Raw genomic sequence first — 72089 nt, forward strand, 5'->3', positions numbered from 1 at the left:
TGCAGAGCTCCATCAATATCTTCTCCGATGCCGGTCCTGATGTGAGGTGGGTGGGAGAAGAAACAGGTTCTGCAGGATACACGTGTTGGTCTACCATTAATCGAACCTCGTTGTCGATTGGAAATTCCACCATCACTCCGTAAGTTCTGCTTCTAAGCAAAGCACTCTTTGAAAAAGTGTCACTTTTTCACTTTGTTTGTTGCACTGAACTCTATAGTGATATAGAATAATAATGATAATGTACGAAAGGTCAAGCTTCACTAGCAGGCTAATTTCTTTATCAGAAAATGGTGGAATAATGTACATCTAACAAATATCATTTGAATAAACTTTGAAACATTCTGAAATGATTTTAAAATTATGATAAGACAGATTTAAGCAACGAGGGCATTTGGTTATGAATTGCAGGTATTTGAGCAGTGGTGATCCAAAAGGGACAGATTGGCTGCCAGCGGAATGTGATGTCTCGATTCGACCGGGATGGTTTTGGCATGAGTCAGAATCACCAAAAAAGCTGAGCGAGTTGCTTGATATTTATTACAACTCAGTTGGGAGAAACTGTGTTTTACTTCTCAATGTGCCTCCAAATAAAAGTGGCCTTATAACCGATGTTGATGCTCAAAGATTGAAAGAGTTTAGAACTGCAATTAATACTATTTTTCGACGGAATCTTGCTGAAGATTGTTTTGTTAAAGTTAGTAGCCAAAGGGGGGGTTTTGGAGCAGAAAAGATGGTAGACAGTGACCACTTGTGGTCCTATTGGACCCCAAAAGACGATGATGGTGAAAAGGACCATTGGATTGAAATTTGGGCAAGGGATGGGAATTTTTTGAGATTCAACGTGATTTCAATACAAGAGGCAATTGGACTTGGTCAAAGGATCAAACGGCATGAAATCTATGCGGATGGTAAATTGATGGTGAAAGCAACAACGGTGGGTTACAAGAGGCTTCATAGGCTTGATGAGGGTGAGGTGCAGGCTCGTGTTGTGAGGATCAAAATCAGAGAATCAAAAGCAGTGCCTCTTATTTCTTCTATTGGTTTGTATTTTGATCCTTTTTGGCACTCTAAAATTACCGTCACCTGAACTACCATAACTGCATATTCAAATATTGTTCTGTCGGTAAAGAACAGAAACAAATTTACTTTCTTCTAATTTCAACATTTCTACATCCACTGCTCTTCCTTTGTTTTGTCATAACGAGGAACTTAATAAAAATTTAAGATTTACGTGGCCCATGCTGGTGTTATTATCGGAAATTGAACCTTTTTTAATTGAATTTTTTAATATCTTATCATTTCTATATAGTTATTTATTTAATATCGTATCGAGGCCTTCTAGAGTAGTTAATAAATATACATTTATAGCTTTGGATTCAATTTCGAATTTCTAATTCACGGATCGCAGTAAATTGTATGTTATTTTCTTTAAATGATTTAGAGATGATTGTTAGTGAATAAAATTAAAATTTATAAAAGTTTGTAAATTAAAAAAATATTTTAATAGAGGTAAAAGATAGATTATTATATTATTCTTTATGTAATAAGTAGTATATATTTAATATTTGTATGAGTTATAATTATTTTGTTATTTTTTTACAACTAAAATTGAAAGAAATAAATTATGAAAAATAATAAAATAATATTTTTTTCATAGAATATTGTAATAAATAGGGGATTGGATCTGCATACAAGGGCTTGAATCCCTCTCCAACTTTACCTATATTCATTCCAAACTGATGTTGGATCTGAACTTGTATGTTGGGATTGGTTCCAACAACCACGGATTGATCCTCTTAATCATGCTACATTGTAACATGTGAATAAAGCATAACTCAGGGTAAAATGGTCTTTATATCACTTTTCCTTTCAAATTTACTTGTATTGTGCAGATCGCAAAAGTGATATATCTCGTTGCCGTTGTTTTCGCTTCTTCTTAATTCAACGCAATTAGAGATGACAAATAAACTCGTGCCCGTGGGTATCACCCGAACCCGTCCCCGTTTTGACGGGGAATCCCCGCTTTGACTGGGTATGGGTATAGGTAATACCCGAAATTTTCAACTGGGGATGGGGATGGGGATGGGGATATATATATACCCGCCCAAATACCCGTCCCCGCTTAAATTACTAAACTATTTATAATTTATTAAATAATCTAAAAAATATATATAAATAAATAATATATTTACACATAAAATATAATATAATATAATATAATATAATATAATATAATATAATATAGTATATATACATATAAATAAAATATACTTTTATATATATATATATATATATATATATATATATATATATATATATTTACACATATACATGTAATATAATATAATATAATATACATATAATATATATACATAATAATATAATATAATATATATAATATATACGTATAAAACAAATTAATCATTTAACTAGTGAGATCTTTTATAAACAAATTTATAACATTACAAATTTATAAAAATTTAAAAGAAATATATATATATATATATATATATATATATATAAAAGCATAAAATATCTACGCATATACATATAATATATATACATAATAATATAATATATATTATTATATTTATATTATTATATAATATAATATAATATATACTTAAAATAAATATATATCTATAAAAAAAAAAAAAAATATATATATATATATATATATATATAAACATAAGATATCCACACATATAATATATATACATAGTAATAATAATATAATATATAATATAATATAATATATATAAATAATTATATATATATATATATAAACATAAGATATCCACACATATTATATATATATACATAGTAATATAATATATAATATAATATAATATAATATATATATATATATAACATATTTCTCATTCTCTTTATTTTTTGTTATATAACATATTGGCAATTGCTTCAGTTTTAGATCCAAGGTACAAGATGGACATGTTAGAATATTATTTTTATAAATTGTATGGTAATGATTTTGATCTGAAACTTAGTAGGATTCGTCAAATGTGCTATGATTTGGTTTTGGAATATCAATCAAAAAAGAATGAAACTTCTTCTTATAGAGCTACATCATTGGAGTTGGGAAAGGATGTTGATAATGATGCGAATGAATTTTTAGAGTTTATGGCAAAAAAGAAAAAATCTAGAACTACAGTTATGAAAACAGAGTTGGATTATTACTTGGAAGAAGATAATTTGTCGGTTACACAAGAATTTGATATCCTATCATGGTGGAAAACAAATGGGTTAAAGTTTCCAACCCTTCAAGCAATTGCAAGGGATGTTTTAGCTATTCCAATAACAACTGTAGCTTCTGAATCTGCTTTTAGTACTGGTGGTCAGATATTAACTTCTCACCGTAGTCGACTTCATCATATTACTATAGAGGCTTTGATGTGTACAAGAAGTTAGATATGGAACTCAAACCATCTAGGTAAGTTACTCAAATTTATTAATATTTTTTGTTAGTATTTTTTGTGAATTCTCATCTAATATTCTACATTTGGTGTTTGTAGGTGTTAAAAAATTAAAAGGAAAAGATGTTCTCATGAGTGAAAATGAATCTGATGAAGAAGGTACATTATATTCTAGTAATTAAAATTTTCAATTTCAATTATTATATCATATCTAATTTTTCATTTTTTTTCTATGTGTAGGTGGATCGAATGCAAATGAAACCACTGATCATTTGTAAAATTAATAAATATTTTGGTTATTATAAAATTTTAGTAATGTGTAATTTTTTAGCTTTTATATAATTATTTGAATTTTATTTAGTTGTTATTTGATACTTTAATTTGAGATTTATACTATTATAATATTTTTCTTAATATTTGACATCATGGAAATCAAAAAGAGTATGTTATTTTAATATTGAATATTTTGATAGTATCATGATTCCGTTGGTGTGATTTTTAAATTTTTTTTATAAAAAATATTTAATTGATATATGGAACAATAAAAAAATGGGTATGGGTATGGGTATAAGAAAATACCCGTTACCCGGTGGGGATGAGGATGGGTCAAAAGTTGTATACCCGTTGGGTTTGGGGATGGGGATGGGGATGAATTTTTATTATGAGGATGGGGATGGGATCATGATACCCGTACCCGCCCCGCCCCGTTGCCATCCCTAAACGCAATCGAATGTCAAAATCATCTTGTAATCCATCTTTCCTTTTTTTCTTAAACAGGAAATGAACTAAAGCGAACAGAGCATGAATGAGGGTAAGCGGATGAAATATTATATTACTATTTTATCCTTATAGTAAAATTTAATATATTATTATTTATTATTAATGATTATAAGTATTAAATGTAAATGTATTATTTGATGAGATTATAATTAAATTATTATATGTATTTAAAACATGTTAGAATGGACCTCAACTCTTTCTTCATATACATGGAATCAGCTACAATCTTAATAGAATCAATCCCAAGTCCTTTGCATTAATCATGGAATAGGTTGCAACTTGCGTGGAAATTGATTTCATTTTTTGAAATGATCCTTTTTTTCTATATATAACAAGGGTATAATTATATTTTCACCTCGATTATCTCCAAATTTCCTCAGTTGAAGAGAGATTCAAAAATTTTTGCATCTCGCTTTTCCTTTATTTCTCTTGCTCTCAAATATGTCAAAATGAACATGTATATCACACGCAAATCATTCCTTCCTTATCCTTTAATACATTGTCCCATCCCAAATAAAAAAGTCTTAAAGTGGTGTGTTTGAATATGAAATTGAATTTGAAAAAGTTAATAAAAATGGATTCGAGAGAAAATGAATGTGAATATAAGATTGTGTGGAGTAAGGAAAAGATTATATGATTTGAGTGGATTTGAAATAAAGATGTGTATATGATATGACGAGTATAATAAATTAAAAGAATATTTTAATAGATAAAATTGATTATTACAAATTTAATCTTAAAGATAAATGTAATATAATTTCAAAGGTAAATAGTAGAACTTAATTATTAAAATGAAATAGAAGCTATTGTTTAAAAGTAAAAAATATAACTTATTATTATTTTTAATATAATAATTATAATAATAATTATATGAGTCAACGTGACCTTCTTTTTCCTGTTTTACAGTATCTCTTTGACAACATATACACAATCAAAAAGTGAGGGGCAGTTTTGCTATTTCTTATTCGAGCAATAGTAAATAAATCATTGCACATTTGTTCATTTCAACAAAAACAGGATATGAAACTCTCCCGCGTATACTCGTTTCCAATTGCTTTCAAATTCATCGAAACAAACAGGATTGTCACATATAATTTCATCCTCTTAAACAGAAAATTAATGGAAGCAAACACATCAACATTTTAAAGGTTACACTATATTGATTGATGTAGTTAATGTCACTAAGTTTCGGAGAAAAAGAAAATTAGTCTGGGAATGAATCTTTTCATTCCATTGTTAAATGGACATTTATGAATGTAAAAATTCTTACTCTACCATCTTCAAATTGTGTAATTTCAAAAATAAAAAATACTTTCTGATTGCATAATTTAAAAATCATTTTTATGTTTTAGATTGCATAATTTAGAATTATTATTTAAAAAAAACTTTAAAATTGTACATTTTAAAAATAAAAAATAACTTTAGAATTACGATTCAAAAACAAAAGTGTACTTGTGGTTCATTGGGGTTCAAACCTAGAGGAGTGAAAGCCTTGGTGAATTGATTAATTGATTCGGATTTAAAGTAGGAAGTAGAAAAAAAAATGAATTCCAACAAATTTTAGAAATTGGAAGCCACTTTTGGCATAGTTTAACTTTGTTATTTTTACTGGGCATGGAACTAATTTATATTTATATTATTCTCAATTAGACTTAAAATTTGTTTTTAATGGAAGTACACTCATACAGATTTTATTTATAAATAATAGAAAGTGATGACCGAGAAGAATATTTTATAATTTGTGCTTTGCTTTCAGTAATGTTTAAGAAGTGGTTTTTTGGTAATTTAGGTTTTAGACAATTAATTGTACTCATAACATGGGTTAGCTTTATTAGCACTATGGCACTCATAACAGTCTGTTGTGTTTGTTTGATGGAATTATCTATTTCGAAGTAATTGCAAAGATAGATTAGGAGGTAAGATGGATATTCGTTTAAGGGGATACGAGAGTGAGAAAAAGAATGATTTATGCGATGGTGTAATTTTTAAATTCTGTGTTGTTGGAGTATATTTGATAGAATAATGATATTTTTATCTATTTTTCTTTTATTTACTTTTAATTTAATACTCCAAACAAAATAGATTTTATCTATTTTTTGATCCATTTTATCTACTTTTCTTTATCTACCATCACATCACACACTAAAAAAAATTAAAATAAATAATTGAAGAGTGATTCAAATGGTGATTAAAAGTGGATCAAAAGAAGTGGATCAAAATATTATTATCCTTTATTCTAATGTCATGCTTTGAGACAGACCCAAACGAGAGCATGAGAAGAGATATAATCTCATGACCTTGTAATGGATCGAGACAAGAGTATCGAGAGAAGGATTTGATCACACTTCATAATAAATTTATTAAAAACTATGTCCAAACTCACCTACCTTAATATTGATCTTTACACTTCTTAGGTCTGATCTCAGATACTATAGACCTAATTCCACCATAAATACTTCCATAACATTATTAATAATAAAAGAAAACAACTTTCATAATTACTACTTAAAATTTATTACAATACATTACAAAAAATATATATTATTTTTTTATTTTTTTAATTTTAATATTAAAAAAAATAATAAAATAAATATCATTTATACAAATATCAATTTATACTACTTTTTATATATTATAAATTTAGTCTATCATTTTTTTAATATGATAATATTATCGGTTTCTAAAATAATTTTAAGTAAAATATATAATTTAATTATTAATGATAAAATTATTAAAAAGTAATTAATAAATAACTTTTTATATTTAAAAAATTAATGAAAATTAAAAAATATTTAAACAATATTTAACGATTTCTTAAATCTTCAATAATCTTCAAATGATAATTAAATATAGTTTTTTTTCAATGATAATATAATATATTTTGTGGTTATTTTTGAGTTAAATATATTTTTTATTTTTTCATGAAAGTTGGAATTAGTCTTTTCGATCCTCTTGCCTAATTTAGTTTCCAAACATTAGAAATGTGTGAATTAAGTCTTGTTAATCTCAAATTTAATAATGAAATTTAACCATAATTTAACCCTTATTTTAAATTAGGGACCAAAGATAAGAGAACACTTATTTTCTCATTCACATAATCTACCAACAAGATTTTGCACAAATTTTTCAATACTCAGATTTTGTTTCCATGAATTTAAACACATGCATCATAATTGTTTCACATGAAAACTTTGCTTTGGTAAAAGATAAATTATTGAATGAAATATATTAGATTTAATTACTTTTACTAAAATATAGATAATTTTGATAATAATGTTTTAACATTTTATACATACTTATGTTAATCCAAATATTTAAATCTAACATTAAAGTAAGATAGGTGCAGATACCAACTGCTGTAAATTTTTTTATCCGAACTTAGGTGGGAGTAATGATGACAGCCCACACAAATATGAAGTACATGCTGGTGCTTTTGGTACCATTGACCCAATACTCCAAAGACAAAAATTTGAAGGACTTTATTAGGATTAAATATTGAAGGGCTTACATATTGAGATGTCCAATAAAAATATGATATTCAACTTTAAACTAGAATTGCAGGATCTAATAAAGATCCCTTTACAAAAATAGGCGTATGCCGCTTAATGTGACAAATACACGGTATTCTTTAGTAAAAGGCGAAAGAATAGTTCGCTTTGTATTTATCACACAGCTCCGTGCTTTTATCACTCCAAGCTGTTCCCATTTATAACATATAATGGATTTTCTTTTTCTGTATTGACCGGTGTGGGCTTTCAAAAAGTAGCAAACACCACAACAGTACCTGTCATGTGGCTAAGTCTAGAGTATCTTTTATTTTAGGTTTCTCCTCTTTCAACCCAAAGTCAATTAAAATGTCATTTTTTTTCTGCAGTGCTTTCTCCAGTGATGAACTTAAAGCCGTTCAAGTTTATGCTTTTATTGTAAGATACTGTTTGAAATTGGTAAGATACTGTTTGAAATTGGTAAAATTGAGAAGCATGAGGAATGGACAAAAGGGTCGGTATTGAGACCTGGGATGGTTCTCTTGAAAAATTTCATAAGCCATGATGAACAGGTTCTTCATTTTCATTTGCTTGAGTATGCAGAAGACTATTTTGTAATTCCTTATAAAATGCTTCACTTGACAGCACTAGTAGGGCAAGATGATGCATATTCTGAAATTGGCTTATTGTGTGTAAGATGATGATACATTGCATGCAACCAATTTTTTCTACTCTTCATTGTTGGGTTGTGGCATAATGCAATCCATTCATAAAAGTTTGCCTCATTTATCCGTAGTGTTGCACCATAACTTTACTTCCATCAGCTGAAAATTTATTCTACTGCTTTTAGGTGAACATAGTGAAAGTTTGTCGTGAACTTGGCCTTGGCCTTGGAGGATTTTATCAACCAGAACATGCAAATGCAGCGAAACTTCAATTGAAGATGATGTGTCTTGGTATGGATTGGAATCCTCGGACCTATAAGTATGGAAATAAACGAGTATTTGATGGCAGCATTCCACCTAGTATTCCCATTCACTTCAGTAAATTAGTTAGAAGAGCAATACATGAAGCTCAGTCTCTGACTAAAAAGAAATATAGAGCATGTAAATTGGAGGACGTTCTTCCTTCTATGACTCCTGATATTTGCGTTGTCATTTTTTATACAGAAAATGGAAAGCTTGGTCTTCATCAAGTTAGCTCCTATACTTCCTAAACTTTGCATTTTCATTTTCAAAACTCAAGAAAATATATGGCTCTTATTGGTTATTCTAGTCATCATAGTAATTGTTTTAGTCTGTATTATCTTATTCATCTATTTTCAGATTTCTAAATGCTAAAGCATTACGTGGTATCTTGTACTTTTGGTATAAATGAATCATACCTTTACTTAGTGGCTCATGATTTGCATTTACCAAACTCAAGTTTTTGTGTGAAATATATCTCATTTTTTTTTTTATGTTAGTTACTTTATATTCTATAATATGCACAAATTCTCTCAAGCATCTAAATTGAAACTGCTTGATGCAGGATCGTGTTGAAAGCAGAGAAAGTCTTCGAAAAGGGTTGCCTGTTGTGTCTTTCTCTATAGGTGATTCAGCAGATTTTTTGTATGGAGATGTGAGGAATGCACATAAGGCAGAGAGGGTAATACTAGAATATGGAGATGTGCTAATATTTGGTGGTGAATCTCGACGTGTTTTTCATAGCGTGCGATCAGTTTTACCAAATTCAGCTTGAAAGGAATTGCCGAGAGATTCTGGACTTTCTCCTGGTCGACTCAACCTTACATTCAGACAGTATTAATGCAGTCTAATCTATTTACTTCAAAGAATTGCTATTTATGTTGTTATAGACATATTTTTTATACTAACTAGTTATCATTGTCCAAGTGAATAATGTTACATTGCTAGCATGAATGTCACTTTTTTGTTTTCTTCAAATTAGTACTCCTTTATTCAATCAATTTTTTAAAAGACAAAGTTGCTCCGATAAAATTGAGTGTTGACACACATAAAGGATGAATGATTTAATTTGAATGGAAACGGATATATCAATCATACCAATCTAAAGAGGCCATACTCGGTGGTCTTGTTAAGTATTGATGGATGTATCATTTTGAAAGGTAATTATCCTGTTATTACCTTTCACTGTCAAATGCATGATGTTTGTCACATGTAAATTCTTGTGAAAACTACACCAAACAAACATACATAAGTTCGTATGAACTTAAAAATAAGTTGATGTTTCGTTAAACATTTGAAAGGAATAGAGAAGCATGTATAAGCTTATATTTATGTTCTGTTTACTTTGTTCTCTGTTAAGGGTGAGTTCCTGCAAGACCCTCATTACTCTCTCCGAGAAGCATAAACGTGCAGGCCACCTTCAATTTGTAGAGTAAGCATGGTTCTGTATTTCACTGATTTGTTTTGGTCTGCCAGTTTGAAGCTGTGACTACCTAAGAGGAGTGTAGAATATATTTTCATCTGTCTGTATGCAAACTCCTTCCCCAGGCAAATTCTTGGACCCGCCTGTGTCACAATATCACAGTAAGTCTCAAGTTCTGTAGACTTCTAGAGCGCAAATCTTATGAAGTGAAAAAAGTTCTGGTTATTTTATTTTATTGCATAAACAAAAGTAAAAGGTTTAATATCATACGTGAAAGGCTGTGAACTTAAAAGGGCTTTCCTTCTTCAAAATTCCATTCTCATCAAGCCATCTCTCTGGCCTGAAATTTTCAGCATCTTCACCCCACAAGAACTTCATCCTTCCCATGACATACGGTTGGAATGACACAAGATCACCTTTCCTCACGCTAAATCCATCTGGCCACGTGTCATCTGAAAAACAAAACTTACCTTGCTACAAAAGCATCATAAAATTGGTTAGCAAAACTCATCACTCACAATGATTCATATATTCAAGTTAACGATGTAATGTAGCCTTATTACCACTGGAACTGCTGGATGGAGCCTGACTGTTTCATTCAATGAGGCATGTAGGTACTGCATCTTTTCCAGGTTCTCTTCAGTTACTCTAGCTGCAAGTTCATCAATGGTTGATCCCGCTGCTACATTTGTTGTCTCTCTAATTTCTTGTGCAATCTTCTCCTGCACGTGAGAGTTCTTGCAAATCTCATAAAAAAACCAGGAAAGAGTAATTGCTGTTGTATCTTTCCCTGCAAGGATAAAGCTCAAGGAAATGTCTCTAAGGTACTTTAGATCAGTTTCTTTCAATTCTATAAACCTTGACAACATGTCTCCTTTCACCACCTGTTAAATATTCAGGTTGTCAACAAATTAGTACTATTCCTACACAAAACACACAACTAACAATCGCCATAGTTTTAGTATATGTGCTCACAGGTAAATTATCTTGTGGCTTTTGGTCTTGCTCTATCTTGTTTCTGATTAGTTCATAAACGAATTCATCCATCACTCTTAAACTTTTCCTAAGAACTGCTTCTGATCCAATGTTCAAGAACCGCATAACTCTCCAGAGAATGTTAAAATACCGGTACATGATAGCAGCACTTGCTTCATCAAACGCAATGGAAAACTCCCTGCCTTCTATATAGGTTCCACGCATGGTGTCCAGATCAACACCCAACATAACCTTGCATACAGAATCTAGAGTAGCTTCCATGAACAATTCCTGCCGATAAGCAAGAAGCGGATGAGACCGTGATTTGTGATTGTGAAGTAACAGAAAGGTGTTGTATTTTTTATTTGTGTACTGCAGTTGCATTAAATAACATCTTACCTGCATGTCAATAATATTATTTGAGATTGCAGCTTCAGACACGATCTCTGCAAGTTTTAGTGCATTAGACTTGAACGCTGAATTGCTGTAGTCTCTCAACATTTTCGTTGAGAATTGATAGCTTGCTGCCTTTCTCTGATGTCTCCACTGCTCCCCATCCACCGTGAATATACTATCTCCAAGAAAATCTGACAAGACACTATGGTGATACCAACCCTGCCACATAATGAAGAAGTTTTCGAGGCTGAATCACACACAAGGATATATGAAAAAGTTCGTTCACTTTCATTTATGTATACCTACAGTTCTTGATCATAATAAGGATTTTATCCTCCCCGTGTCGATAAATGATATTTACCTACAGTTCGTACATTTTATCTTCAACCGAAATATAATATTTAATGATAAGAATGGGAGTATAAGAGCAGTAAGAATCAAACTTCTAATGATTTTGTCATGCAATCTCTAGTTTCATGTCAAATTCAATTAGAAAACTTCCAGGTTTTTGTGATGGTTTTATCAGTCCTAAACAGAAAAAAAAAAATTCAAGTTTATATTTGAATCTTAAAGCCTGCATTATCAGTCCAAACAGCAATTCGAATTTGTATTTGAATCTCAGTTGGCACCATTAGTTCAAACATGAAACAACAACTCGGATATATTTTTGTTTCTATTTATATATATGTAAACGGGTGTGTATACACTGCTGCAGCTTTATAATTCAATGTAATTGGATTCCACAATTTTCTACTGTATGGTTAACGTAAAAGACATCTATTTCTCTCAATTTTTCACCCTTTTCCCTGTGTAAGATGTAGAATTTGGCATTAGTTAGGTTGGTGAAGTTAGAACTCTGCCAGCACAAAGTAAAAACTATTGGATTAAACAAATACGATGAATCTTTAGACATTTTTGCATCCGAGGCATCAAAGAATTTGCGGTTAATGAGATACCAAATTGAAGGAATACGCAAAGATGATAGTTACCTTGCCGTAGTTTGAGAAATTTGTGGCAAGGAAATACTCAATATTAACAGGGTTTGCAGTGTAGACCTCACTTCTGTTGAAGCTAAGCAACCTGTAAGTTTTTCTCTGGTTTGTACAGTCGATCATGTAATCCAGGAGTCTGGTAAAGTTGAAAAGTTGGTGTATGACTGTGCCAGCAACCGGATGGTACTTCCTTTTCTTGTCGAAAAATCTAATACCAAGGATTTTTACAATAACAGCAACTGAGATAACAGCTATTACTGTTGCAAAGAGTGGTTTCAGAGCAAGGAGAAAATCTGTGAGCTTCATCTCTCTCTCTCTCTTTCTGAAAATGGGTGAAGGAACTTCAATCCAAATACGTAGAGTGGATGCAAGCAAATTTCCATGATATCATACTGAAGTTTGACTAGTAGGTTTTCTGCCAAATCGGTCATTTTCATGGTTTCAAAGTTAATAATTACAATGTAGTATTGTTGAAGTATAAAGACTCGAAGCATAGTTTTTGTTTTTCTTTATTACTTTTATGTCATTTTGACTTTATTTTAGAAAGTGCTTAATCTTTTATTTTGTTTGTCTTTATTTTTTATTGATGTGTAATTGAATCTTGGATCTCACATCTTAAAAAGTAATTTAATTAAATTAATTAGAAATAAATAACTAAATGTAAAATAAAGAATTACAATAAATTTGAAATTCTTCAAAATATGAAATAAGATTACTTAAAAATAGGGAAAAAATACCTCTCAAAAATTAAAGAAAACAAAATTAAAGGTTAGTCAATTATAATATATCGGCATAGCTATGTATTATATTTTTTGATAAACATTTATTATTTATTACTTTTATATTTTTCTATTACAATATTTATCATATTTTTGTCGTTATTATTTGTTTAATTCCAATGTTTTATCCATAAAAAATACTTTAATGTAAGTTTAGAGATCTTTTCTGTTTATATATTTTTCCTCAGTGAAGAATTTAAGCGTACTTAAACTCACATTTAACTCGAAGAAAAGAATGACTAAATCTACGATTTAAAAGAAACAAATCCACAATTTCCAAGACTAAATTAAATATTTAATTTTTTTTGTTCATGAGACTTTAAATAAAAATTAGCTAATGTGAAGTTCGATTAAAAGAATCATCAACACTTTCAACAGAAAAATAAAGTAAAGTATATGGAACCTAACTTTTTTCCACAATCAAAGCTGTCGGCGCATACCAAAGTTTCTTCATTTTCAGATTTTCCAATATCATTCTTTTCTCTTCCACACAAAAGTATAAACAAATGAAAAAATGAAAGTCAGATGGAGAAAATAAAATTGACATGTACAGTCATTTAATCAACCCGTATTTTCCATGGAATACAAATGTGTAGGGAATGCATTGTGCAGATTACTGCCCACAAGTTTCTAACCAACTTCTACAATGTTTTCCCAATTCAATGAGAAATATTTTACAGAAAATAAATTTGGGAGAACGGTTTTAGCCAACAAAACTAATTATCTTCTCTTTCATATTTTACATGTTCATTCTTTCAGTCTTAATTATTCACTCACCTCCACTTTCTATCCCCTCTTCTAATCTTCCATTCTTCCTCGATCAGCTGCTGTAAAGAAACATTTAAAGGATAAATTTTTAACAATATAAGTATTCTGTTTAAATGGTTTATCTACTATCTACATTTTCTTTCGCAATACTACGGTACACATGTAATTATATGGTATGCTTTATGTTTTGTAGTCGGTGCATTAACAGAAGACGCGGTAATGTCTTTCCTGGTCATATTGTAAAAAATATAGCATATATAAATACTAACACAACTTTCTCCTGTGGAAGTCAAAGAACATTAAAAACCTAAACTTAAGCTTCCCCGTCAAAAAAGAATAAAAAATACAAAAAGAGGAATCAATAACAGAACAGTAAAACATAGAGTGTGTTAATGGGGGGTCACATTGAATCCATCTTAACTTGAATCCTCCTTAACCTAGCCAGCATCAAATATTTCATCTCCACGTGGCAGCCATGCAGTAATGCTACCAGACAGTGCAGAGTGAAAACTCACCATCTCTTTCCACCCCAGTTTCCACGACCACCTCTTCCACCACCATTGGAAAACCTATCATTTGAAAATCTACCGTTCCTGCCTCCACCGCCTCTTCCAAACCTGTTCCCACCACCTCGGCCACCATCACCAAATCTGCCACCTCTTGATTGATCTCTCTGTTGCAAACGTGGCAGAGCCTTCAATACCTCTAGACTTACATTAGCAGCATTTTCCTGACCTGATGAACAAATGTGTTTCAATGAAAAACATAACCAAGACAAAAAGCTATATGCAAAAATGAATTCCCATACTCAAATCCCAAAGTCAACAGTTATGTGGAAATTAACATCCAACATTTACGCCAAACTTTACCACTAAGATATGTATCTAAATCTTCAGCTGGTACATCAAAAACTGCACCATTTCCATCAGCAGTGAGTGAAAGACCTTTCACAGCCTCCACCTTCTCTTCAGGCAAAAATCTCCTCAAGATTCCATAGGCAAAACTGTTATCAGCCAATGAAATAGTAAGTCAAACAAGTTCAAATTGTTCACATAAGTCCATCATAATCAAAACATAAATGATGTTGATTTCTTAAGATTCTAGACAGTTATTTAAAGCAACACGTAAACACCATATGCGTAAATCAGGGGCTATAGTAAGGTTCTCACGAAGGAGTGAAGATTGGTTTCCCAATTTCAAGAAGCAATGTAACATAGTTCTCCATGGATGTGAGAAGTGATCTTTGCTTTATTTCGGTATAACCCTGCATATTATATGAGAAAAAATTCCAGTCAGAAAAATATTGAATGATTAAGGTGAAAAATAAACGGAGAAAACAAGAAAAGAATATTGACTCACAACAGCCTTTGCAAGAGCCTTTGCAAGCAATTCAACAACTGTTAAACCAGAACTCTTCAAAAGCTCTTCAGCGGTTTCTTTGAATGCAGGAATCACACTGCATTTATTATATATGTTAACAGCAAAATATAGCACCGAACACATTAACAAAGTTTGCAAATAACAAGCATACCTATCAGAAACTTGGGTAATCATTTCAGCAGCTTCACCTCCAACAGCTTTAGCAATATCATCAGGCCGCGGGGCAGATATGTGCTCAAATTTTACACCGGACTCTCTTTCTATTTTAGATATATTAGATCTTTTTGGATCATAAAGGGTAACAGCAACCCCAGTATTACCTGAATAAAAAACAAACCACAATATAACCTTAAAATTGAATATCACTATCTGATAATACACGAAAAAGAAAAATCCTGTAAATATACCTGCTCTTCCTGTTCGTCCAGAACGATGGATATAGGACTCTACCTCCCGTGGGAACTCACACTAAATCAAAATACAAATATCAACATACTAGGTTGTGACAGAAATAAGAATGATGTTATACATTGCACGTTTATCCATCAAAAGTACCTGGATAATTAACTGAACATCATTTATATCAAGACCTCGAGCTGCCACATTTGTAGCAACTAATGTCATGAATTTCCCAGACCTGAAGCCAGATAGAGTAACCTGCAGGGGACAGGACACTATTTAATAGAGAATATAAAAAACAATTGAAATAAGAACACGTTATGAAAAAAAGAAAAGTTCTACGTAACAGATAAAAAGACAACAACTAAACCACAATTCAGGTAATAGCTCACCTCACGTTGTGCTTGTTGTATGTCACCATGGAGAGCTCTGGCTCCAGGTAACAACCCTGCAAGCTGAGAAGCAGACTCCTTCGTCTCGGTAAATATAATTGTCCGGCCTCCACTGAACCAGAATCATAATAGTAAACATTAAAATTCAGTATAACTATAAAAGACATCCTAAGTTGAAAATTTGAAAATAAAAATCACCTGCTATAACACCGAATAATGTCCGGGATAAGTTGGGACCTGGCAGAAGCAGAACAAGGAAGAACAATATGCCTCACATTGGTACTAGCCTTCATTTTTGTATTTCCAACAAGGTCAGCAGTTTTCTTATCTGGCTTCAGAAATTGTGCAGCGATCTGGCATGAATACACATCAGATAACATTAAATACCTTAATTATAAGGTCCCATAAGCAAAAAGAAGAAATCATCACGTAGAAGCATACATGTTTAACCCAGTCTGGTAAAGTAGCGCTGAAAAGAAGAGTCTGAACTTTATTAACATTCTCAACCTTACCTGCAAAAATATCAATATCAAATAATAGACAAATGTGATACAGAAAAATCCTACCATCAAACATTTTGGATAAACATCAAAACTAAGGTAATCCAAATTAGAAAGCATTGTGTACTAGAAGATATGAAAAGACATTTTGAGAAGTTCTAAGGGTTGGGTGTAAGAAGTATTGTTGAATTGAAAACAGTTGAATATATCAGAATGAAAGAGACTTGGAGAAAAAAAGTCGTCCTGCCACTAATAAAGCATAGTCAAGGCTATAGGACAAAAAGATAATAAATTAAGCAACAAAACCAAGACAGATTAGGATGTTGAGCATATGAAGAAAACCATCAAATTATAACTTACGAGTTAAAAAAAGTGAACTCTATACCATGAGGATATATTATCACAAAAAGATGACGAGATAAATCATTCTTGTAAAAACTATAACTAACTACAACTAACCAAGCAATATCAATAATTTATAAGACGTATAAATAGTATTAGTCTCACAAACACAATCTTAATATATTTGACACAATAATTGATACTCAGCAACAACAGTGGTCCATTCATCAGGGAAAAGGAGATACCTAGAATCAACTCAACATCTTCAACAAAACCCATCCTCAGCATTTCATCTGCTTCATCAAGCACACGAAATTTCAGTTGGCTCAGATCTATATTCCCTCTCTCAATATGATCCTGCATCAATACATGCCAGATGAAAATCAAAAGAATTGTTAACATTCGTCTTCAACACACAGTAAAACTTTCAGGGTACTGAAAATATTGACATATATTAAGGAAATAACTGAGTAGCAACATATATCAACTAGTATTACTGCAATTACCTTTACACGACCTGGTGTGCCAATAACAATATCAACACCTCTTCTAAGCTTAATTTCTTGAGTGTTATACGGAGCTCCACCATACAAACAACAAGAACTCAATCCCATCGCCCCACCATAAACTTCAAAATCAGCATGCACCTAAAGCACAACACTACTTGTTAAGAAGGACAATAAATTCATCATACAATCAAAAATACCAGAACTCATTCACATAATCATACCTGACAAGCCAATTCCCTAGTTGGAAGAAGCACAAGAACGCTTGGAGTTCTCCCGTAGCCCGTCTTTCTAGAAGACTTAGCCGGACCATTTATTAAAGACTCCAATATGGGTAGCACAAATGCCAGAGTTTTACCCTACAGTTTCCCCATACGAGGCAAATGAGGTCAAATAAAACCATTACACCATTCAAAAGCATGCACTTTCAAATACAACTGATTAAAGAATGGTTCAATTAATTATATGATCCTGTTAAGGGAAAAAAAGCTTCCTTAAACTCGTTACAGTAAAAAATCCTTTTCCTAACCCCTACAAATACCATTATTAACTCTTTAGTTCGTTCAGTGCAGACTAAGGACTAAAATGGGATAATTTTAAGTATAGAGATACAGGATCGAAGAATATCTAAATATTACCTCATAAAAATGATATGTGTATTAGAAATGGACCTAAACCCCTTCAAACCAAACATTCGATTATTTTCTCTTAACCGTTAAAAATATGATCAAGAACTTTCAAATACAACTCGATATCTTTCTTAACACCCCAATAATCAAAGAAATTAAAAGACGATAACAAGGGTTTGTGATAAGAGTAGATGGATACCTGACCGGTGCGAGCCCGACCAACCAAATCAGAACCGTCGAGAACCAAATCGAAAGTCATGGCCTGAATCGGAAACAACGATTCAATCCCCTTCTCCTTCAACTTCAGCCTCAACGGTTCAGATATCCTGAATTTGGAGACCGCATTAGGATCCTCCTTCTTCTCTTCTTTTTCCTCTGCTTCCATCACCAAAGGCTGTTCCTCGGACTTGGCCTTTTTCTTCTTTTTCTTCTTCTTGTGGTCGTCTTCTCTAGAAGATTCGGGCTCCACAAGCTCGGAACCAGTGTCTTCGTCGGCATCGTTGGTCGCCGCCATAGCCTCTATATCTGAAGCCTTACGCTTCTTCGCCTTCTTCTGAAGCTTCCCCGAGACCCCATCTTGGTCGGGATCGGGGGTATTGGGATCGGAAAGAAGTTTAGAGGCGCTCTTCTTCTCTGCAATGATTGGGGATTGGTTTTTGGCTTTCTTGGCGCTTAGCTTCTTGTTTTCTTGGAGAGTGGTGTCAGTGACAGAGAGAGAGACTGAAGGCATGGTGATGGCGGCTGAAGGAGAAAGAGTAAGAGAAAGAGAGAGATTTTCTCCTGCTTGAATGGGGTTGTGGCTATGAGGTGCAGAAGCAGGAGAAGAAAGAGGAGTAAGCGGCGAACGAGGTTTTCGGGTTTATGGTTTTAGGGATGGAAACATTCTTATACACTTCCCAACCTCAAAACCTAATTCTCTTTTTCTTTTTTTCTTTTCTTTTTTTATTTTTTTCTTTTTTGTTTCACCACCGTGTGGTCACCTCAAGCATCAAAACCTAATTCTTTTTTTTTTCTACTAAATGTATTAAAGCGAAAATAAATAAATTCAAAAGTTATTACCAATCTACCATAAATAGTCAATCAAATTATAACAAATGTATAAATATATATATAAATATAAATGCATATTGTAATGAGTCTACGTTAAATGAGAAAATAATTTTTAATTGAAAAAATTGTTAAACATAAAAAAAATTATCTTTTATTTTTAAAAATAATATGTTATTAAAAAATATATAATAAAATAATAATTTACATAAGGTTTAATTAATTTTAATATTTTTCTTAAATTTAATTGGGTTTTTATTACATTTGTTTTATATAATAAATATTAAAATATTTCTAATTCTATCATTCTTTTAGATTAATATTTTATTAGTTAGATTATCTGACATGTATTTATATATTAAAAATATATAAGATTTTATAACTAATTTAAAACAAAAAAATAAAAATAAAAACTTAATCAAAAAGAATGTAAAAAGTTTAAATATTTAATGAATAAAAACAATAATAATAATTTAATTAAAAAAATAAATTTCTTCAAAATTTCTTAACTAAATATTGGTTTAAAATCTCTAACAAAAACTAATTAACTTACCGATGAAACTGTCACAAATCTTGATAAAGAAGTCTTTGTCTTTGATAAAGTAAATTTATTATTTTTCTTTTCTTCTTAATTTTAAGACACATGTGTATGTGAAATTTTATTATAAAATTATGTATAAAACAAATATATCCTTCATACATATAAAGTTTCAACTTTTATATATATATAGATAGATATTGATATTGATATTGATATTGATATTGATGAATGTGTTGTTTAGCATGAAACGGACTTCTGCAGAAAATAATATTGTTATAGTTTTCTATATGTGTAAATAAATTATAAATTCATTTTCATGCTTCTTATTTGGAAGTTATTTGCATATCAGATGAAAGTATTATTTTTTAAATTGTTATTCATAAAATATTTATAAAATATTTTTTCAATCAAAATTATATAAATATAATAAATCTGTTTATTCCAATGGTTAGGATGAGTTCATGTTAATGTGAATCTTTTATTTTAGTTTTATAGTAACAAATTGATTAGGACGAATCATGTGTATTGTATTAATTTTTCATGAAAAAATATAACATTTTTGTGAAATGTATGTGATTTATATGAGATCATGTTAATGTGAATCTTTTATTTTATTTTTATAGTAACAAATTATTATGATGAATATGTGTATTGTTTTTATTTTTCATAAAAAAATATAACATTTTTGTGAGATGTATCTGTGTATGAGTTAATGTTTATGTGAATCTTTTATTTTATTTTTATAAATTGATTATGATGAATCATGTGTATTGTTTTCATTTTTCATAAAAAAATATAACATATGTGAAATGTAAGTATATGTATATATAATATTTTTCTCTCCTCTGTTCTCTCTGCATATAAAGTAAAATATACTCATCATATAAATACATATATATTACATTTTTCAAGTTCATTTATACACATAAGTATAAAGAGAAAAACACTCTGTGGACAATAGAAAACAACTCAAAGCATATATTGCCGGCAATTATTTTTCTTTATGCTTATCTCTTTTGTTTTTTCATTCACACTCTACATTTTTTTAATATATTTGATAACTCCCCTTTACTAAATAATTAAATATATTTTTAATTTTAAGTTATAATTATGTAACAAACAATTTATGAAAAATGTATTTATAACATATATTAATATTGTGCAATTGAAAGATGTGTTACATATTCTTTACCTATTACATATTAAAATAATGTAATAATGAAATAGACAAAAAATAATCCATAAAATTAGCATAGAATCAAAGAATGATTTCTGCCTTATCAGGACATCAATGAATCACCAAATTTAAAACCCTTAATTATAAAGGTAAGATAAAATTGTCTTAAAATCATATTTTGTCTGTTCACATGCCAATAAAACATTAATTATGAGTCTTATAAACTTCTATATTGGAATAAGAATTATAAAAATTATATCTTAAAAATAACATGACATCATAAAATAAATAAATAAAAACAGTAAAGAAGAAAAAAGTTACATATTATATATATATATATATATATATATATATATATATATATATATATATACTTTATTTAAAATGTTTAAGATTTTAAGTTAATTAAAAAAAACACGACTTAGTTGTTATTATTTGGTTGTAAGTTTGTGTATTTTTCATCTAATTGTTCATAAGGATTAATGTTCATATCTATGATAATACTTTACAACCATCATTTCCTCTTAATATAGCAGTAGTTGCATGTTCCGAGCAGACTGTTCCCTCATCCTAAAAACTAACCTCATATCAGACCACAACTCCATCACAAGGTGACAACACTCAGCATTCTCATACATCCCTTTCAGAGTCACAGTCAGTAGAGTAGAAAAAGAAGTAAAAAGATAATCATACCTACTGAGAAATGCTCAAGAGAGTATGTTCAGATTATACTTGACACATCTCAACCTTAGTTTGGATTGAATTGATAATAGTTACAAAATAATAAACATTTGACAAATTTATGAATGAGTTGTGTTCCACACGATTGTAAGTCCTAAATAAAAGTGGAATAAAATAATTTTTCTATCCAGAAACACCCTGAGAGTACTGATACTGATGTCACCAAACTATCATGTTAACCGAACAACAGGGTATATCCTTCACTAGAATTGATAACTCTATTTGTTATTTTTAGATGAGATAAATCTAGTTTTAGTCTCCTAATTAAAAATCATTTTAATCCTAAATTTGAAAAAAAAAAAACACTTTTAGACTCCAAGTACTAAGTTTAAAAGACTAAAACCATATTTTCCTAAAAAAATTGAAAGATCAAGTCAGATTCCCCCAAATTTGATTCACAAAAACACAATTAAGCCCTTTTTTTATAATATTGGATGACCCTGAAGGAAACTGAAAGCGTACCCATGTTCTATTGATCAGAAGTTAGCTTGACCAGTGAGTAAGTAGAAGAGTATGCAAGGAGCTTAATATGAAGAGTAAAGTAAATAAGGAAAAACAGTGAATTGGATTATCTCGTTTGATGCTTAAAGTCATGAACAATTACAAAGAAAACCGAATTGATGAAAGATTTGACCATTGTTGGTCAAAATGAAACCAAGAAGAATGACCCGAATCACATCATATGTTCAAGTTTAAGGTTATAAAATGATGAGGGTATTAATTTACAGCACCACCCTCCAACTACTTCTGCTAACATTAAGAACATCATACTCAGGACAATAAAAAATTAAGAAGAAAGCAAAGGTTTTACACATCTAGTGTCTATACTTCAACATAAGGTGCTAAGTTTCATGGGTACCAAGGTGCATCAAATATTATAAGATGAAAAATACACAAACTTACAACCAAAAACTTAGAACAAATCCTAGAACCATAAATATAAGCCATTTCTGCTTGGATACCTTGTTCGAAGAAGAAGCACCGCTGCACAAATCAAATCCATACCAAGTATCTCTGGGGATAAACGTGTTGTAATAGAAAGTAACAGCCCTGCCATTATAACTATTGATTTTCACACTTTCAGGCCTCCAACCATCTGATCCGTGTCTATATAGGTACACATAACATATCTGATATGCACATGGACCACTTATTTGAAATGTATCTGAACTACAACTCTCAAATGTACCTGAAGTTGGATCATCCAGTCTTGGTACATATATCTGGTAATACGTGAAATAAATAAAATATAAATTTCCAGTTATTCAAATCAAAGAGTTTGATTTTAATATACTCAAACATAACATTTTTTACACTATTAATTAATTAGAAATTATTTTAGATATGACTTTCAAAACAGTCATTACAAAAACCAACAATTTTATACCAGATACAACGATTAGATGGCAATGTAAAAACTTCAACACTTCCAATACATTTTCATTAACTTCTTACTGAAATTAAAACTTCTTTGTTAACTACATCTGTAAGCATATATTGAGGCACTTGCCTTTTTCAAATTCCAATTTGAATGAGCTGTGAGCAATTTACAAACATATATTCAAGAGTCATTGATATGTTTATGGTGGTTTAGTCATACACATACCCAAATAGAAAGCTATCATTCATTCAATTAAAGTCAACTTGTATTTTGCTGATAAACTCAGGACACGTCTGACTAAAAGTAATACCGATCAATAGATTTGCTGATAGCAAAGGAAAGCTATACTTAGAGTATACAAGCTTTGACATTTAGACACTCAAACTTAATTAAATAGCTTGCCAAGAAGAAGAATTGTGTATATGTTGTGTTCCACAGTTACAATTTCTACACACAGATGTATAAGTAACTCCTACACTTTAAAATCAATAAGGGACATGAAAAATTAATCCAAGAAGAACTTGATAAAATATCAAGAAATGAAACTCAAGATTCACCGTAAAGCAAAGTGGCTTAAGAACATAAATTTCACCGACTAAAAAAATTAAAAGTAAAGGAAAGATGAAGCAACCAAATATGTCTGAGTTGAATTTCAATTGGTTTATTAACAATTCTACGTAAACAGACACATGAAAACGAATGAGGAAATTTCACTCAAACTATATAAACGAAGAAATTGGCGAGAAAGAGAAAGCAGAACCTGGTTTCCATAAGCATCCCCAAAAGCAATACTGATCTGATCTCTTGTATACCTAGGAGACGAACAACTGGTAGATATAACCACCAAGTAAGAACAACTCGCCGCGTTCTTCAGCTGTTTAAGAAAATATTGCCAAGTCTTCACCCTATTAAAATAGCACTAGAAAATTTTGAAAAAAGAGAAAGAGAGGTGACAAAAGGGTTCGGGAGAGGAAATAACAAGAAGTACCTGGATATAGCTGACATTGAAGGAATCAGCAGCATGAGGAAGAAGAGAAACAGATTGTGACTCTGAAACGGAGAGGGTCAATCCAGAGGCCAAGAAGAGCAGAAGAAGACGAACCTGTTTCAACATTTTTTTTTTGCTCTGAAAGCTGAAAGTTTAGCCAAAGGAACAAGAAAAATAAATAGTGGGGAATAGAAAATGAAGGGGCAATGCGAACTGAAAACGGGTTTTGTTGCCTCTGCCAAAAATTCAACCTTTTAGTGTTGTATGCTAAAGACAAAAGGCAAAACTCCTCGGGGGTAATAGGATAATAAAAAACGATTAATGAAAAAAAAAAGTGTATCTATATTTAATATACATAGAGTAAAAATAATTAGTTTATAAATAATATAATTTGATAATATATATATAGATATAATAAGTCTAAATAATATAAAAGTATATGTATATCATCATTCATGATAATAAGATAAACGTGTCCGTCGCAGTTTTATAAAGAAATTAGGATTTCTTAAGGTAAATTTTTATCATATAAATATTGTTCCCTTAGATTAAACTTAATTCTTACCTTTATGATTCACATCACAAAAAATTCCAATTAACGATATCCTTATCTTATTCGGTCCTTTAACTTCCTACAAATATAAGATCTAAAAAATATGTTGTTTTTCACGTTTAGGTTATTTTTTAAAAATTCAAGAAATTGAGCTTTTGGAAATGTTTTTTTAGATTTTATAACTTTTTTCAAGTTCAAATAGAAGACTTATATGAAACCTACAGTTTTTTTATTGAATCATCTAATATGATAATAAATTAAAACAACACATTAATTAATTTTGTATTACAATAAAATTTAAATAAATATTTTCAGTAATAATAGTTACCAATTTTCAGAATTCGCGATTTTCTCCTTCAGAGGGCTTGGCGTAAATCGCGAGGCATATATCAACTAACGTTAAATGTCCACGAGTTGCACACTTGTGCGGTAAATAATATTTTTTTAGAAATATTGGGGGCCAAATTAAATAATAATGTATCCTACTCGCGATGGAAGAATGAAGGTGTCTTTTTTTTTTTTTTTGTTAATTTAATAGTCACATTGAAATAAATTGTTGGGGTATCCACGTACTGCAGTACCTCCAATTTCGTAGATTATGGTATCTACGGATATCGAAACTTCCGATAATTGCTTTTTCCATAAATCCTATATTCTATATTTTGTCAACCAATTTTAGCCTTTTTCTTATCATTTTTATTTTATATAAATTTAAGTTGTTATTTTTAATGAGAATAATTTAATTAAGTATTATTTAATGAAAAATATTGCTTTGAGAACAAAAATGATTTATGAATTTAAATGACTCACAATTCCTTTTAACAGCCTGATTTTTTTAATTGGGTTTGACTATGTTATTGAAAATTAAACTCGAATACCTATCTGCAGTATTTTCACGTATGTAAATCTACATTAAGTATTTTATTTTCACATCACCAACTTCATATTTTTGCTTCTGCATACTTTGAACCAAATATTCTTAAAATCGGGTTCTTCAGCTGGTTTATTTCCACATCCAAGGTTATCCTAATTCAAATATTTGTCACACGTCTTTATGGGTTCTTTAATAAAGACGTTAGAACATGGGTTCTTTATGGGTTCTTTAATATCCAAGGTTATCCAAAATATTTGTCACACTTCTAATAAACTTGCGACAAACTCATAGAACTAGTTTTTTTGGTAAAGACAATTAGATAGAAGGATCTAATTAAAAACAAAATACAAGTTTAAGAACGTAATGGAAAAATAGTTAAAAAATAATTAAAATTTATGAAAAAATAAATATAAAATCAAAAAATTATAATTAGTTAATTAATGTAAAAGTATTTGCTTTAATAATAGACACAAATTAAACTGTTGAAATAATTAAACCAATACATAGTATTTACATCCACATTTTTAAATCACAGGGCGAGGATTCAACTGATATTTCCAATAAACAAAAAGTTTCAGTGACATTATGCTTCGACGGGCGTTGGTATACAATTGTAAACAAATGTTTGGGGTTTCTACCTGCACCGTCAACTTTTCTTTTGGAACCCAACCTTTTCTAAAATATCTAGAACAACTCTTGATTGTTTTACTAGGGTTTTTCTTCCTGCAACCCCCAATTTTTCTTCCTGCACCTTCAAAAAATAAAAATAAAAATAAATTATAAATTAAATATCTTCGCAGTCTGCATCTATAACAATATATAACAATATATAAAGAGGATTCTCTCTTTTGTGTTCACATCTCATAATATCAAATATACACTTTACAATATAATTATTTATTAAATTTTTTAAAATTAATAGTTACTTTTACCTATTTTCTATAAAATTGTTTATCTTTTTTCCTTCTTTTTTTATTCATCGACAATTATTCTCTCTATTCATCTCATTCTATTTTTAATAAATATAAATTTATTTCATATATTAACTTAATAATATTACATTATTATCATCTACTAATCTAATATCATGGCATCCCCAATCAATGGCGGAGCTTTATTGGAGCAGGGGTGGGCCATGGCCCCCCTTAATTTTTTCATTTTGTTTATATTATATATATAAATTATTTTTAATTATTTTAAAAAAATTTAAATTATATGTAATGTATAGTGAAATAAAATAAATAAAAAAATGAAATGTAATAAAGAATAAAATATAAAATAAATATAAAATTCTAAATATAACATTTAATATTAATAAATAATAAAATATAAAATAAAATGCAATAAAGAATAAAATTGTATTTTTAAGTTTTTTACAACTTATTATGATCTCACACTCTCACATCTTTTGTTTTTATTTTGAAAAAAAAAACAGTTAAATACAAATTTGTTATTTTTGTTTTCATTTCTCATTTGTTTTTTTTTTCATTCGTGAAGAAAAAAAAAGTAAATTTTTTATATCACTTGATAATGAAATATTTGTTTAATAGTTAACATTATTTTATACCATATGAGTCTTATATTCATTTTTTATGATTATGAGAGAAAAAAATGATTGTTCTATGTGTTTTTTTATAACTATCTTTTATTTGGAACTTGGTTGTCATTGATTTTTTCTTTTAGTGACTCTTATTTTTTCATTTTTTAATTAAATTATGATAAATTATTTTTTAATCTTAAACTTAAAAAAGAAATAGATATATTGATGAAGAATAAAAGAATGAATTTATTTGTTAAAAGTGATAAAAAGAAAGTTATTCGTGACGATGAAAATAATTCAAATTCAATATTTTATCTTAACCTATCATGAATCATGATACAAATGATCATATTGTTCAATTAGAGGAACATGTTTTATAATAATTATTTAGAACGTTTTTATATTTACATTGAAAAATAAATAGTTGACAATTTTAGTTTTAATTCAATTATTGATAAGTTCAAAAATCTGAAAAAACGAAGGACAATCCTTTGCATATATGTGATTTCTTTTGTATGTACAATTATAATAAATTATTTATTCATTTTATTTTTATTGTATTAGTGACACTAATTAAATATATAAATTTTGAATTTTGAATATATTATACTGGCTCCCCTACAATTATTGGTCAAGATCCGCCACTGTCCCCAATAATGAAATTTGGTATCCCAATTTCTAAAAGTTGGTAACACCGGTTTCTGAAAGACGGTAATACTGGTTTCTAAAAGCCCGTGACCCCAATTTTTTTTTTAATTTTTTTTATATTTATTTTTATATATTTTAAAATTATATTTATATATAATTATTTTATTTATATTAAGATAAAAAAAATTTCTAATAATCTTATTTATTTAAAACAATATATAAAGAGGATTCCCTATTTTCTGTCCACATTTCATAATACCAAATATACCTTTTACAATATAATTATTTACTAAATTTTTTAAAATTAATGGTTACTTTTACCTATTTTCTATAAAACTGTTTATCTTTTTTCCTTCTTTTTTTATTCATCAACAATTATTCTCTCTATTCATCTTATTTTATTTTTAATAAATATAAATTTATTTCATATATTAACTTAATAATATTACATTATTATCATCTACTAATCTAATATCATTGCATCCCCAATAATGAAATTCGGTATCCCAATTTCTAAAAGCCGGTAACACCGGTTTCTAAAAGCCGGTAACCCCAATTTTTGTTTTTAATTTTTTTTTTTATATTTTTAAATTATATTTATATATAATTATATTATTTATATTAAGTTTTAAAAAATTTATAATAATCTTATTTATATATTTTTTAGTTGTATATCTTTATTGTTTAAAAATAAAAATTAATTTGATGGATGTTGGTTGATAAAAGCGATTAAGGTTCTATCTTTAGTCATAATAAAATTATTTCTCAATAAGTCATCAATAAAGTATTAAAGTAAATAGATAAATGATTATCTCAATATATGTCATAAATCATTAATATTTTATTATGGTTTATGTATCTTAAATTTATGATTCTCCTATGATATTTCTTCCAAATTAAGTTTTATCCAAATTAGTATGAACCCTAATTATGATTTTAGAATTTTTTTTTATCAAATTGGCATGAACCTTAATTATATTTTTACCCAAATTAGTATAATCTTAAATTATGAAATTTAAAGGTTGTTGCGTTTTTTGTTGAAATGGTAAAATTTATGGATATATATTGGGTTGCATTACAAATTCTGCTACACATAATGAATTAGTTGGATAACCTTGATTTGAAATAAAAATCAGAATATCTCTGTTGCGTGAATTCAATGATATTTAGAAATATTAGAAATTGAAAAGTGCATATGTGCATCACTATATAAAAATGGTCTAAGTAAAGAAAATGAAGAACTTTTTATTTAACCAGAAAATTAATTTATATACAAAAAAATTAAATTTGGCACCCCTACAATTTATATTCATGTTTTACCATTGTTTCTATCTTGGAAGTCAGTAACACTGGGATCTGAAAGCCGATAACTCCAGTTTATGAAAGTCAATAACTCTGGCTTCTGAAAGCCGGTAACCTCGGCTTCTGAAAGCCAATAACTCCAGCTTCTGAAAGTCAGTAACTACAAACCAAAAAGGTAGCAGTGAAATTATAAAAAAGTTGGAGGTGTAGGAAAAAAAATTGGGAGTGCAAGAAAAAAAAACCCGTTTTACTAACAGCCACTCAAATACGTTTTGAAATCCAAGGCAATACGAGATTTTCAAATCCATTTAAAAAAATTACTAAACTTTAAAATCCGGTCATTATATATATATATATATATATATATATATATAATTTTGTTCTTATGTTTTATTTAATTTTTATATTTTATTTAAAGGTTATTTATTTTATTAATTTGCTTATTTTTATCTTTTTTATTTTATAATTTTATTTTTTTAATATATTATATGAAAATAAAATTAATATATATATATATATATATATATATAATTTTACTTTTAAATAGTGTACGAAGAAAAATAAAAAATTTTAAAATAAAAAAAAACTTTTAAATATTTTCTTAATTTTTTTTCTTTTTATTATGCTAGTTTCAATTTTATTTTTTCTAATATATTATTGTTCCGGCAAAAAACTAAGTGTTCTTTACCTAAGACAAAAATCTAAAGAATTATTCTAACCTACAATGAAATAAAGAGCATTGAGAGTAGAAAAATCGTTCCCCCTTACCCTAGACGTTAACCTTTAATTTAGGTTTAATCAGTCAGATGTTACTTACTTTTGATTGGATGTATCAATTTGATACCCGCTTTTAAAAATGTGTCAATCGAGTCCCAACCTTTGAAAAAGTGTACCAATTAAGTCTCTCTCAGAAAGAATTTATTAGCACTGTTAACTTAATTTATGATTTTTACCAGTAAATTTTAATATAAATATCAATACTTAATTTTGTAAGTCATTTTAAATATCAATGTCGTTAATGTCGTTAATAATTTTTTTATAAAAGAAACCTAATTGAGACATTTTTAATATCATTCGACTAGTTAAACCTTTAATTTTTAGTTAAAGTCAGTATAAAAATGTAACTGACTGACAAAATATTCTCCTATATAATAATAAAATATCAATCAATCAGTAAAAGGACAGACTTAGTCCCAAATGCTCAGCCATGTATTTTAGGTAAATTTTGGAATGTTTTATCCATATTCAGAAATTAAGTCGACCATGGTGTAATTACATATAAAATAACTTAAAAAAAGTGAAGATATATATATATATATATATATATAATTTTAAATTAATTTTGTTTTTATTTTATTTTATTTAAAGGTTAATTAATTATTTTATTAATTATATTATTTTTAACTGTATTTATTTTAAATTTATTTACTTTCTAATTTTATTTATTTTTTAATATGTTATATAAAAACAAAATTAAGATATATATATATATATATATATATATATATATATATATATATATATATATACGGATTTATAACTTAATTTTAGAACTTTGCTCGAGTGTTTCTTTCTTAAGACGGATAACTTTATTTTTACATTTATGTATGTTTGTTTACTTTTATTGGATTAATTCAGGCTAAATAGTTTACTTTTTTCCATAATATGTGAGTGTTTTTCAACTTCATTTAACTATTTTCAAAGGTTCAAAGTTAGTCAGATTTTTAAAATAATACAATATAATTAAATCGATAGAAGCGCAACTGTACATCTTCTTGGTATAACATATCATCAAGGAGATGGTTTTCCATCTGGGACACTATGATTAAGTGATTTGTATCTAATTTATGTTCACGAACCCCGTATAAAAATGTTTTCTAATTTATTCATCTAGGTCATCATTGAAAAATAAGTTTCAAAAGTAGAACTCTATCATCATTTTTTTATCGGATTCTAAAATCTCCTCGATTGAAACATCTATCATGACTAAACTAATCAATTCCATAGAAGCTTGATATTATCATTTCAAATTTGTAAGACAATTTTCCTTGCTAGTTATATAGTATGAGTTGTAGAAGTGAGAATGTGTGTACCTGTAAGATCCGCACAGGCTGCGTTGCACAAATGCTTCATAATAGCTTATAGTCCTGCCCATCAGTTTTAAAAAATGAAAAAAATAACAAGGTCGTTTTAGCAAATTCAATTCAGAAAAAATGGAAATAAACACGTAGCATTTGGTTAACTTGTAACACAAGATAAGTTCAAAATTAAACAATTTCTTTCAAATCACACAGGTTAAATCACTTATTACACTTCTTTAAACAGTATAATTTATACGAAATTCACAAATTTAGATTACTTTCCTTTCCATGAGAAATCCAAATACAATAGAAGCAACAATCAGCATCAGAAGACACGAATCATGAATTCAACTATGAGATGTTTCTTGTAGGTAATCATTGCATTGCATGACTAATTCTTTCTTTAATATATGATCCCTTACTCTAAAGCAGCTATGGGTTCAGTGTCATTTATTCAATTTTCACCATTATATATAATGAGTTTCCACCTTTATATATTTTTAATGGACTTTCAATAACCATTACGCATCGAACGGGAAGTCCATGCGCTATAACTCCTCTTTTCCAAAGTGTACTCGAAGGAAACCAAGATCATTCATAAAACGTTCGTAAGAATGCATAAATTCCAATTCTAATAATCATCAGCATTGCAACTGTAACAATTACTTCATAACAAATCTACAGTACAGATAACGAAGGAAATCAGGGTAGGTCCAATTTTAAAAAAAGTAATTCGTTCTACGGAATAAGGAAATGGATGTAAACGAAATAATCGATGCAGTTTCGAAAAAAAGATAAGGGCAAATGTTAAAAATAGTCCCCGGCGCACCTAGGGTTTACGAAAAGTAGACTATATATGCGTGTCGCGTCTGGGGACATAACCGTCACAGTCGTGTGCGTGATGGTGGCGAAGAAGAAGAAGCTCGTCTGGTGTCGTGGTTCGTGGTGTCCGTGCGTGCATAGAGAAGAAGATGAAGTAAACAAATAGAACGGAGTTAGGGAAAAGAAACTTACTGAAATGTGTGATGAGAGATCATGGGGCGTGGCTAGCGTGTTTTTGGATTGGGCTGGGCCTAGGTTTCATCCATTTGAGTTTATCACTAGACATAAACACATCTTACGAAATTTAAACCTTTATTACATTAGGAAAGACTAATCTCATATTAGACTTAATCATCTATTAATTCGCTGGAAAACGAAATCATGACAGTATAAACTTAGCCCATGTCTGTTTGGAGGAAAATAGTGAAACAGTAATAAGGACATGTCGCTTTCAAAGCGGCGATTGCTTAGCTTTCGCTTGAATGTGCCATGTTTTTTTATTTTTTTTCAGTGTAACGACGCCATTGTCCTAAAAGGGTAACACGGAAATAATAGAAAAAAATTTGGAAATTCCTTTTGATTGATTTTTTTGAACTTTAGAAATCCCAAAGGTCTTCAACAAATGAGTCCTGTACAACATTTAACTGTGCATTATTCTTTTTTTTTTTTTCACATTAAAAGTGCTTTATTCATACACCTTAAGTAGCAGTTTTCCACGTCCACCCATCTCTATGCTCAGTTGTCCCTTTGAAGGCCCACAGGGCCATTGCAGAAATTAAATATTGTCCCCAATTTTGTAATAACTTTTGCATCGGAAGAGGGTACAAATTTAACGTTTTGTGGCTAATTTGTTGCCGTATCCATCCCTTCTATACGATCAAAGCAAACTACAACAGTAAAATGGTTAAAAGGGGGAAACATGAGTGGGTTTCTCTCAACTCACACACAACACAGCACACCAGCACTTATCAACTGAGTGGCCGACGGATGTACATATTTTTTCCCTTGGAGCTCTTTGTACGATTTGCTCATCTGTACATGGTGAAATTGATGCAACTGCGCAAATTGTTCTTGTTCGTGCACTGTTCCGCATGTACACATGCAGTGTTCTTTGCTCACAAAAATCATTGCAATCGATGATACTAAATGATTTACAGAAAGCACGCAGCAGACAGAAGTTTATGAGTGGTGAGTTTACTATTATTGTCAAGCACATGTATGTTCTTGCTCACAAAAATCACAGAGACGTAGATAATAATACATCCATGGAGACCACGAAGTTGTTTTAATAATGTTTTTTTTTTCTGCGATATCGTGTCAGTTTCCTCCACCTCATGATTACTCCAGAAAAACAGAAGAAAACCTGAAGCAGCAGGCCCAGGTCAGAGTAATATTTTTCAGCATGATCACCAATCCTGAATCAGTAACAAGCAGTGCAGCATTTCATTTGATCGTTCTGCGAGAATTACATAACAGCATATGGTACGGATTAGCAACCATCATGTCGAAACTCCAGATGTAAATATATTTCCTTCGTATAAATACATAATTCATCGAGTAAAGCAATATCAATATAGTACATCGCAGTGTGCATCTATAAAAAAATATAACTCTAATCTACCGAATTCACCTGAATCAAACATACAGTATTTTTTATTTATTTATAGTTTTTCTAAATCTAAGGAAGGAAGTATTGTTTTGCCGCTATTTCCACTTCTGAAACTCCGGTTGTTCCTGTTCCTTGAACCTTTTGAGCACACCTTCGATGGCAACATCGAACGCGTCCTTCATATCCTCTAATCCATCTTTCGTGTTGGCGTAAATCAACCTCGGAATGTACTCAATCACTTTCTCCCTCATTTGCCGCACTTCCTCCCTGCTGAACTTCTCCAGCACGTTTTTCACGGTTACGGTTCCATTCTTTACTGCGTTCCGGTCTATGTAAACCGAGTAACTTCCCGGTTCATTCGGCAAGAACAACTCGTACTGCAGGTACGCGCTTCGCCGCCAGAAGAAAACCGGAATCGAACCGGCCACCATGCAGTCGAAAATGGACCTGCGTGTGAAGCTGTCCCCTCTCGGCTGTAAGCAGAATTCAGAGTCCAGAAACGTTTCGAGAATCGCCGACGTGCCGTTGGAGCACCGCGTCCCAGTGCAGTTCACGGTGCGGCACGACTCGCCCGCGTCGCGGCATTGGCTCAGCAGAATCCCGCGGAAGTCTTGGCGGAACGCGCGTCGAGGGGCGCCGGCGAAGCAGAAGAGCGCGTTGCGTTGGCGCTCCTGGACAAAGTTCTGCCAGCGCGTGACGTCGGATTTAGAGCGCGGATGGAATCCGGTGGGGTAGGGAACGCCGACGTCGAAATAGTCCCAAGGATTGCGCTCTATGAGAAGGCGCGTGACGTTTCTTATCCCAGGCTTGTAGATGCAGCTAGAACCCCAATCGTGGTCCGTAGAGCGGCGAAAATCCCATGTGATGCGCCCCATGGTAATAAAATGATCCCAACCGTTTGATCTTTTAAAATATGGTTGGTCCATGACCCAGCGCAGCATCATGTCGCAGTGGCGATCGCGTTCATCAGCTGTGGAGTTGAGCCACAGGTACTTCCCAACCGCCAGTCCAGCGTAGAACGGTATGTAGAATGCCGTAGCGGATTCCGGCTCCTTAACCCTGCACCTGTGATTTAATAATCTGTTGTGGAAGATGACTTCAGTGACGAACTGGTCGGTCCAGTGCCACGCCGGGAGGAGATCCTCAGGAACGATTCCGGCCAGCGCGGCGGCGTTCAGGCCGAATCCGTTGTTAGAGAGGGAGTTGCAGCGGGAGCCCCAGGGGTTGAGGTTGTCGCAATTCTGGAGGATTTCGTAGTTGAATGTTTGGGGGAGGTCGTAGACGAAGACCTTGCCGGAGCCGCATTGGTCTAGGGCATGGGAAGAGTGGTGGACGATGGGGGCGGGGAGAGGAGAGGGGATTGAGGAGGAGAAGATGCGGAGGTTGCAGAGGAGGAGGATCTGGATGAAGAGGACAGTGAAGAATATCCATGAACGAGGGATTTGGGGGGAGAAAAGGGGTTTGAGGAGGGAGGTGATGGAAGAAGTGAGGGTGGGTTTTGTATGAAGTGTTTTGGGTTGAGGTTCCAGTGAGGGATGAATTGATTTGGGAAGCATGAGATAGAGTGAGAGAACAGTGGAGAACGGGAATTCCGGCGAATTAAGACCGGAAAAGTGGGGTTGCGTGGAGGAGTGTGAGGGTGGAAAGTGTGGTTGGGTTTAAAAGCTTGGTTCTATTATGATGGTGATGATGATGACGAAGGTATGTAGGGATGGGGAATGGGTTTATTTCTAGAGTGACACGTGTCCCATGGATTATACAGTCTGCTAAGAGCAACCGACAGGGTTTCACGGAAAAAAGTAACACGTGCCTCTTCTCTTTGTTGTCACAGTTATTGCTTCTTCTATTTTCTATGTAATTTCTCCCGTAGGCTTTTGTACCTTATTAAATTACTGTCACTAACTTTTTTATGTTTTTAATGGAGTTCTTACTGTTTTATTATTCCATTTACGGGATGATATGGTTGCATTTATTAAGAGATCTCGCTTGTTTGTTTGTTTTTATGGGTTAAACAAAGTGATGTAACTTTTTATTTTTTTTTATAACAAATATCGTTATTAAACATTGTTATTCAATTAATAAAAAGTTTATATGATTAAATTCGAAATATAAAAGTTTTAAATATTTAACAAATAAAAATAATTTATTAAAAATTAAATTTAGAATATTAAAATTTATAAAACAAAATTAAAATTTAAAAAAAAACATATGAAATCCACTGAAGATTTATCACATTTTAATTTATTTTACATCACTCGTTGTGTTAAAAATGATTATATCAATATGAAATAAAATAATATTATTAACCTGTATTCAAGGAATATATTTATCTGATTTCAGCATATTTTAACGAATCTTTTTTTATAAATAAATAACGTCATATTCAATCCAAATATTTAAACATTAAAAAAAATCTACGATATTTAAAAATTCAAGAATTATTTAAAATAAAATAAAATTTGGTGGTGTTAAATTGAGATGCTAACATACTAAAACAAACTATCTCTTATTTAAATTATATGCTTTTTAGTAGATTATATTATTGGTAAAATTTTAATGAATAATCTTATATTCAAAAACATATCGTGGTTTGTGGAATTATTTTATTTATAAGAAGTTTAATGAATTTTGTGTCAATTTTTTTTTTATTCTTGTTATTGAATATGATTTTCCAATTCGTAAGAACTTTTTTTCCATACTTGGCTTTTAGTGATGCTATTATTTATCTTATTAGGTTTTTGAAATATTTCTTTTTAATAATCGAAACCGATAAAAACACGAGTTTAAAGTTTCAACCAGAGTTAAATCAATTTCAATAAAATATCATCATTTTAACTATTAAGTATTTAGAATTATAATATGAGAAGCAGTTATATTAAAAGAATAAAATATTATACTTATATTTATAAAATTAAAACTTCACTTAAAGATTTACAACATATACTAAAAAATGTAATATATGAAAGCAAATAAAATGTAATACATCATATTTCAACCATGAAATATAAAATCAATTAGCAAATGCAAATCTTAACAAAAAAAACAATAGAATAATATATGTGCATTTTAGTCAATACATTGAATATGTCCACTATTTTCCTTAGTTTTACAAGTCATAACTAATTTGATCGGTTAATTATGAATTCAATTAAAATACAATTCAATTTTTACAAGTGTATTAATAATCGTTTTAATCATAGAATCTTTCAAGCTCTTGTAGGTGTATAAAATTCTTTCAAACTTTATGATTTAATAGTTTACGAATCTTTTTAAACCAACCTACAAAATCGTATATTTTTTTGAAATCATTACATTCATACAAAATATTTAAAATTTATAGCTCTTTTTTGGGTAAAGAAGTAAATCTGAATTAAATTCAAACCTTTACACTGTTGTCTCTTATTTGTAAAAGGATTTCCTTTTTATTTTTTAATCATTTTATAGGTGCTGTGTTAGAAATGGTATTTGGTGTTGCTGAGATCCTTTTTGATCAAATGATGGTGTTGAGGTATTCTTATAAACTTAGTCAAATGCTATTTTGAAAGTAATCAATGTTTTGCGTTTTATTTATTAAACAATATTTCTGTCCTTTTCAGAAACGAATATATATTAAATTTAATCAAATAACTTTTTCACTTAAATATTCACTTTTAGATAAATACATTTAAATAATGTTTTGCGTTAAAATGTTGTGTTTAGATTTATTTATTAATTTCTTTCCTCTCTGATTGAATATATATTATGCCAAACATATATGTACGAAAGCTGTCAAAGAGAGAAGACAAATACTCGTTTATACTAATCAAAACCTTTAGTTTTCAACTTGTTTTAGTTTTACACATATTTCTGTTGACTTTTTAACAGAGGACAGGTTTGCAATCATGAGTATTACGTTTTGTCGCTTTTTGAATTTTTGTTGTTTTTTTCTTCAGACACAAAGGTGGTTTTAGAGTTGGTGTCTAAGTTGGATACACAAGAGGTAATACTAATGTTACATTCTGTCGGTTTACAATAATTTAATATGGTATTTTTTTTAACATCAAACTAATTTTGTTAGATAGATAGGGAGAAATATCTTTTATATTTAATAACTTAAAAAATATTAAATTTTATGAACCAGAATGGTTTTTTATATTATATCTTTCTGATCATTTATATAAAACTTTATTAACCAAAAAATAATTCAATTTTTTAGTCTTAAAATATCTCATTTGAAAATATTCTTAAAATGCTTTTATTTTGAGTAGCTCGTACAGTATGATTATTTAAAATATACTTTTCAAATAAACGAGATTACTAGTTATAAATGAAACTACCTTTTTTTAAAAAAAATGATCAAAACAACTTTTAAATAATTTTTAAGCTAAAAAACCAAATACGAACCAATAGCCCCTTCTTTTGTATTTTAAAGCTCCATTTTGAGCTCTAAATTTAAAATAACTTTTTAAGAAAAATCCGTACCAAAGGTAACTTAAAATTATTATCCCTATAGACACTTTAAGGCATATCTTTCTCTTTTCTCCCACTTCGTTTAGTTTGTTTATTTAATATCTTTGCTCATGTATCTTTCTCCCACTCTACATTATTTAGAACAAACATATAAAGCCTTTCAAGATCTGTAAAAAGGAAGCTACAAAGAAAAAATGAATTGAATTTTTCACATAAATCAAAATCAGCGTACATATCCTAGTTTTATAGAAAAAAAAAAGATCAAAATTATATAAAAGTTAACTGTTCAAATTAATTTTAACTCATATATATGAATGTTTAATTTGTTTCATTCTTTGCTAAAGGAGTGCACGCCATTGGGCACGAGGAAGAGAAAGGTATTGATGCGGGATGAATGATGGAAAGGAGTAATAAATAATAAGAAATCCTGGACCATGTCTTTTTAATCCCCCAACCACCCTCATTTTTTTTATCATTCAACTTTGCTTAATTAGTCAGATAGTTATATTCGTATTACCACTTTTTCATGTTTTTATTTATTTATTTACGACACTGCTGAAAAAGCCTGTTGTACATGATTTATCAAAGATTAAGCACGCACAAACAATTGTTACACCATTGGTTTTAGATTTTTTTGTATTTAATCTTAGTAACAATTTTAGGTTTGAGTGTAAACAATGCATACATATCATAGTTGCATTTCTTTAGATAATTTTATTTCATTATTAAAGATATAAATATAGTAAATAGGAGTGGAAGACGTCAAGGAAGTGTTAGTGATGGATTATTCCATAAAAGAAAATGAAGAGGAAAAATGATGGGGGATTAAAGTGTATTGTTGGGTTAGTATGGGAAAGAAAACGTAGTTTACATGTGATGATGTTTTGTGATGAAAGCGGACAAAGTGCAATAATTAAAGAAAGAAAAAAAATAGGCGGCAAACAGTAGAATATTGCATGCACCATGTTGTTTATTGTTGGAGCATGAAGAGATTCTTCTCTCCTAGTAGAGTTTTGGTAGTTTGCGTCAAGTGTCTCTCTCACACACCGTGAGGCATTATAAATGAACCATCCACCACAGTGTCCAATTGTAAACGACATCTTTCGGATAATACATGGTTGTTTGTAGATCTCGCGGTGACCATCAACATGTATTGACAGGTTCAGCGGTGACATTGCCACCGAACCGTGCGTCACATTGGGACGAGGACAACGTGGTTCATTCATGTGCTGGCTACAGCAACAAACTTCTATGATAAATCTCTTATTCGACTAAAACCCTACGATTAATTAACATCAGTAATAAGGTTATTTGTGAACCTTAATTTATCATTTATTGCTACAGAGAATTGACGAAAATTGAAGCCAGCGATATTCCAATACAAGGTTTTTCCTTAAAAGTAAAAAGTTATGTCAAAATTCGAAATCCAAGTTCAAGGTTTTGGTAGATGGTAGGTTACGGGTCTAAACAAATGGCTAATCACAGCTTGAGCTGTCAGACGCGCTTTTTTGTTTGCTTTGAATAATGAGTGAAAGAGCTTTTGAAGTTTGAATGCGTTTTGTTCTGGGTGTAAAAATGATGTTAAATATTTTATATTATATATATATATATATCCAACGTTCAATTTTTTTTAAATATTAAGCATATCGTCGGTTTAGACGATGTTATTTGAAATTTGAAAAAGAATATTAAAAGTAATGAATATATTAAGAAAGAAATGCTAAAAACGCAAAGAGGAATTTCAATGAAGAGAAAGGCAAAACGGTATGGAGAGGAAGACGAGGTTTTTCTCATAAAAAGGGATTCCGTTAAGGGATAGGTGTCGGAGACGTTGAACAAAGGCAAAGGAGATCGTGTGAAGCGGTGACGTTTTGGTTGGAAGTGAGAAAGTACACGGAAAAGAAGCACAATGCGAACTTTGAATAATCTAAAATATTTTTTTGTTTTAATAAATCCGTTTCCATTGTAGCAGCCTACCAGGTAAAAAACACACCTCAATACACCTGCAGAGCCTGCATGATAGAGATAATAAAGTATCTGCATCCAAATTATCAAACTTATAAACAAAAGTCGTAAGAAAATAGAATCCTCCTCATTTGCACTTTGCCATTGGCTGGTGTATCAAACATTTTTGTCCAAGCTATGGGATAATCTTCCACGTCATCTTGGTCAGAAGAAAAATAAAATCTTGTTTTCACAAAAAAAAAAAAAAAATCTACATCTTCACAGTCGTATAATACCGTCTGATTTTGTAAAATTTTTAATGCATATTGACATAAATAGAGTATGGTTGAAATTTATAAAACGTGATTTGAGATAAACCCAAATTATTTTACTTCATCTGTTCAATTCGTCGGACCAAAGTAGGTTTTGGGGTTAGCTTGTCTTTTAAAAAGAACTATAATTTTAATTTATTAAATGTTATTTTATTTAGAACTGTCAACACGGTCACTCCGTTCCATCTATTCACCATAGATTACTCACTTAGTAAATCAATTCAACCCAACTCACTCATTAAACGAGTCAAACAAAAATTTAACCCGGTTCGAGTTAGTGAGTTAAACGGATTAACTCACTGGTTCACTTAATTAAAAAAAAAAAATTCAGTCAAAAAATAAATAAATTATAACTATAATTAAAATATAAATCAACTTCAATATAATCTAAAATAATGTTCAATCACAAATACAAATCAAAATTACAAAAATATTAGGTTTGTATATGTCAACTAATATATTGGCTAAAAGAAATATCCAACCCAACCCAAATATAAAAAAATTGTGTGAAAAAAATTGTGTGACCCGTTATCTGTGAGTAGTTTGATGAACCAACCTGACATATCACGGATTCAATATGAGTGAGCTGAATTCTTGGTGGATCAGGTAAAAAGTTAATCTGTCCTAAATTTATAAAAAAAAATTAATCTAATCTAACTCTTTGGTGAACGAAATTAACTCACCGATCTGACCCACTTTAACGACCATAATTTTATTAAGACATCATCTTCTTTGATTTTTCATACCAAATAAAAATATTCATAACAGTGACTGATTTTATCGTTAACCGAGGTCATGCAGATTTGGATGCATTTTGGTGGTGTCAACGAGTACATTTGAGCTTAATTTGGATGTATCGGTGGTGTGAACAAGTACATTTGAGCTTAATGTGCCTTTATACTACAAATATGAATGATGAATATTAGCTCTTTATCAGGTTTCTTGCTAGCTTGGTTGGAATGAAGGAAGACTTTCATTAAAATGATCTAATTTATCGACATTAAAATAAGTTATTAATTTAATAGAAAACAATATCTATCATAAATTTATATTTTTCCTTCGGAATTACGTTATAAGAAAAATCATGTATTCATAATATTGGGAAAGAGAGTGAGAATAGCCTACCAAAAGTATATATATATATATATATATATATATATATATATATATATATATATATATATATATATATATATATATATATATATATATATATATATATATATATATAATATATATATATATATATATATATATATATTTAAATTTTCTACGTGAATAAATTTAAAAGAATATAAAATTAGAGTTGTCAAAATGGGTTGAAATCCGCAAATCAATCCGGCTCACCACCGATTTAGATATTTTTTTTCCAAAATAGTACAGTTTCCTTTGTTACTTTCCCACCTAGCATATTGTGCTTAATATTTACAGCAGTAGCACACTTTTGAAATTAGTTCAGAATTTGGTTTTTGGAGAATCAAATCCTAATCTTCATTTATGTTGAAAATGACTTTGGAAATCAGTCAGAATTCGGTTATCAAAAAATTGAATTTTGAACTGAATTATTTTATTTTTAATTTTCCTTTTTTATTATTTTTTTTGAAATTAAAAGAAAAAAATGAAATTTTTATTTGTTTATTTTTAATTAAAAGGAAAGGAAAAAATATTTTAAAATGTAATAAATGATTTAATATTTTGAAATAATTAAATATTTTAAAATATATAATTATATTTTAAAATAAATTAAGTGTTTTTTATTATTTGACATGTAATATATAGATAATTAAAAATTATATTTTAAAAATAAAGGAATAAATAATTGATCGAAGATTATTTGTTGAAGGAAAAAAATATTTAATTGTACAGTAATTCAAACTAAAAACAATTACTTAAAAAACACTTAATTATTTAAAACTTCACACATCAAATTTTAATATCAAATTTTAACTACAAATCATCAATGCTTAATTTATAAACTTTCGACAACAACAAAATAATAATAAAATCAATTTATTTTACAATATAATTTTACAATAAATATTTTTTTGCTTAAACAACAACTTTTCAATCGATTATTTATTCCTCTGTTTTGAACATATAATTTTTAATAATCTATACATTGCATTTCAAATAATAAAAACTTAATTTATTTCAAAATATAATTATACATTTTTTAATATTTAATTGTTTTAATGAATTACATCAATTACCATTAACAATTACTAAATTAATTTATTATAATTCTTAACATTAATTTTTTTCTCTTTCCCCATAAAAAGAATAAAACTAAACGAATAAAAATAAATAAATTTTAGCTTTTTCTCCCATTTTGAAAAAGAAAACGAAAATTAAAGAAAAAATATCTAACTCAATATTCGGTTTCTCGAGAATCGAATTATGATTAGTTTTGGGACAATTTAAGAAAATAATTAAAGTCACAATTTGGTTTTCCAGAACATAATTCTGACCTATTTTTAAAAGTGTGCTAAATTGGTAAATAAAATACAAAGTGTGCTATTTGAGTGATTATTTTTGATTTATTTGCTATTGTAGAGAAAAATTCTCAGGTTTGGATTGGGTTAGGTTGGAATTTTTTTATAAATTTCAATACGGGTTGATTTTTAACCCGGCTCACCTGGAACCCAGTACATCCGGGTTGAATCTGTTGTGAGCTGAATTGGCTCACCAACCCGCAAATAAAGGGTCACATAAGTGTTTTTATTAAGTTGGACTTTGCATATGGGTCATTTTAGGTTGTTTTTTTAGCCAACACATAGATAATTTGTATTTTTTTGATTTTGGTTTGTATTGGGATTATATTAAAATTTATTTAGATTTTAATTAGAAATTTAATTTAGTTTTGACTGAAAAAAATAAAAAATTGTATTTATTTTTAATTTACTAAACCCGTGAATCAACCTGTTAAATCCACCAACCCATAATGAGTCGGACCGAGTTTAAATTTTTTTTGGCTCGCTAATAAGTGAGCTGGATTGAGTTGGCTCACTAAATGATCAACCCGTGATAAATCAAGTCGGATCGGATTGAGTTATCTGTTTTGACAACTCTATATATAAAATAAATAATAATGTTATTATAAAAATATGTATTTGTAAGACGATTTCAATATTTAATTTTATTAAAAAATTAAAGTGAAATCTTCTTTGAGTATATGACTTAAATTTTATGAATGGATTTTAATATATTTTTCTTTTATTTTACTTTATGCAAAAATTAAAATTAAAATCATGTTTATAAACACTATTTTAATTGAATGAAGTATTATTTTCAAACATGATTTATTTAATTTTTTTTATTTTATTCACTTTGGTAATTTCAAACAAATTACACGATATTGGTAAACAAAAATAGTGAGAATGTTCCCTAACTTTTATGGATTTTATTTCAAATTTATCATTACAGGTATCTAGCTAGCTAGGTAACATAACTCAAAATCTGGAACCTGCAAGAAGTTGAGTGAAAACTGAGGGGAATCAGCTTTTTATATAATATATTTTTCCCTTTACTCTATTTCAATTTTCAAGAATTGAAACAGCGTCAAAGCCCAACCCGTCTGAGTTCTCACAAGGTAAAGTCCTCGTGTTATTCTCTTGCGCCTGAAAGCTGATTGTGGTTGTGTTATCACAAAACCACAGGGATTGTGCCTACTTTCAGAATGGAGAAGACAACACTTATGGTTCGATGCCAGAGGATTGGGTGCGACGCCACCTTCTCCGAGGACGACAATCCTGACGGTTCCTGTCGATACCATGATTCGGTACTCTCTCTCTCTCTTTCTCGCATAACCCTCATGTCCAAGTTTCCACCTTTATCACAACCAACATGCACTTTTCCCTTTCACTTAGTATAATTCTGTTCTGTAACTCCCCATCTTTAGTTTTTCACCTAATGCCTAGCCCTAACTTATGTTCTTGCTTCAAGGGCACTTGATTTAATTTCCTAAGCCTTCCTACAATTATTCTACAATTAATTGATCTCCCTGCAAATTGGTTTGCGTTCAACCCTGTTCTTCCGTCTTCTCTTTTGTAATTCGTTATTGCAGTGTATTAAAGATCCTGGTTTCTTTAAGCTTGTGCCTTTTCTTGTGGGATTTGGCTGCGCGAAATGTCGTGTTAGAGCAAATAGTAAGAAATCTGCATCACTGATGATGAAATTAACTCGTGATATTACCTACAGATGGTATCGCCTGATATTGCATGCGCGAGCAGGAGTGCAATAAACTGTGAATTGCTTACTATCTCTACTCGTTTGATTTTCTCTTTAATTGTTGAGAGTTGAGAACTGGAGAGTTGAGAACTGGAGATAGTCCACTTTCACATTTCTTTTCGGAGTGGTTTACTCATATTAGTAAAGTTAAATTCATTCCGTGGAAGCTATTCTATGTAGTGTAGTGATTCAGTTCAGCTCGAGTGGCACATCTATGGTAGTACTTTAGCACTTTGGCCAAGGAACCGTATGGTACTAAAACAATGTTAGAACTGATTGCTTTTACATATCTGAAAGTTAAGAGTGATATAGGTAAATTAATAACTAAGGTAGTCATAATTGAGATCTTACCAAGGGTTTACAAGGTTTGGGAAACAAGTTGGACCGTGCACCTGAGAATCAGCCCCTTCATTACTGGATTGGCTAGAAAGGGAATTCACATTAAAACTTTAGGGGAGAACACCACAATTATGAATTTTTTAGATGTGAGATAATAGCCAATCCTTTATCATTTCGTTCTACTTTTTTTTTTTTCTCAATTAATGATATAATTGATTCTATTTTTCTTTTGACAAATGTTACCCAGAGCTCTTAGGGCTTTGGTTAAGGAATTAAAAGAGATTTTTTTTTTTTTTTAATTAGGATGTGTAGATATGTGCTTCCCTCTGTTCTTTTAATGTGCCTGCATAAGATTTCTAATAGAACTTTTTCCTTTTAATTCCCTAACTAGTGCTCAACACTAATAAGCATGACCCTTCTCCTTATGCGGTGTGTTTTCCATTTTCTTTATCTAATATAGTTTGTTGCAATCATGCTTAATACTTATTTTCTAGGGATTGGTTTTAGTTTTCAACATATCTCTTCATCTTTGGTAGCTAGACCTAGTTTGTCAATAGTGGCATGGTAGTAGCCGAGAGGTTAGCACTCTATATTGAAAGTTACTAAAACTTGTATTTTCTTCCATACTGTTCAGTTCCTATAAGAACTCTTTTGGCTTTTGGTTTGTGTTGTTTCATGAGCTTAGGTAATTTCATTTTAGCTAATGCCATCATTAATGCATACTCATGATTGTGAACTTAGTACAATTTTATGTCCCTCCGTTATATCATTTTGTTGATTTATGATGCGGCATCTGTTTGAGATCTTACTGATTCACTTTCCATCTGGCATGTTTGGGATTTGGATTTTATGCTGCTGGGGCATCTTCCATTGTTCAGGGGGTAAGTCCAATGTCTATAAATCTATTTCTTCACAATGTATTCTTTCTATTATGATTAGTTATCAGTTTATTGTAACTGATTACATTTCTTTTATTTTACAGCCTATATTTCATGATGGAACAAAAGAATGGAGTTGTTGCAAGAAAAGAAGTCATGATTTTAGCTTGTTTTTGGAAATTCCGGGGTGAGAGATCATTATTCAATTTTTTCCCCTTTTCTGTAGTTTCCTGTTTTAGAATACAATGTTTGGTCTGCGGTCAACTGGTCAATTTGAAAGAGTTCAACCTTTTTGGGTAGAATTTATGAATAGGTCGTAGCGGTGACTTTCTGTTATGGAGAAAGTAAAAGAATCGTAGAGAAGTATTGTCAAAATAGTTGATTATTGATGTTTTACTCTAAATTTCATTTATTAGTTCCGCATGGGTTGATTTCATCTTCATATATGGGGAAGTATCATCACGTTACTCCTGTTTCAATGTGCAATGATCTGTATTTAGAATCTCCAATCTTTATTTTACACTGGTATGAGTCCGCTCTTCATTACCAATTCGTGCTTCGAAGTTGCTTTTGGTGGCAGAAAATGCTCACCGAGTAAATATGGTTTCTAAATGTAACATTAATGAAATGGAAATTAGAAGTGAATTCCACCTAGCAGTTATTCTTGTATAAACTTATAAAACATTTTCAATTGAAAATATTTGCTGCTCCTCTAGACAATATCATTATCTCCTGTAGATGATTTTGCTTGTGTTTAATTATATCTCTGTGGGATTCTTTATAGTATTAGATCTTATATAATGTAGTGATCATATGTATGTTGAGTTTGGAAAACATGGTTCATTGGCTTAAATGTGCTAGCAATGAAACAGCGTATTTTTCTTTTACTTGCGGCAATAAAATTAAGTCGGTTTTGTCCATTACTTTACAATTTCTTTGAATATTGGCTGCATATATTGATCAAAGTTTCTCTCTGTGGTCAAGATGTAAGACTGGAAAACATACAGCAGTCAAGCAAGTAATTGCGCCAGTGAAGAAGAACACCACGCCCCCTCCAACTGCTGTTTCTTCAACCAATGCTTCGTCAAAGGACACTTGTTCCAGATGTAGGCAGGGTTTCTTTTGCTCAGACCATGGTATTCACATGCTTTTGCTCATGCCACTGTCTCAAGTCCTTCGATTAGTTGTTTTTCAGCAATCCCCCCATGTCGTGCTTTCAAAAAGCTAATTTTCTTTCTCCTATCCCTCTCTTCTTCATTAGGTTCACAAAGCAAACCAGTTAACGTTGTAGACAAGTCCCCAAATCTTGTTGGAGACGTCTCTGCTGTTAACAATTCAAGTGTTAAGGCTCCAAAACCTAAGAAGATCGTCGATATAAATGAACCCCAAATATGCAAAAATAAAGGATGTGGTCAAACGTTCAAGGAAAAGGATAATCATGACACTGCTTGCAGCTACCATCCCGGCCCTGCTGTTTTTCATGACCGGATGAGAGGGGTCAGTATTAAGTATTCCTCTGAATGTTCTTCGTTTGGTCTCATTTCTATTTAAATCAATGCTTGTACTGTAGTTGAGACATGTTCTATGTGAACTGTATTTATTTTTCCTTTGTCACGCTTTTTTGTAGTGGAAGTGCTGTGATATTCATGTAAAAGAATTTGATGAGTTTATGAACATTCCTCCATGCACAAAGGGATGGCATAGTGCAGATCCAGAGTCCTGATCGCGGAAGACACTGAAGAACCTTTTTTTCCTTACAATAGCTGATACTTTCATTGAGATGGAAAAGGTAATGTTGATTGATGTTTTGATGTCATTGATTAATTATTGGAGAAAAACAGCAGTGTCTACTCTTTTTGCATACCTCTATTCTTAATTTTCTTAGTCAATCCATCTGGATGGTTATTGTGATAGTATACTATGTGAATCTGTTTTCCTGAGTTCTTCGAATGTCGTAATTTGCTTTTGTTGGACTGTGTCGGACTTGGCTAATCTCGAAAGATGTTAAACTATGGTTCCGTTCACAATGGCCTTGTTTATTCAGAGCCAAAATATATGTTTTTCGGCTTAAAACACAGAATTGGGCTATCTTGATGATGTCATTGCTACTTAGCTATCACATTTTCAGGCAGAAGATAACTTACTTTTATGCATGAAATATTTATTTTTAAAACAATGAGAAGAGAAATGTTCATATATTAAAATTAGTTAAGGAAACAAAAGATATAGGACGTGTTGTGTTACTGAAATGGTTGTACTGAAATGGTTGTACGAATGGTATAATTTATTGGGAGTAATAATAAAAAGACGACTTAAATATATCTTGTGGTAAATTTTGATTTTAGTTCTTTTAAAAATAGAAATTTCCTATTATTATGTTCTTTTAAACAACAATGTCACATCTAGGGATGTCAAAAAAATTCGTATCCGTGGATATTTGCCGATAAAACCCGTAACGGGTAGGAAATGAATATTGTAAATGGATACGAGCGGGTAACAGGTACGAGTGTTTTTAATACCCGTATGTTAATGGGATGTGTACAAATATTCGTATTAATTTGTGGATATCTGTATCTGCTATACTCTAATTAAATTAAAAAGAAAAATAAAAAAGTAGGATTAAAATATCAACATATTGATTTTGAATGGGTTATTTTTTTATCAATTAGTTTTTTTTCAAAATTATTTTTTTGTAAACTGTCACACTATTTAAATGAGTTATTTGGACTTTGTTTAAAATTTATGATTATTATGTATTGTATTTTATTTGAATTCACGATTAAAATATGTTAAATATATATTAAATTTTTTGTAAATATCCATGGTACCTGTGGATATTGTGGATATTAAAAAATTATGCGGACACCTGCATAATAGATACCCAAAAGATATGGGTACGGATAAGAGACAAATATTTATTTAGCGAATTAGGTATGGACGGGTTTCTACAGTTTTTACACGTTGACACTCTAGTTACACTTGTGTTTAGTGGGAAAAAAATATGGGTTCTTTATATAAAGTTATTCATCTACTTTTAAAATAAATTTTAATAATGAAAAATAACTACTTTAAAACTTTTCAGAGATTACGAGTAATAATTGGGATCAAAACTAAAATGAACTCATTTTAAAGTGACTAAGTCTTTTATTTTTTAAAGGGGTCTAGAAACCGACACTAAAATATTTTGTATGGATTGAAAGTATAAGTTCAAATAAAAAAAAAAAAGTTGATTATATTTTTAATTCCTGAATTTTGATGTAAAATTAGAATTAGTCCATGTTTGAAACTTTGATATATTTTAGTTAGGGGTGATCATGAATTGAATTTTTAGTGATTCAATCCACATCCATTTTGGATCCAAATAATTGGATTAGATTTTCGATCCAAATCTATTTTTTTAAAAAAAGTAGATTGGATTTTTTAAAAATCCAGATCCAAATATTTGGATCAAGTTTAAATCTAGATCTAAATATTTGGATCAAGTTCAAAATTCAAAATCAATTTTTCATAAAATAAATTCAAATTAAATTTTTTAAAACTTGTGTTCATAAGGTTGACACCATAGAATTTGACAGATTTTTTGTCGGAGCCAAAGAGGCCAAATTTCAGCATAAGATGAACTTGGATGACTTTTGAACGAATTTCGGTCGGAGACGACGTGACCAAAATTGGACCAAGGTCGACTTGACAAAATTTTAGTTGAGATCGACTGGACTGGATTCGACTGAATTTCGGCTAGGACCGATTTTGCCTCATACGACCAAATTTAGCCAAATTTGGGCCAAGGCCTGATCAGTCAAATTTCGGTCACGGTTGACTCCATTAAATTCGTCGGCTGGGACCGACTTGACTCAACATGGCCAATTTTTTATCACAACCGACTAAGTTAAATATAGTCAAATTTTGTTCGAGATTTACTCGATCGAATACGGCTAAATTTGGACTAATGCCGACTCAACCAAATTTTGGTCATGACCAACTCGACTGAATTTGGCCAAATTTAGGTCAGGACCAACTCGCCTAAATATGACCAAATTACGTCGTAATCGACTCTGCCGAATACGACCAAATTCAGGCCAGGACCAACTCAGTCAAATTTTGGTTGAAGTCAACACGATCAAATTTTGACCGAAGCCAACTCGACTTAATTCGACCGAATTTCGGTCGTGGCCAACTCAGTTGAATACGGCTAAATTTCGATCGTGACCGACTCATTTGAATACGACCAAATTTCATCCTAGGTCGTCTCAACCGAATATGACCAAATTTGGACCAGGGCCGACTCGGTCAAATCTCAATCGGGGCCAACTTGATTGAATTCGACCAAATTTTGACTGGAGCCAACTAGGATAAGTACAGCCAAATTTTGGTCGCGGTTGTCTCGGTTGAATACGGCCAAATTTTGTCTAGGTCGACTCAGTCCAATGTAGTCAAATTTGGATCGGGATGAACTCAACTGAATACTTCCAAATTTTGTCCAGGACCAGTTGGGCCAAATTTCGATCGGGACCGACTTGACAGAATTTGGCCTAATTCAGCCAAATTTTGTATAGAGTCATGTCAACTCAATCAAATACGACTAAATTTGGGCTAGTCCGTCTCAACCTTTAGCCTAACCTAACGAAAAATATAAACTAACAATTTAGATTGAATATTTTGGATTATCCATTTTGAAAATCTAGATTTAGAGTATAGATATACAATCCATAAAATATATAAAATTTAGATCAGATTGATATCCAAATCCAATAAAATGGATTGAATTTTTAATAAAATGAATATTAAATGGATTGGATCATAGCAAAATGCAAAAATGGATTGGATCATGAAAATTAGATTTTTTACCCATCCTTAGTTTAAATTTTCAAATCATCCTCTATTTTCTTTCGCTCATTTCAGAGTTCAATAAATATAAATTATTGTTGTTATCCTCATAATTTTTATTTTTTATGTGTTAAATAAACATTAAATATTACTTTTACTCTCATATTTTTATTCTTTCAATTTTATATGTATTTAATCTCTTTTTATTAATATATTTTTTTACAAGAGTATAATTTAAATTTGTTAGTACAAATTTATGGATACATTAACAATTCTTTTATTAAACTTCTAAAATTTTCAATTAAATTGTAAGTTTTAAAGTTTATGAATATAAATTTCAAGGTTTAGTGTTTACGGACGTCTCACGTCTCACGTCGCACGTCTCTCACGTCTCTCACGTCCCATTGCCCACGTCCCACGTCACATGTCTTTCACGTCTCCCATGTCTCACGTGTCACGTCCTACGTTCCACGTCTCACGTCCCACGTCTCACGTTCCACATTCCACGTCCCACGTCCTACGTTCCACGTTCCACGTCTCACGTCTCTCGTTTCACGTCCTATGTCCCACATCCCACGTCCCACGTCCCACGTCTTACGTCCCACGTCGCACGTTTCACGTCCCACGACCCACGTTTCACGTCTCACATCTCATGTCTCACGTCTCACATCCCACGTCTCACGTCTTACGTTTCACGTCTTATGTCTCACGTTTCACATCTCACGTCTCACGTCCCACGTCTCACGTCCTACGTCCCACGTCCCACGTCTCACATTTCACGTCTCACATCTCACGTCTCTCGTCACACGTCCTATGTCCTACGTCCCACGTCTTACGTCTTCAATTTACGTCTTACGTCTCACGTCTTACAACTCTCATCTCTCGTCTCACGTCCCACGTCCCACGTCTCATGTCTTACGTCTCACATCTCACGTCCCACGTCCCATGTCGCACGTCCCACGTCGCACGTCACACGTTTAACGTTCCACGACCCACGTCTCACGTCTCACGTCTCTCGTCTCACGTCTCATGACCCACGTCCCATATCCCACGTCTCACGTCCCATGTCCCACGTCTTATGTCTCGCGTTTCACGTCTCACGTCTTACGTCTCACTCACGTCTCACATCCCACGTTATCTCACGTTTCACGTCCCATGTCATCTTACGTCTCATGTTTCACGTCCCACGTCCTACCTCTCATGTCTCACGTCTCATGTCTCATGTCTCACGTCGCACGTGAAACGTCCCATGTCCCACGTCTCACCTTCCACGTAGCACGTCTCACGTCCCACGTAGCACGTCTCACGTCCACGTCGCACGTATCACATTATTGCACAGAAATTCTTGATTCTTTCGTAAAATAATGATGCTTTGGTTTACTGGTTGCAATATAGTTAAGGTTCTTCATTGCTTTTTATCCTCTTCAGATAATAGCTTCTTATTGATCCAAAGAAGAAAGATAAGGGACATTATTTTACCGGAAATAGGAAAGTTAACCTTACGTAAGAATAGTAATTTGATGTTTTTGCAAATGTCTGTTATCATTACATGGATGATTTTAGAAAAGTGTTTAGATGTTGATAGACAATATTTTTTTATTGATTTTCTGTTCTGACATTTAATATGCAAAGAGATGTGTCACAAAATTCTAATCAAGGGAAGGCAAAAAATCCATTTTTTATAATCCAATATATTTTTTCTATGATCTAATCCATTTAATATCTATTTTATTAAAAATTCAATCCATTTAAAATCCATTTTATTGGATATGGATATCAATTTGATATATATTTTATATATTTTATGAATTGGATATCCATTATCTAAATCTAGATTTTCAAAATGGATAATCCAAAATATCCAATCCAAATTTTCAGTTTATATTTTTGGTTAGGTTAGACTAAAAGTTGAGACTGACTAGTCCAAATTTAGTCGTATTTGATTGAGTTGGCGTGACCCTATACAAAATTTGGCCGAATTCTGTCAAGTCGGTCTCGATCGAAATTTGGCCCAACTGGTCCTGGACAAAATTTGGAAGTATTCAGTTGAGTTTACCCCGACCCAAATTTGACTGCATTGGCCCGAATCGACCTAGGCAAATTTTGACCGTATTCGGCCGAGACAATCGCGACCAAAATTTGGGTATATTCAGCCTAGTTGGCTCCAATCAAAATTTGGTCGAATTCAATCGAGAGTGCCCCAATTGAGATTTAGCCGAGTCGGCCCTGACCCAAATTTAGTCGTATTTGGCTGAGACGGTATAAGGTGAAATTTGGTCTTATTCAAATGAGTCGGTCATGATCGAAATTTGGCTATATTCAACTGAGTCGGCCACGACCAAAATTTTGCCGAATTCAGTCGAGTCGGCTCCGGTCAAAATTCGGTGGTGTTGGACTCGACCAAAATTTGACCGAGTTGAAGTTGGTCCTAGCCTGAATTTGGTCGTATTCGGCAGAGTCGATCGCGGCCGAAATTTAGTCATATTTAGGCGAGTTGGTCCTAACCTAAATTTGGCCAAATTCAGTCGATTTAGTCATGACCAAAATTTGGTCAAGTCGGCACTTGCCCAAATTTAGTCGTATTAGGTCCACTAAGTCCTGAATGAAATTTGACTATATTCCACTTAGTCGACTGTGATCGAAAATTTGTCATTCAGTCAAGTCGATCCCGACCGACGAATTTAGTGGAGTCAACCCTAACCAAAATTTAACTGATCAGGCCCTGACCCAAATGTGGCCATATTTGGCCAAGTCGGCTCTGGCCAAAATTTGGTCGTATTAGGCAAAATCTGTCCTGGCCGAAATTCAGTCGAATCCAGTCAAGTCTATCTCGACTGAAATTTTGTCGAGTCGACCTTAGCCCAAATTTGGTCACGTCGTCCTCGATCGAAATTCGTTCGAAAGTCATCCAAGTTCATCTCATGCTGAAATTTGGCCTAGTTGGCCTCGACAAAAAATCTGCCAAATTTTATGGTGTCAGCCCTATCGAAAATCTAATCCACATTCATTTTGGATCCAAATAATGGGTGTGGATCGAAATTTGTGTCCATAGAGCTGACACCAAAGAATTTGACAGATTGGCCGAATACTTCCAAATTTTGTTCAGGACCAACTGGGTCAAATTTCGATCGGGACCGACTTGAATGAATTTGGCCTATTTCGACCAAATTTTGTACAGGGTCACGCCAACTCAATCAAATACGACTAAATTTGGACTAGTCCGTCTCAACCTTTAGCCTAACCTAACAAAAAATATAAAGTGAAATTTTGAATTGGATATTTTGGATTATCCATTTTGAAAATCTAGATTTCGAGAATAGATATTCAATCCATAAAATATATAAAATGTAGATTAGATTGATATCCAAATCCAATAAAATGGATTTTAAATGGATTGGATTTTTAATAAAATGGATATTAAATGGATTGGATCACAGAAAAAATGGATTTGATCATAAAAATTAGATTTTTTGCCCACCCTTAATTTTAGTTATCAAACTTTAAAAATGAATAGATATAGCCCTTATAATTCAATTATGTTAAATTTTTTTGACATTTCAAAAATGTTTCATATTAGTATTAGACTTGTTTATGTTGTTTGACATATTTCCACTTTAATATCAATTAGGAAATTGTTCGACACATAAAAAAAAAGTTAACATAATTGGTTTAAAATAACTATATTCATTCATTTTTAAAGTTTAGAGACCAAAATATATTAAAATTTTAGAGAAAAATAAATTATAATTTTGGATCAAAATTCAGGAACTAAAAATATACTTAATCTATTAAAATGAAGTTATTTGTCATTTCACCTTGATCGATTAGTTATTTCACCTTTCATGTTAATTTCAACAAAATTTTGACACTTAATGTTTTTTCTGTGGTCCATAATCTTGTTAGCATACAGGAATGTTGCAAAATTAGTAATACTTGGGGCTATATTTTGGAAAAACAGTTTAATTGCTTTTTTTATTTGTTAAATTTACGTGACATCTTTATGTGTTTAATCATATATATATATATATATATTACGATATATTACGATATATGTTTTTTTTATTTGAAAGTCTAAATTTTTTATCGGATATCAATTTTCAAAAATATATTTATTGAAAGTTCATATCCGAAAATAAGTTGGGGGTGTGATTTATCTATCTTTTCTCAAATGATTTTAAAGGTAATTTTGAATTTTAAAAAATTCTTGGAAGTGCAGGAAAAACTTTAGAGGTGTATGAAGAAATTCCCTTAATACACTATTAGAATTTGTTCCATGGACATGAAAGATAACTTCCAATGACTCACTCTCTCGACTATGAACAAGTGTGCATCACAAAAAAGCCCAATAGCTATGGGCTTTTATGTCTTACAACTCTCCTAATCTCTGTTGTCTATTTCTATAATTGTGTTAAAGATTGTAATAAACTCGTGATATTTAAGACCGGTGTTTGTATTTGATTGAGCTCTTTTACGTTTCAAAAAATTAAAAAATTAAAAAATTACTTGTTCTGGAAAAATCTATTTAAAACAGGTATATAGAATGAACAAAAATGTGTACGAAACAATTCAGTCTCTAAGAACACAATATAATATAAACTGTTTAAAACAAGTTCTACAAATTTTGGTGGTGAATCATTTCAAAGATTTAAAGCCGTATAAGAAATATTATCAAATATTTAAAGTCCATTTATATATAAGTAAAATACAAAAAGAAAAAAAAAATCATCAATGAAATTCACACATAAGGTGTATTAAGTGGACTCATATGTTATTGACATAGTTGAATGTTAATAATATTTTTAATATTACTTGTTAGTTACACACGTGCATCGGTTAATATTATTCACCTGCCATACTATTTCATATTTTTAAGGAGTTCACTCTAATAAAATAATAAATTAGGATCAATGTTCTTCTCAAGTACAACACCATAAAATATTAATGAGATATAAGTCTAACTCACACATAAGGGATTGATATCACTCTCAATCCAAAATCTTAAGGTGATGGGTTTATGGGCCTTAATCCTTATATGATGTTTAATTTTCTCATTTTTACTCAATATAAAACTTAAACTCACACTTAAATTTTCAATAATATATATTTTTTCATATGGTGTGCAACGATAGTTACCTGGCGCTCAATGTCATATCGTATGAAGCTTTAGAATTAAATTTTTCATATGATGTTCAACAATACTTAATTGATGTACAATAGAATATTATAACTCTCCATAATTTAATTTCAGATAGCGTACCTCCAATGGTTTCCTAGTGACACCAACATTTTGGATCACTATAACTCTCTGTGATTTAAATTTTCTCCTTGTGTCCAATGATTTTGAGGTTACACCATATCAAATTTGTAGGGTTAAAAATTGTATATCATATTGATTTATTGACTTATCTAAATTACTTTTACTCTTTTTAGCCAAATATTTCAAGAATTATCATCCCAAGTTGATGAGAAGCCTCGGGCCAAGGGACCTACAACAAGAGCCATGGCTAGGAGAATACAAGAGGAATGGGCCTTAAATGCGCATGCAAGGCCCAAGATGAACTTCACATGGGCCAAGGAAGATGTCAAGACCTAGCCTAGGACATTTTGTTTGTAAATACTAGATTAGGATTTTATTTTGGGCTTTGTATTTTGGGCCCAGTAGAATAGGATTTTTCTTTGGGCCATGTATTGGGCCTTAGAGGAAATTGGGCTTTAGAAGTAATTTTGGACCAAAAAGGGGAATTGGGCCAAATGGGCCAAGAGTAGTGTGTCTACTCTAGAAAAGCCTAGAAGCTTCTCAAACTTGCTCTCCAAGGATGAGAGTTAGCTTCCCATGGCAAGACAAGTGTGACTTGCTTAGGTGGCAAGTCACACCTCCCACATGCTCCTTTTTGGCTCCAAAATTCAACTTTCTAGACTCCTTTTTCCCTCCACTTTTTGGAGACCCCTTGGTCTCATTTTAGACTATAAATAGAAGGCTTAGGAGATGTATTTTTCAGCTTGAAATTGAGTAATGAATTGCTGCCCAAATTTGTGCACAAATCTCTTTTGAGCTCACCTTAGAGTAAACTCTTCTCTAGTTTACTCTAGTCTTCTTCCTTAGGAGTTGGCCTCACCTCTCTTAAGAATCCTTTCACCTACACCAAACCAAACACCTTAAGCTCCTTTCCTTCATGCTTCCGCATCCAACACCATCCATGGAGCCTCCATTCTTCATGCAAGCTTCAATGTTTTCCAAAAGTGTTTTCCAAAAGTTTCCTAACCTTGACCAAAGTGTTTTCCAAAAGTTTCAAGGAAAAGGAGAAACCAAGGGAAGGCACATCTTCACACACTCGCACTAGTGAAATCAAATGTTTCAAGTGTCTTGGTAGAGGTCATGTTGCATCTCAATGCCCCACCAAAAAGACCATGATCTTAAGGGGTGTTGACCACTATAGTAGCCAAGATGAGCAAGAAAGTGAGAGTGAGACTTCTAGTGAGGAGTCTAATGATGAGGCTAAGGAAATTGTCTATCCTTGTGAAGGAGACCTTCTAATGATTAGAAGACTTCTTAGCAACCAACCCATTCCAAAAGAGCCAACACAAAGAGAGAACATCTTTCATACAAGATGTAAAATTTTAGAAAACACTTGTTCTCTCATTGTTGATAGTGGTTCATGTTGCAATTGTTGTAGTACAAGGTTGGTTGATAAGTTGGCTTTGACTATCATTCCCCATCCAAAACCTTACAAATTGCATTGGCTTAATGAAAGTGGGGATTTGACAGCCCAACATCAAGTGAAGGTCAAGTTATCCATAGGGAAATATGAAGATAGTGTGCTATGTGATGTAGTACCTATGGAAGCTTGCCATGTTTTATTGGGAAGACCTTGGCAATTTGACAAGAAAACCATGCATAATGGTCTTACCAATGAAATCACCTTCACTCACAAGGATAGAAAATTTGTCTTGCATCCTTTATCACCATCCCAAGTGGTAGAGGATCAAATCCAAATGAGAAAGAAGTTGGAAAAGGAGAGAAAAGAGGATAAAAAAAAAAGTCCTCCCTCTCTCCCAAAAAAAGTAACTAAAGATGAATCTAAGGTGGGAGAGATTGGTGTTCCTTCTCCCAAGGTCATTCAACATGAGAACATTTTGACTATAAAATCTTTGAATCAAGTTCTCAATGATGAACAACCTTCATGCCTCTTGTTGTGTAAAGGAACACTCACATGTACTGCCACAACTCTTGAACGTAAGAATCTACCTCCTAAAATTGAAAATCTTTTGAAAGAGTTTGAGGATATATTCCCTAAGGAAGGGCCTATTGGGCTTCCTCCCTTTAGAGGAATTGAACATCAAATAGATTTAGTGCCTGGGGCTAGTCTACCAAATAGACCAGCCTATAGGACAAATCCTCAAGAAACAAAGGAGATAGAGTCTCAAGTCCAAGAGTTGTTGGAGAAGGGTTGGGTTCAAAAGAGCCTTAGCCCTTGTGCTGTGCCTGTTTTGTTAGTACCTAAAAAGGATGGGAAATGGAGAATGTGCTGTGATTGTAGAGCCATAAATAACATCACCATTAAATATAGGCATCCAATCCCTAGGCTTGATGACATGCTTGATGAGTTGCATGGGTCCCTCATGTTTTCTAAAATTGATCTAAAGAGTGGTTATCACCAAATAAGAATCAAAGAAGGTGATGAGTGGAAAACCGCTTTTAAGACCAAATTTGGACTATATGAGTGGTTAGTGATGCCCTTTGGGCTTACTAATGCACCTAGCACATTCATGAGACTAATGAATCACGTTCTTAGAGAGTGCATAGGAAAGTTTGTGGTTGTCTATTTTGATGATATCTTGATTTATAGCAAGAGCTTGCATGAGCACATAGACCATCTAAGGTCTGTCCTTACCATCCTTAGGGTAAATAGTTTGTTTGCTAATAAAGAGAAATGTACTTTTTGTGTAGATAGTGTAGTTTTCTTAGGTTTTGTTGTGAACAAAAATGGGGTCCATGTTGACCCTACAAAAATAAAGGCCATCCAAGAATGGCCTACTCCTAAAAATGTTGGAGAGGTTAGGAGCTTCCATGGTTTGGCAAGCTTTTATAGGAGGTTTGTTCCTAACTTCTCTACTTTGGCTTCACCCCTCAATGAACTTGTCAAGAAAGATGTATCTTTTAATTGGGGTGAAAAACAAGAGTCTGCTTTTCAACAACTCAAGGAAAATCTCACCAATGCACCCATTCTAGCTTTACCAAACTTTTCAAAAACCTTTGAGCTAGAGTGTGATGCATCCGGTGTAGGAATAGGTGCTGTGTTGTTGCAAGGAGGGCACCCAATTGCTTATTTCAGTGAAAAACTTCATGGTGCCTCCCTCAACTATCCCACCTATGATAAGGAATTGTATGCCTTAGTTAGGGCCCTTCAAACTTGGGAACACTACCTTGTGTCCAAAGAGTTTGTCATTCATAGTGACCATGAGTCGCTAAAATATTTGAAGGGCCAACATAAGCTGAATAAAAGACATGCTAAGTGGATGGAATTCTTGGAACAATTTCCTTATGTGATAAAGTACAAGAAGGGCAAAAGTAATGTGGTGGCTGATGCCTTGTCTAGAAGGCACACATTGTTTTCAAAATTGGGAGCCCAAATTCTTGGATTTGATCACATTCCAGAAATGTATAATCAAGATTCTGAGTTTTCCTCTACTTATGCTGAATGTATGGAAAGACCTCAAGGAGGTTTCTATGTGAATGAGGGGTATTTGTTTAAAGAAGGAAAAATTTGTATTCCCCAATGTTCACAAAGAAAACTCCTTGTTCAAGAAACACATGAAGGGGGATTAATGGGTCATTTTGGGGTAGAAAAAACCCTAGGTCTTTTAAAAGAGAAATTCTTTTGGCCCCATATGAGGAAGGATGTCCAAAGGCATTGTAATAGATGTATTTCATGCTTACAATCTAAGTCTAAAATAATGCCTCATGGATTATACACCCCCTTGCCTGTTGCTTCAGCCCCTTGGGAAGATATAAGTATGGATTTTGTCTTAGGACTCCCAAGAACACAAAGGGGTTTTGATTCCATTTTTGTGGTGGTAGATCGTTTTAGCAAAATGACACACTTTATACCCTGCCACAAAGTGGATGATGCTAGCAACATTGCTAGGCTTTTCTTTAGAGATGTGGTCAAGCTTCATGGTATACCCCGCACCATAGTTTCTGATAGAGACACCAAGTTCCTTAGCCACTTTTGGAAAACACTTTGGTCAAGGTTAGGAACTAAGCTTAATTTCTCTACTTCATGTCACCCACAAACTGATGGGCAAACTGAAGTTGTTAATAGGTCTCTGTCTACTATGTTAAGGGCAATTTTGAAAGGGAACCACAAATCTTGGGATGAATGCCTTCCCCATATTGAGTTTGCCTACAATAGAGTAGTTCATAGGACTACTAAAATCTCTCCATTTGAAGCTGTTTATGGCTTTAATCCTCTCACTCCCATGGACTTGCTACCACTTCCTACATCTTTTGATTTTATTCATAAAGAAGGGGTGGCAAAATCTGATTTTGTTAAGAAAATGCATGAAAAGATTAAAAGCCAAATCCAGCAACAAACAGAGAGGTATGCTAAGTACAACAATAAGGGGAAGAGGGAAATGATTTTTGAAGAAGGGGATTGGGTGTGGCTACACCTTAGAAAAGATAGATTTCCTAAGCAAAGGAAGTCTAAACTTAGTCCTCGAGGTGATGGTCCCTTTAAAGTGCTGAAAAGAGTAAATGATAATGCGTATAGGCTAGAGTTGCCTGAAGGCTATGATGTGCATGCCACCTTTAATGTTGCTGACTTAATACCTTTTGCAGGTGGTACAGATGATGAGGCAGAGAATACAGATTTGAGGACAAATCCTTCTCAAGAGGGAGGGGATGATGAGAAGCCTCGGGCCAAGGGACCTACAACAAGAGCCATGGCTAGGAGAATACAAGAGGAATGGGCCTTAAATGCGCATGCAAGGCCCAAGATGAACTTCACATGGGCCAAGGAAGATGTCAAGACCTAGCCTAGGACATTTTGTTTGTAAATACTAGATTAGGATTTTATTTTGGGCTTTGTATTTTGGGCCCAGTAGAATAGGATTTTTCTTTGGGCCATGTATTGGGCCTTAGAGGAAATTGGGCTTTAGAAGTAATTTTGGACCAAAAAGGGGAATTGGGCCAAATGGGCCAAGAGTAGTGTGTCTACTCTAGAAAAGCCTAGAAGCTTCTCAAACTTGCTCTCCAAGGATGAGAGTTAGCTTCCCATGGCAAGACAAGTGTGACTTGCTTAGGTGGCAAGTCACACCTCCCACATGCTCCTTTTTGGCTCCAAAATTCAACTTTCTAGACTCCTTTTTCCCTCCACTTTTTGGAGACCCCTTGGTCTCATTTTAGACTATAAATAGAAGGCTTAGGAGATGTATTTTTCAGCTTGAAATTGAGTAATGAATTGCTGCCCAAATTTGTACACAAATCTCTTTTGAGCTCACCTTAGAGTAAACTCTTCTCTAGTTTACTCTAGTCTTCTTCCTTAGGAGTTGGCCTCACCTCTCTTAAGAATCCTTTCACCTACACCAAACCAAACACCTTAAGCTCCTTTCCTTCATGCTTCCGCATCCAACACCATCCATGGAGCCTCCATTCTTCATGCAAGCTTCAATGGAGACAAGAAGAAGCCATCACAAGTCAACAATATCGCCAAATGCATTATAATCCAAACCACAAATAAAATCTAATAGTTATACATTCTAACTACACAAATAAATTTGATATGAATGGTATGAGCATATCCAAAAATTACAAAGAGATGAATGTTTTATAAAATAAAACTCTTTTTAAGAAAATTATGTTTAAAAATTGATGTTTTATTAATAAAATATCGTTTTGTTTAATAGTATCATTTATAAAATCACTTCTATTCATAGATCATTTTCTACGTCTTTACATTTTGCATTATCCGCTCTGACATTACATTTCCCTTTAATAAAAAATTATTTTTATTTTAGTCAATAGTTTATTTTCATGTTAATATTTTCTATGCAAAAAACAATGTAAGTTTAAAATTACTAAGAAAACAGTTATAATTTCATAAACATACATTTTTTTACAACTTTCTTTTGTCAACAACCAAATAGATTTTTAATTTCAACAAATATATTACCTGCTACTTCCAAACACATATTGACAATTTGCTGTTTTTATTTTAACTATAATATTGAAGAAGACGTGTATTCTGGGTGATAGAAAAATGAAAACAATTTTGAGTGTGCTAAATGGAAAACCTATGACATGGTATATACAATAGTATTAGGTCAAACTAAGACCATTTACTAACAGGTTGAGTCAAGATTCAGAAAAACACTATTTAGTCAAAAAAGAGGGTCTATTTTCGAGTCTTTTAAAAAGCTTTTTTCAAGTTTGGTAGATTAGCTCATTTACATAAATATTATAACGCGTGATAATAATGTCATTAGGTAGGTATTAGACTCTTAAATAGCCTTTCAAATCACTCTCAATTTTGAAAAAGAGAAGAATCAAACCTAAAAAATGAACTGCATAATAAGCTAAGCACATAAAACCATGCCAGCTTTAACGCTGTATTCGTTTATAAAAATACATTTGGAAAAGAGTGTGAAGATGAATTTGTATTAATTGAAGTGGATGAAAATGTATGTTTTTTTAGTGGATTTAGAGAGTAAAGTGAGTAGATTTAGAGATAAATTTTGTGAAAATTAGTGAATCATTTGAGTGATTAGATAAATTAAAACAAACTTTTAATAAATAAAATTTGAAGATTACTAAAATACCCTTGATGATAAAAATAAAATAAAATAATTAATAAATCAGTTAAAACTATTAAAATTTATTAATATTTTAATTATTATAAAAATTTATATATTTTTATTATTTTTAATTATTATATACATATATTAATAATAATAAAATTAATTATATGTACATAATTATATTTTTAACAATATTTCAATTATTATTGATTATTATATACGTATATTATTAATTTATATATTAATACATTAATCATAATATTTATAACAATATTTTAATTATTATATAAAAAATATTAATAATCAGTTGAAGATAATTATTATATAAAAAATATTTTAATTTTTAATTATTATTAATTATTGTTAATATATATATATATATATATATATATATAGAGAGAGAGAGAGAGAGAGAGAGAGAGAGAGAGAGAGAGAGAGAGAGTTGAAGATATTATTATCATATAAATAGAGGAAAGAATTATCACTCGGAGAGCAACTTTGTAATGGTAATTGAATGTTAATAAGGTCATAAAAGTAAATTTAGTGGAAATCGTTGCAAATCTTTACATTTGTGAAGGAATGAGATTTGACTATTTAATCGCAAATCCATCTGTTCAAATCTTTTTATGTGAACATGTGAAAAGTAAACATTTCATCGTCGTAAATCTACAGATTTACAAAATTTGTGCATCTGAACACTGTCTAAAACAATTTATTTCCATCTTTCGTGTTATAGCTATAAATGAAATTTAAAAAAAAATGTGTTATATCATATTTATATTTATAGATTAAAGATTTGTTTATCGTTGTTTTTCAAAATATATAAAAAAATGAGATGTATATAAAAAAAAATTAGCTAGGTCCAATTACCAAACTAAAGAGTAATATATAGACTTAGTCTTCCAGAAGACTTGTGTATTGAATAAATTTGATATGAATTTGACTCATGTCTCATTGATAAGATTTGATATGATATGATTGTTATAGTTTACTATAAAATCTATAAGGTGATGAAAAAATCTGTAAGAATCGTGTAAAGAAGTTAGAGAAAAATTGTTGAAAATAGTTTAAGTGTGAGTAAAAACGTTTCACATTAAATTGAATAGACAAAGTTAAACATTATGTAAGAATAAAGGTCATAACACCATTGCCTTAAGGTTTTTGGGTAGAAGTGGTGTCAAATGCCTTAAGTTTTAGGCCATAACACCATCTTATCTCCAATATATTTTTCATCTTATCATAACCTTTATGCAATTATGTTAAAATTATGTATGTCAATTAAAAAAAAATTATGTCTCACATTTAAATATTTCTATTATTTTTTAATATGCTTATTTATTGTATATTTTTCTTTCACATGAGAATGTCTAATACTCTTAATTTAAGTGTTTAATAGCATAAACATTTCATTTACTAGGTAATATAAAAAAAATACTTATTATTATTCATTTTTGTTTCATTTGAATAATTATTTTGTTTCGCTAAAACAATTTTTTTATTTCTCAACCATTAAATATATATATATATATATATATATATATATATATATATATATATATATATATGTTGATATTTGAAAAGTTTTATTAGATCTCTAAGATATTTTTCATCTTATCATATCTTTAATTATGCATTTGTTTTTTATTGTGCGATTTCTTTCAATAGTCTCTCAAATTGTTTATAAGACACACATTTGTTAATTTTTTATATTTTTATTTGTTGTTTATTTTTATCATGTAGAATACTATTTCGATATATTTTATCTAATTATTTTTTATTTTCTAACTAATTATCAATCATACTCCAACTTTTTCACTATAATTGTATAAATAACTTTTATTTACTATAATATAAATACATAATGTAATTGTCATGAATGATTTTTTATCACCATCCAACATATATTGGAGTTTAAAAGATACAAGATCTATGTCAAAATTTTATTATGTTTATTATTTGTTCTTTTCGTCATTTTGATTAAGTGATGTATTATAATTTTTATTAGTGTATAAAAAAGAGATTCACTAGAATTTAAAAAATTGAAATAAAGAAACATTTAAAATATATTTTAATTTGAATGTCTGTTTTCGTTTTATATTTTTTTTCAAAAATATTTTTAAATTTTATCCTCTAGATTTTATTATTTTTTGCAAATTTAATAAATGTTTTGATTCTCATAAAATTTTATTTTGTATTCTAATATAAAGTGTAAAAGATTATAATTTATTTCAAAGTATTTGATATAAAAAAACAATTATCCTCATAATATTGAATATTTGATAATATATTTCCTTTACCGTAATTTTTTATTATTTTATAAAAATTAATAACGAAGTAGTCAGAATACGGGTACGGGTATGGTACGAAATTATACTCGTTACGCGATGGGAATGAGGATGGGACAAAAGTTTGATACCCGTTGGATTTGAGTATGGGGATGGGGATGACGATGAATGTTTTCTACAGGGATGGTTATGGGATAACGAAACTCATCCCCGCCTGTCCCGTTGCCATCCCTAAGTGCCTTATATGTCTAAGACCAATGTCATATATATAGAACTACAATCTCTCAATAAAATATAAATCCATAAAAAATAAATAAAATAATATTTAGATAAATGATAATTTTACAAATTGAAATTGAATAGGTGATTTTCCTTTTTACAAACTCTGTATTTTAGCAATAAAATATTTAAAGTTCATTTTGAACCCTTATTAGCGAGTTGATCACTCAGTGAGTCAATTCAACCAGTTTACTTATTAGCGAGTCAAAAAAATTTGAACCCGGTCTGGTCCACCATGGATGGGTTGGTGGGTTAAACAAGTTGACTCACGAACTCACTTAATTAAAAAAAAATACAATTTTTTATTTATTTTTTCAGTTAAAACTAAATTATTTTAATTAAAATATAAATAAACTTCAATACAATCAAAATACAAATCAAAATCACAAAAATACAAATTATCTTGGTTAACAAAAATAATCTAACCTGACCAAAATGCAAAGCATAACTTAACAAAAAATACTTATGTGACCCTTTATTTGCATGTTGACTCATCGACTCGCCACATGTTCAACTCATGAGTCAGGATCTAGGTGGATCAGGTAAAAAATCAATCCTTATTGAAAATTGTAAAAAAAAATTAACCCAACTCTGCTCAAATCCATGATGGACCGGATTGACTTGTGGGTTTCAACCTATTTTGATAGCTTTACCTTTTACCGATCCACGTAATTTATGTTTTTTTAATATGTTTTCATTTCAATTATAAATTACAAGTGTTAAATATATAAAACAATAATAATTATTATTTTATCAATGTATGAAACTAAAGTAATATAATATCAATTTTTTTTATAAAATAAAATAATGTAATAACGAAATATAAATACATTATCACACTAATAAATTTGTTATGACCAAAGAGTGTGATACTTTGAAATTTAGTTATCGTTTAGATTAAATGATGAATTTAAGAAAATGAATTAGAGAAGAAATAGGATGAGAGTGGAATTATTTTGATTAAAAAAAAGTAAAAAAGAAGTTTATGAAAATATATGAATGATTTATTGATTGAATTGATAAATTAAAAAAAAATGTTTTAATATATTTTATCATTTATAAACGTAATATTCCTAAAATTTTCTCCTTCTTATTATATATCTATATAAAAAAAATTGTTTTAATGATTATATTTTAAAGTAGTTATGAGTTGATTAGTTGAATGTTGAAAGATGAATTGGGTTGGGCTAATAATAATAATAAATAATAAAAGAGGGAGTGAGTTGCATTGGGATTGGCATGGGCTTCACGGGTCCTATGATGGGTACACAGTCATTTATGAATCTCCTCTTTATATCTCACCAACATTTCTGTCCATTGTTATTATAAACTAAAATTAAACCAACAAAACCAAACAAATACTCTGTTAAAACCCACTCATTTTGGGAATTCATGTCTGCAATTCAAAATCACATTTACTTTTCAACTCTACGATTCCGTCTTTTTATTCAAACTGCTTCTCTCTTCAACTTCTTTAATTCCCTCAAACTTTTTGAAAGCCCTATTTAACTAGTTATTGGGCTACTGCCTCTAAAATTATTATTTTTTATTATTAGCTATCAATGCATGCTTTTTCCGGTTCATACAAATGAACTAAACATTTATTTCCCCATAATAATAAATGCACGCTTTAATAATTATTTATTGACTATTCAATGTTGCCCTTTTTATTCAAATCTGCACTATATTATGTTTCTTGTTTATCAATTTTTAAAATTAGTAATAGCTAACATGTTTACCTTTTCTAAGAAAAATATTTAATCTGATATTAATTATGTGAAGTAGCAGTTACCGTTCCATCTCCGTCTATTTTTGTGGGTCAGTCTCCGATGGAACAAAATTTGTGTTTGTTTTTCGTGCATACATAAAAACAAAACTCGAATCTCTCAACATGTTTTTTTTTTAAATACAATTTCTTTTAAATAATTATTTTACTCCTAAAAATAGATTGTCAAATGACTCTTTAAATGTCAAAAAAAAAATGAGTTTCCTTAAATATTACCTAAAACTGTTACCAAGTACAATCAATCGACTAAGAGTAGCCATACCAAAGGTGATGAGATGATAGATAATTTATTCCTCAACACATTTCACTACTTCATAATAAATTCGAAAACCTATTTATTCTACCCAGTATTTCAAAATTGTTTTATTCATCTTTTATATCTGTTAAATATTATTCAATAACTTCATTTTGAAACAAATGAGTGGTATTTTTTAAATTTGTTACATGTTAAACCAAGTTTGTGTTAACGGATAAAATACTCGATCTATTATACTAATATTATATATATGATTAAAATTAAAGAAAAAAAGTTTACACAAAAATATAATTATTAGTTTAAATATATTGTTCTTAAGAGACTAAATGTACAGAAATTTTCTACCGAGGTCAAGATGTCTAAAGTCTACACTTGAGTCTACATTTTTATGTATCCTTTAAGTCACTAGTATTCTTCATTGCATCTGTCGAGATATCCTCTTCCGATGAAAGTGTAGATATTACGACGACGGAGAGTTTGCAAAGACACTCTGACGTCAAATTTAGTTACTGTAGTAAATAGGGAGGGCACAATGAATGAGATCTCACTTATCTTGTGAACAATGTTATTCGTAGGATCGACCTTAGTTGTTGTGCCTATGTTATACAATATTAGATTATGTTACGATTTTGCTTAAAATACTTATTTGTCCTAAATCACAATGATTTATCCTCTTGTCTAAGTAGATCCATACTACAACAACGACCTAGGTGTATGTCCTTTTATCCTATGTCGATACATTATTTACCTCTAAATTGTAAGGATGAACTTGGTCCATATACATACATATATACTTTTAAATTAAATATGTAAAATATCTCTACTAACCAGTATAAGATAAATAAACATTAGCATAATATTTATATTAAACTTTTAAGTTTTACAAAAAATATCTTTATAAGAAATTATATTATGCTTATGTATTTTCAAAATAAAACTATAAGGAAAATATGAACATTTAACTTTTAATATTTGTCTCATTTATCTTCGTTGAGATTTTTTGTGTAACATCATTTATTTTTGTGTAATACACATTTAGACGGTTCATATATGTTGTGGATCAAAGTGTGAGTCTAAGTCCCACATTGAGTAAAAATGAATATAAGGATGAAGACCCATAAATACATCGCTTTAAGATTTTGGGTTAAGACCGATGTCAATCCCTTATGTGTGGATTGAACTTATGTCTCATTAGTGGGTCAGGTAAATATGTTCTGTTAAGAAAAACGACGATATAAAAAAGAAGTATTCGATAGTTAGCTCCAAAAGGAAGTGCCAATGTAAAGGATTCACACTCTGAAAAATTAAAATGTGAGTTTAAATCTTACATTGAATAAAAATCACAAAATTGAACACTTTTCAAAAATAAATACTTATAAACCTATCGCTTAAAGTGATAGATTAAGAGTCATGTTAAATAATGATTTGAATGTTCTTTTAACTTAAATAATCATCGGTCTTGTTAATTTATTTATTTTTATCAAAAAATAGATATTTTAGTCGATCCAAATTAAGAAGTTCGCGATAAATGAACTATATATCAAGTCATCGTTTTGTCGTGAAATTAACTATTTAAAATAATAAATTGTTTTAGAATTTAAAATATGGTAACAATTACTCTAAAATGGAGGAATAATGAAACCCACAAGCCACATTTAATATGTATTTCGAAAAGAAAAAGAGTTCCTTTGCAATGTAGTTTTGGTTGGTGTTGTTGAAGAGTGAGAAGAGTAACGAACTTGCCTAGGAACTTGAACCTTTATTAAACCAAGTCCCAGCAACATGGTGGGAAAAATAGAGAAGGCTTAAGCATAATTAACTCCAATGTTCAGAGATGGGTTTTTGATTTTTTTTTTTATGTTAAATGCATAAAGAAATAATGGTATGTTGGTAGTGTCAGAGGAAGGAAAAACGATAAGTAACCATCTATCATCATTTTCAAGTAATTTGTTGTTCCTGTGTCCCCAGAAGAAATACATCTAACTTTGTCTTCACTGTCTGTGGGACCCACATCATGGTGTCACGCCGGCCAACCGTACTCTTCTGACGGCGGAATACCGGCGGATATGGTGCCTCCAGAATCTCTTTCTGAAGCACTGTCTCCACTGACTCTTCTGCTCTGCTCTTCCTCTCATGTTATTCATTTTATCATAAAACATCACAACCCTCACCCACAAAATAAATAAATTACCAAAAATCTTAATTAAAAATACACTTTATTACTCAATTTAATCCATAACAATACGAATTTGAAGAAAACTTCAAGTATACATTTAATCTTAGGACTATTCAAATAATAAACTAATCAACCATTTATAAATATAAATTTTACCGTTTACTTAAGTATATATGGAAACGGATTTTTTTTGTTAATTGGGATAGTTGAGAACTCACATCGCTCACCGATCATTAATGTCGATTTTAAATTTCACATAAATTTGTTAACTTAAAAAGTACACCCCTAATTATTTGCTGCAAGATTTGGGAAAACGGAAAGCGTTTGGTGACGGATCATGAAACAGGAATTGGTTTTGGACACCTTTTGTGAAACATTAGTTCAGAACTTTATTTTTCTTTTTGTTCTTATCCTCCATTTTGAATAACTTCACAATGTATGTTAAATTGTTTAATAGAATCAATATATTATGATATGACGATTATCGGATAATTTTATCTCGGATATTTGATTAATAACTCAGAAACATATATAAAAATGTTGCTTAAAAGTTAGACTATTATTTAATTATATTTTACTTATCACATAATGTTAAATTAATTAGATTCTATTAAATATGTTTCTTTTTTACAATTGTAGTAAATTTTGGAATTAATCTCTTTTTTATAAATTTTGATCAATTTAGTTTTTTATCTTTAAAAATACATGAATTTAGTCATTTTAACCAAATTATGTTAAGTTTATTTAATGTTTCAAGCGTATTTCATGATAGTATTTGAATTGTTTCCGTCGTTTGACATATTTTTGTGTCAATATTGACTCAAATATTGGACTATGATCCTTTGACAAACTTTCTTTTAACAAAATTTGACAAAGTTTGCTTTTTAACGCAAAAACATTTTTCTTCTCTTTAGTTATATCAAACATTTATTTCATCCATTAAAGTATTACCATGTGTATTTTGTCAAAAGTTTGTTAATAAAATTTTGTCAAAACATAATTTTCTTTCTTGAAAATAAAAGACTAAATTAATATAAAATTTTAAAGACAAACTAATTTCAAAATTCACTTAAACTTAGAGGTCAAAAACATATTTAACCTTAATTAGATCGAATGGTAAAATATTAATTTGATTAGCTTTCTTTTTTAATGTTTGTAATGGAAATAAAAGAAACCTAGCAATAAACACCCTAATGAACGGTATGCAGTGGAGGAAGCAGTGTTGTCATTACTTACATTACATGCAAGAAAAAGAAGAAAAGGCAAAAGCTTTTGCAGAACATTAAAAAGAAGAAAAAGAAAAGAAAGCAAAGAGATAATTACCAAATGAAGGGAAGACAGTTATAATTTAAGAGGAAAAGGACTCAGCGAAGTCAGCTTTATACATTGCTATATGCAAACCTGTTTTATTGCTCGTCCCGCCAAACACACCACCAATCTGCTTCTTTCAGACACAGTTTACTCTGCTTTCTCTACCATTCGCCACCAAAACAACTCTCATTGTTTTGTGTGTTTTCTTTTTTCATTTTTAATAAAAAATTGGCAAGTTGCAAGTTTCTGATTCGGTTCACATGCAAATAGTAATTATCAGCATACATTTGGTAAAATGTTGCTATTTTCTTTTCTTTTTTTGTGATGAAGTTATGGGGGTGTGAATATTAATATTCCTTAATATATTGGAATTTGTAGATATAGATCAATTTGTAGAGATACTCTTTCGTGACATAACCAATGCATCGCTTTTTGCATAGCGACAAAACCCTCCACAAACCCTTCATTCTATTTTTCTTATTTCCATTTCATGCAATAGATTGAAACCCCTCAAATAATGTCAACACCCAAACCTTTTCTACCAAATAAGGACAAAACCTTCGGAAAGTGATCTTACACATATTTATCATCATTCACCAAGCCTATCTTAATTCTTGTTTACTTAAACAAAGCAATGTTTTCATATTTTTTTGGAAGACGATCATTCATAAGTTTCCAAGAAAGATACGATATTTCGTATATATGATTTTTGCCTCAATTTTTTTAATAAACTCTAACTCAATACAACTTTGTATGGCAACAAAAGATAACCGTGTAAGCATTTAATAAAAGTAAAATAAAAAAAAGCACTTCATAGAATTAATTTTGGACATTTTGTTTCTAGCTCTAAATTAAATGCTTTAAAATACACTATTATTTGTAAATAGTTTGCTACATTTCTGGTTGCATATTGAACAACTAACATGAATTTTTGAGGTTGAGCTAACTAGTAAACAGCCAAATTAATCAAATTTTTGAGGTTTGAAACATGTTTTTTTCTACTAGTGTTTAAGTGTGTGTAATAGATTTGTGAAGTATAAACAAACATCAAAAACACATTATCATAATCTAGGAAAAATGTAAGAACTAAAAGTAGGATTAAATATTCTTACTTTTTATCTTCAAAAAAGATAGTATTCTTACTTTCTATTATCACTGCCTCGCTGGCACGCTCCATGGACACGCGCTCCATAATGCAAATGTGTACGAAAGACGCTGTCCGTGGCTCGTAGAGCGCGTAGTTATACTGTCTTTTTACTTCTAGCCACTGTTGAGATTCGTTAGTGAGAAAACACAAGGAAATTAAGGCTCACGCCAACAGAGGCGCGTGAGGTGAGGAGAAAGCGATAGCTGTCAAATACGCTGGGAAACGGCGAGTACGAATGACGGCGGCTACCACCCATATATACAGTGACAGTCTCCTATGCTAACGTCGCTTCACCGCCGTTTCCCGTTCTCTCTCTCACTCTTCATAACACTGTATTCCGGTTCACGCCAAACGCCTGCAATCTCTCTTTCTCTCTCTACGAAACAACCTTTGTCATAATATTAACTGCATTCTCTCATACTCTGTCTTTTCCGCTACGTGCTGTGGTTGGCGACCATGGAAGATAATGGCCTGTCGCCGTTGTTCTATGTTGGCCACCACAAGTTGAAGCTTCTCATGTCTCCTCTTCTGCTCATGCTCTTCCTTCTCTTTCCATTTGCTTTGCCCATCAGCGAAGAAGGTTTGCGTTTTTGTGGGTGCATTGCTAT

General features: G+C 30.9%; 8 protein-coding genes, 1 long non-coding RNA gene and 1 other non-coding gene across 12 annotated transcripts in view; 4 read left to right on the top strand and 6 right to left on the bottom strand.

The window, feature by feature from the left end:
• The window catches only part of LOC114189904 (alpha-L-fucosidase 1-like), a 2051-nt gene extending 814 nt beyond the window's left edge, over positions 1 to 1237 (top strand). The window contains exons 2-3 of the mRNA XM_028078633.1: positions 1 to 139; positions 409 to 1237. The exon at positions 1 to 139 is cut by the window's left edge and continues 101 nt beyond it. Of these exons, the coding sequence (XP_027934434.1) occupies positions 1 to 139; positions 409 to 1087 (818 nt within the window). The 3' untranslated portion in view covers positions 1088 to 1237. The remainder of the gene's footprint in view (positions 140 to 408) is intronic.
• A 6536-nt stretch (positions 1238 to 7773) lies between these two features.
• LOC114192835 lies at positions 7774 to 7889 on the bottom strand. The gene has a single exon (XR_003606154.1). It is a non-coding gene; the product is annotated as a U5 spliceosomal RNA (small nuclear RNA).
• A 223-nt stretch (positions 7890 to 8112) lies between these two features.
• Positions 8113 to 9587, top strand: LOC114191413 (alpha-ketoglutarate-dependent dioxygenase abh1-like; the record flags this gene model as incomplete). Its single annotated transcript, XM_028080585.1, has 3 exons — positions 8113 to 8271; positions 8550 to 8894; positions 9230 to 9587. Coding segments are annotated over 3 exons (714 nt in total), but the record flags the coding sequence as incomplete, so codon positions are not given.
• Positions 9588 to 9815: 228 nt separating this feature from the next.
• Positions 9816 to 12865, bottom strand: LOC114190068 (cytochrome P450 704C1-like). The gene is made up of 6 exons (XM_028078833.1): positions 12448 to 12865; positions 11462 to 11677; positions 11063 to 11353; positions 10651 to 10971; positions 10358 to 10561; positions 9816 to 10230 (listed from the first exon to the last, which is right to left on the bottom strand). Exons 1-6 carry the CDS (start codon positions 12754 to 12756, stop codon positions 10048 to 10050), a joined length of 1524 nt encoding a protein of 507 aa, XP_027934634.1. The 5' UTR covers positions 12757 to 12865; the 3' UTR covers positions 9816 to 10047.
• A 1333-nt stretch (positions 12866 to 14198) lies between these two features.
• LOC114191524 (DEAD-box ATP-dependent RNA helicase 7) lies at positions 14199 to 19019 on the bottom strand. Its single transcript, XM_028080739.1, has 14 exons — positions 18345 to 19019; positions 17741 to 17875; positions 17517 to 17657; positions 17256 to 17367; positions 16610 to 16680; positions 16367 to 16521; positions 16169 to 16280; positions 15933 to 16034; positions 15785 to 15845; positions 15529 to 15697; positions 15357 to 15453; positions 15167 to 15261; positions 14867 to 15000; positions 14199 to 14732 (listed from the first exon to the last, which is right to left on the bottom strand). The coding sequence occupies exons 1-14, from the start codon at positions 18873 to 18875 to the stop codon at positions 14509 to 14511; spliced, it is 2139 nt and encodes a 712-aa protein (XP_027936540.1). The 5' UTR covers positions 18876 to 19019; the 3' UTR covers positions 14199 to 14508.
• A 3184-nt stretch (positions 19020 to 22203) lies between these two features.
• LOC114191526 (embryo-specific protein ATS3B) lies at positions 22204 to 24271 on the bottom strand. 3 transcript variants are annotated; one of them, XM_028080742.1, is made up of 3 exons: positions 24021 to 24271; positions 23793 to 23906; positions 22204 to 22874 (listed from the first exon to the last, which is right to left on the bottom strand). In XM_028080742.1, the coding sequence occupies exons 1-3, from the start codon at positions 24144 to 24146 to the stop codon at positions 22551 to 22553; spliced, it is 564 nt and encodes a 187-aa protein (XP_027936543.1). In that variant the 5' UTR covers positions 24147 to 24271; the 3' UTR covers positions 22204 to 22550. The 3 variants fall into 3 exon arrangements, with proteins under 3 accessions (XP_027936543.1, XP_027936542.1, XP_027936544.1); XM_028080741.1 differs by having other exon boundaries at positions 23793 to 23930; positions 24021 to 24260; XM_028080743.1 differs by having other exon boundaries at positions 23793 to 23937; positions 24021 to 24213.
• Positions 24272 to 28934: 4663 nt separating this feature from the next.
• LOC114191527 lies at positions 28935 to 32072 on the bottom strand. Its single transcript, XR_003605958.1, has 3 exons — positions 31848 to 32072; positions 31031 to 31084; positions 28935 to 29097 (listed from the first exon to the last, which is right to left on the bottom strand). It is a non-coding gene; the product is annotated as an uncharacterized LOC114191527 (long non-coding RNA).
• Positions 32073 to 33260: 1188 nt separating this feature from the next.
• On the bottom strand, positions 33261 to 35303 carry LOC114191525 (xyloglucan galactosyltransferase XLT2). The gene has a single exon (XM_028080740.1). The coding sequence runs from the start codon at positions 35003 to 35005 to the stop codon at positions 33545 to 33547; it is 1461 nt and encodes a 486-aa protein (XP_027936541.1). The 5' UTR covers positions 35006 to 35303; the 3' UTR covers positions 33261 to 33544.
• Positions 35304 to 43690: 8387 nt separating this feature from the next.
• LOC114192611 (cysteine and histidine-rich domain-containing protein RAR1) lies at positions 43691 to 47591 on the top strand. Its single transcript, XM_028082391.1, has 6 exons — positions 43691 to 43952; positions 45619 to 45621; positions 45723 to 45805; positions 46603 to 46754; positions 46880 to 47115; positions 47246 to 47591. The coding sequence occupies exons 1-6, from the start codon at positions 43851 to 43853 to the stop codon at positions 47339 to 47341; spliced, it is 672 nt and encodes a 223-aa protein (XP_027938192.1). The 5' UTR covers positions 43691 to 43850; the 3' UTR covers positions 47342 to 47591.
• A 24051-nt stretch (positions 47592 to 71642) lies between these two features.
• LOC114190396 (LRR receptor-like serine/threonine-protein kinase ERL2) overlaps positions 71643 to 72089 on the top strand; it is a 7309-nt gene continuing 6862 nt past the window's right edge. Inside the window, exon 1 of the mRNA XM_028079260.1 lies at positions 71643 to 72061. Coding sequence (XP_027935061.1) covers positions 71938 to 72061 — 124 coding nt within the window. The 5' untranslated portion in view covers positions 71643 to 71937. The remainder of the gene's footprint in view (positions 72062 to 72089) is intronic.

The sequence above is a fragment of the Vigna unguiculata genome, chromosome 7 (assembly GCF_004118075.2).
Source record: "Vigna unguiculata cultivar IT97K-499-35 chromosome 7, ASM411807v1, whole genome shotgun sequence".
Classification (NCBI taxonomy): Eukaryota; Viridiplantae; Streptophyta; class Magnoliopsida; order Fabales; family Fabaceae; genus Vigna; species Vigna unguiculata.

Bases quoted from the DNA above. Each gene is read 5' to 3' on its own strand.
- LOC114191525 (XM_028080740.1), bottom strand. From the start codon at position 35,005: ATGCTTCCCAAATCAATTCATCCCTCACTGGAACCTCAACCCAAAACA.
- LOC114192611 (XM_028082391.1), top strand. From the start codon at position 43,851: ATGGAGAAGACAACACTTATGGTTCGATGCCAGAGGATTGGGTGCGAC. The intron at 46,755-46,879 runs GTATTCACATGC...CTTCTTCATTAG, and splicing joins TTTCTTTTGCTCAGACCATG to GTTCACAAAGCAAACCAGTT. The intron at 47,116-47,245 runs GTCAGTATTAAG...GCTTTTTTGTAG, and splicing joins TTCATGACCGGATGAGAGGG to TGGAAGTGCTGTGATATTCA.
- LOC114191524 (XM_028080739.1), bottom strand. From the start codon at position 18,875: ATGCCTTCAGTCTCTCTCTCTGTCACTGACACCACTCTCCAAGAAAAC. The intron at 17,658-17,740 runs GTATGATTATGT...GTTGTGCTTTAG, and splicing joins CTAGGGAATTGGCTTGTCAG to GTGCATGCTGATTTTGAAGT. The intron at 16,281-16,366 runs GTGATTTTTATT...ATTCTGGTTCAG, and splicing joins ATTATTCGGTGTTATAGCAG to TGGAGGCCGGACAATTATAT.
- LOC114191526 (XM_028080741.1), bottom strand. From the start codon at position 24,146: ATGTTGAAACAGGTTCGTCTTCTTCTGCTCTTCTTGGCCTCTGGATTG. The intron at 23,931-24,020 runs GTACTTCTTGTT...AATAGGGTGAAG, and splicing joins TCAATGTCAGCTATATCCAG to ACTTGGCAATATTTTCTTAA. The intron at 22,875-23,792 runs GTTCTGCTTTCT...ACGTATTACCAG, and splicing joins GGGATGCTTATGGAAACCAG to ATATATGTACCAAGACTGGA.
- LOC114190068 (XM_028078833.1), bottom strand. From the start codon at position 12,756: ATGAAGCTCACAGATTTTCTCCTTGCTCTGAAACCACTCTTTGCAACA. The intron at 11,678-12,447 runs GTAACTATCATC...ATTATGTGGCAG, and splicing joins ATTTCTCAAACTACGGCAAG to GGTTGGTATCACCATAGTGT. The intron at 11,354-11,461 runs GTAAGATGTTAT...GCTTATCGGCAG, and splicing joins ATAATATTATTGACATGCAG to GAATTGTTCATGGAAGCTAC.